The 58216-nt window shown below is 37.2% G+C and overlaps 3 protein-coding genes across 4 annotated transcripts; 1 reads left to right on the top strand and 2 right to left on the bottom strand.

Annotated features, from left to right (window-relative positions):
* Nucleotides 1–2418: 2418 nt before the first annotated feature.
* On the bottom strand, nt 2419–19050 carry LOC121862799 (graves disease carrier protein-like). 2 transcript variants are annotated; one of them, XM_042361110.1, is made up of 8 exons: nt 18945–19050; nt 9778–9870; nt 9138–9271; nt 8566–8760; nt 7349–7505; nt 6824–6965; nt 5948–5950; nt 2419–3995 (listed from the first exon to the last, which is right to left on the bottom strand). In XM_042361110.1, exons 1-8 carry the CDS (start codon nt 18991–18993, stop codon nt 3812–3814), a joined length of 957 nt encoding a protein of 318 aa, XP_042217044.1. In that variant the 5' UTR covers nt 18994–19050; the 3' UTR covers nt 2419–3811. The 2 variants fall into 2 exon arrangements, with proteins under 2 accessions (XP_042217044.1, XP_042217045.1); XM_042361111.1 differs by lacking the exon at nt 18945–19050 and adding an exon at nt 17187–17582.
* A 661-nt stretch (nt 19051–19711) lies between these two features.
* LOC121862798 (probable peroxisomal membrane protein PEX13) lies at nt 19712–28493 on the top strand. Its single transcript, XM_042361109.1, has 7 exons — nt 19712–19909; nt 21151–21465; nt 21989–22105; nt 25022–25152; nt 26803–27068; nt 27594–27792; nt 27929–28493. Exons 1-7 carry the CDS (start codon nt 19827–19829, stop codon nt 28348–28350), a joined length of 1533 nt encoding a protein of 510 aa, XP_042217043.1. The 5' UTR covers nt 19712–19826; the 3' UTR covers nt 28351–28493.
* A 10741-nt stretch (nt 28494–39234) lies between these two features.
* On the bottom strand, nt 39235–57740 carry LOC121862797 (CLK4-associating serine/arginine rich protein-like; the record flags this gene model as incomplete). Its single annotated transcript, XM_042361108.1, is given in 12 exon segments — nt 39235–39622; nt 40193–40576; nt 41385–41572; nt 42146–42344; nt 43193–43298; nt 44024–44090; nt 50226–50268; nt 50732–50961; nt 52701–52809; nt 53152–53313; nt 56692–57039; nt 57670–57740. Coding segments are annotated over 12 exon segments (1953 nt in total), but the record flags the coding sequence as incomplete, so codon positions are not given.
* Nucleotides 57741–58216: the final 476 nt, after the last annotated feature.

The raw sequence follows: 58216 nt of genomic DNA, 5'->3' as shown, positions 1-58216 counted from the left end.
AGAAACTATTACATTGTTCACTGGAGACGTTCCCGTTGTTCCTCCTCTCCCTAACAGTAGGTCGTTAATTTTAATTTCTTGACACACTTCTTCAGAGTCCTAGCTGCTGTAGAACCTGTTCTGATCCTGCATTACTCTGCCACACTCCCGTGGCCCTGCTAATGCCTCATCAGAACTCTCTTAACAACCACCTCCATTCTATCAGCTACTTCCTCCAGTCTTGGCAAAGGATCTCTTTCCCCAACTTGCTCTAGTTGGCAACCAACAGGGCTCCAGCTTCATCTATTTCGTCCCTAGGGAACTCATTTCCTTATGACACAATAGCCTCTTTCACCTTGACTATGCAATTCAGGGCAATACCATCTTGACCTTCATAGCTTCTACGACAACTTGCATCATCCTAAACACTGTATTGGTCAGGCCTTCTGCATGCTTTTTATCATTGTCACCCCTCCAGTACATCAAGGCCTTCATGCTTTACGACAACTTGCATATCGGTTATATACTGTACCTCATGGTTGATGGGGGGCAGACAATACAGCAGGATATAATACATCACCATCATTACAGCAGGATATACTGTAATATACATCAAGGGGAAACACACTCAGATAATAAATTTTATCTTGTATATAAATAAAAGATCAATACTGTATATAAACTTTCAGTAATTTATTGGACCTTTTATCTGGCACCTTAAACATTAATTGTAAAATCTGTAAAATATTATATTGCAAATTTACATAGAAATATAAATTTATACTGTATAATATAACATACATACAGAGTACATATATATAATAAAGTACAGTACAGTTATATACACACATATACTGTATAATATAAACATACATATATATATATATACAGTATATATATAATAAAGTACAGTACAGTTATATACATACAGGGTATATATATATGTACATAATAAAGTATGGTACAGTTATATGCATTTTGAAATCATTTAAATTGATTAACCTAATTTGTTGTGTTTATGTATTATAATAAGTTTCATATTTGATCAAAAATATTATGCGATGTACAGGAGATCCCTGCTTTATGAACGCCCGACTTACAAACATCTGTACTACTATATCAGACCCTAACCTAACCTAACCCTAACCAAACCTAACCCGGGGACCCCCTGTACTGTACAATAATATACCATTACTTAATCTAACTCAGCTACACATCCTGTCCCCAAAAAATAAAATTTCTTAATACACTGTTATGTCATAAGCAACTTCCCCAAACACACAAGTACAGCTACTCCTAGGCATACGACCTACTCAACTTACGACCACCCGGACATACGACCTACTCAACTTACGACCACCCGGACATACGACCGACTCAACTTATACGACCTACTCAACTTACGACCACCCAGACATACGACCTACTCAACTTACGACCACCCGGACATACGACCTACTCAACTTACGACCACCCGGACATACGACCTACTCAACTTACGACCACCCGGACATACGACCTACTCAACTACGACCACCCGGACATACGACCTACTCAACTTACGACCACCCGGACATACAACCTACTCAACTTACGACCACCCGGACATACGACCTACTCGACTTACGACCACCCGGACATACAACCTACTCAACTTACGACCACCCAGACATACGACCTACTCAACTTACGACCACCCAGACATACGACCTACTCAACTTACGACCACCCAGACATACGACCGCCTCATTCGAACCAAAATTTTTAAAATTACGTATTTTCGAGTCCGGACGTTAGTGATTGTGCTGTGTACTGACAAAATTTTCGTTTGTAATTCACTTTAAAAGTGAGAGTTTTGTGGTGCTGAGAAGAAAAAGAGACACCCATTTTAGATTTTCTATGTATTATTTAATAATTTTCGACTTACGACCAGGATTTGGGTCCCTAACCCCATCGTAAGTCGAGGAGCAGCTGTATTCTGTATTTTTCTTGGGTACAGTATAAAACTTATATTGTCCACCCACTAAAATATTATTTTACACCTGTGTCATATTGTATCACACAGTAAGAGTGCCAAATAATATTTTAGTGGGTGTATAATATATTACATACTGTATTATTGTATTACTGTATTTCCGTATCTTTAATATTTCATTTATTATAAGAACAAAAACATAATTATTATCTTCTATTGTATGATGGGATATTACAGCTGTGTGTGTGTGTGTGTGTGTGTGTGTGTGTTTACGGTATGTTATGTGTGTTTGTGTATGGAATGTATGTATGTTATATGTGTGTGTGTATAAGTATGTTATGTGTGTATGTAATATATGTAAATGTGTATGTGTGCGTAGTTCTCCGATGTAAAAGATTAAAATATCAATAATATTCTCTCAATTTTTATCTCTATTTTATGTTAGTAATTTTTTATTTTTTTTATTTGTTTAATATTTACAAATTATAACAAGAATAACAATTGCATACAGTACAGTATAGTCCTTCTCATAAAGAGCTAATACGACTTATACTGTAAGATGTATGATAAGAGTAGAGTAGGGTAGGGTAGGAGAGAGCAGGGTAAGGTAGAGTAGGGTAGGATAGAGTAGAGTAGGGTAGGGTAGGGTAAGGTAGGAGAGAGCAGGGTAAGGTAGGGTAGGGTAAGGTAGGGTAGGGTAGGGTAGACCAGAGTACAGTACAGTACCAGCTAACATCAGCATTATGCCACCATAATGAATTTCTTGGTGAATATTCTTCAATAATCATTATCCACTTTTAAGTCTTTCAACCATTGTATTATATCTACCACCACCACACATTAACATAAATCTATTTAATTTAACCACATAAAAAGTTGGTGTGAATAGGTGAAATGTTACATATATACTGTACTATAGTCAATACCTCATGTTGGGAATCAAACTCTGGACCTCTTGTGTGTGAACAGGCATCCCTACCACCACACCACAAGGACGACAGTATCGTATATATGATTAAATTAACTCGTTTACCAGCTATGCCCCGCCCCCGATTGGTTAAGGTGTTTTTGTTGTTGGTGTCGTTTGGTCATTAAACGATTATTCATCATTAACTGTCAAGTCATTGCCTGAATTTCCCATAAAAAAAAAATTGATGTGAAAATTTGTGCACCGAACATCATAATAAAGGAAATATGAGAAAAGATAGCGATGAGAGACGTTCTGGAGGTCCCCGCTTAACCTTATGACCTCTAAGCATCGTTAGTGTATTAGGTCTTTTGTTAACAAGTGGGTATAATCACCTCATCATTAGAAAAGTAATTAAAAATATCAGATAACTGTTAACAATATTAGTTGGTCTGGAACAAAGTACAGTATACCCTAATTAGTGTGAGCAATTAAATCACTTAACGATGTAATTAAATTGTTCTAATTGGTCATATTAAATGATACTGTGCATTAAGTAACAAGGTGTCAGTGTACAGTGTTATGTACGTACAGTCATAAACAGTATCATGTACGTACACTCAAACAGTATCATGTACGTACAGTCATAAACAATATCACAAATTATTTCATCTTGATGGACAAAATTAATTACAGATTATATTCACTTGAAGCTTTATATTAAATAGGAGTTAAAAAATTGAGTACAAATTCTTGAATAAAACACTACAGTACACTATACTACAGTACACTACAATACACTACACTAAGACTACAACACAACAGTACTCTACACTACACTACTCTACACTAAGACTACAACACAACAGTACTCTACACTACACTACACTACTACTACCCTACACTACTACTACCCTACACTACATCCTACCCTACACCAGAATCTAAAGTTACCCCATCTTAATAGCAAGCCCAGTATCCAGGCCTAACATCTGTTTGGTCAGTTCATAGGTTGAAAACGAAACAGCCACCATAGGTATTGCCCTCATGTAGTTGATGCTCATTCCTCGGTACAGTCCTCTGGTTACCCCGTTCTCCTTGTAGATCAGACGTAACGTGTCCACCATACCCATCCTGTAGAAGTGTGTAGAGGTCGTTATTCTCATGATGTAACTCTACAGCGATCCTGATAACCCATTTGTGCCAATCCTCCTCCGGTGAATGTATGAAAGTGATAAATAATGGTGTAAAACTGACAAAAATACATGCATACATATATACATACATACAGCATATTCGGGTATACTATAAGATGCACCCATCACCCCATTTTAGTAGGGAGTACTTGGGATTAACTCTTGTGTATTTTCCTCCTGTAGCCCTAGTTATTTCCTCCTGTAGCCATAATTTTTCCTCCTGTAGCCCTAGTTATTTCCTCCTGTAGCCATAATTTTTCCTCCTGTAGCCCTAGTTATTTCCTCCTGTAACCATAATTTTTCCTCCTGTAGCCCTAGTTATTTCCTCCTGTAGCCATAGTTTTTCCCTCCTGTAGCCATAGTTATCTTAATAAAAACAATATCAATAAATGTGAGCAATAAGTAAAAATAATAACTAATAAATAAGTAACAATAAAAAAAAATACTCAATTGCCAAACTACTGTAGTAAATAAAAGCCAATTGAAAGTTTAACACAGTCGCCATTTGCCTGTACTCCTTGCTACACCCTGACCAATACCCCCCACCAGCTACACCCTGACCAACACCCCCACCAGCTACACCCTGACCAACACCCTCACCAGCTACACCCTGACCAACACCCCACCAGCTACACCTGACCAACACCCCTCACCAGCTACACCCCTGACCAACACCCCTCACCAGCTACACCCTGAACACCCTACCCTGACCAACACCCCTCACCAGCTACACCCTGACCCCTGAACACCCCCCACCAGCTACACCCTGACCAACACCCCCCACCAACTACACCCTGACCAACACCCCTCACCAGCTACACCCTGACCAACACCCCCCCACCAACTACACTCCAAGTTCTCCTCCCGCACTGTGTTGGCCCTGAAGACAATTATTTCTTTAACCGTTTTCACATTATGTATGTATGATGGTGTATGTAGGATGGTGTATGTATGTAAGTATATCAATAAAAATAAATAAAGTTATGTATATCTGCCCAAAAATAGTATTTGAAAAACTACCATAACATCTCACAGCTTGGTCCAGTAGTCTGCCTGGTGGATTCATGAGTCTAACCTAACCACAATGCCATTAATAATCACTATAATATCAGTAAATAGTAATAATAACAGTAAATCCAGTGAAATCAGAGAGGGAGGAGAGTTAAGATCAGACGAAGCCCAACTAGCGATCACTTACTCTCTCCCCTGACCCACACTTATTGTCAGGCGTACGATCGTAATACGGATCTTGTAGTCTAACTTACCTACGGCAACATAATAATAAACATTGTATCATTATTAGAGTGAAGGAAATAGTATCCCCCAAAAAACAACAATTGACAACTCTGTTTATGTTTACCATCTCCTCGGGAACCTGTGTCCAGCGTGACTGCCGGGTCAAGCAGCGCACACCTAACCTGACCTGACCAAACCTAAAATGATCTTTGCTCTGTTTTGGGAATGCTTTTTAGGGAGACTTCTTAGCCCAGAACCCCCAAAATTATGTCTCAATCTTCCTAAACTTGAATTTACCAGGTCCAGATCTTAGAGGGTTAACTGTATCATTGTAATAATTTAGATTAACATTATTTAGGGCCAGATCTTAGAGGGTTAACTGTATCATTGTAATAATTTAGATTAACATTATTTAGGGCCAGATCTTAGAGGGTTAACTGTATCATTGTAATAATTTAGATTAACATTATTTAACGGGTAAATATTATAAAAATGTTAATAAATAAAAAGCCAATAAAATTGTTGTGAGGATCAATACAATACAGGATAAGTGTTAGACCTAAAGTATTCATACAAGCACACAAAAATTAGTTTAGTGTGACAAAGATAACATCATCACCATTAATAACTAAACTAAATAATCATATAACTTACTCTCTGTATAATGCACCATCCAGTTGAGTACAGTAGAGTACAGTACAGTAGAGTGGAATACAGTAGAGTACATGAAAGAGAGATGGAGAGAAACATATATATTTTCACTAATTAAAACATTTAACACAACTCCTTTTATAAGACAATACAACAAGTCATCACTAATAACTCTGTACTATAAGTCACCATAAAGTGTGCAGTATAAGTCATCATAAACTGTAAATGTCATCATAAATCACACAAAAAACTTTCAAGTGGTAATTTATATACATTAAATGAGGTCATTAAATTAACTGCTAATGACTACTATTAAAAACATAAGTTAATGGTATCTTTATACTGACAAAATAAAATAAAGCTACAGTATAGTACAGTATAGACTACAGTATAGTAGTGTACATCTAACTTAACTAAGACTAAGTTATCTGACACTAACAATGAAGGCATATATTGTACTATACTGTATTGTACTATAAAGACCATGGCTACTAACACATATATATTACAGTATAGTGTACAGTATTGTATGTAATAATACAGTAACTAGGGGGTTACAAAAATGTACTTTAAATATATGTACACAAGGTATATAAAAAATAACAGTAAATATATTACTTCTTTAAGACAATTTAGTGAAGGGGAAGCAAGTGTGAATGACTATATAGTACAGTATAGTGCTGTAATATAAACAACCACTAAAATAAGAGTTTAATCTACAGTATTAACTATTACACTACAGTATAATATAAATGATACAAAAAATATAACACCTCCATTTCTTCAATAAAAAAGGTGACTGTTTTTAAGACAATAAAGATAATACAATAATATAAACACGGAATATAATTAAATAAAACAAACGGTTGATGGACTCACCCAAACTTACGAGTCTCCTCAGTCATCCAGGCCAGCTGCATCCTCCGCCGGGTGACGTCAAAAGGGTAGGAGAAGCTCTGGGCGATGGCTCCTGCCAGACCACCACACAGGAGCTTGGCAGGAATTAACAAGACCAGACCACCTGTTGTAAGGAATGATACTAACTGTACTATATCCTGCCAGACCAGGTTAAATTACCATCAAAGGGTTAAATCATAGTCATCAAAGGGTTAAATCATAGCCATCAAAGGGTTAAATCATAGTCATCAAAGGGTTAAATCATAGTCATCAAAGGGTTAAATCATAGTCATCAAAGGGTTAAATCATAGTCATCAAAGGGTTAAATCATAGTCATCAAAGGGTTAAATCATAGCCATCAAAGGGTTAAATCACCACCATCAAAGGATTAAATCAGTCATTAAAGGGTTAAATCACCATCATCAAAGGGCTAACCTCCCCACACACATCAACAACAATTCTTCCAGCCTATAAAACACCCAACAACAAACATTTAATACAACTAACCTGTATTTTTATCACAACTCCTACATGTTTGGTCAGGGAGATGTTTCATACACAGGTACTTCATCTGTTCAAAGCAGTAGAAGCTCAGGCCTGCATAGGGAATCATACCACATACAGTAGCAGTGAATCCTCTATACAAAGCTCTCATACCACCTTCCTATAAACAATATCGGTATAAATCACTAAATATATAAATAAACAACGAAATATTACCGAGACACGATGTATAATACAGTGAACCCTCACTTTACGCGGTCAATTGAACCCACAGCGGCCCGCGTAAAGTGAACAACATAACATATGGGATTTAGAGACCGGGCCGACCCCCAAACTCCACTTTTTCAGACACAATACCTACGTTGTAGTAAAAATAACTTCTTAATTTTATGATGGTATGCACACACAATTAATAATTAAGAGAAATATCAATAATATTAGGTTTTTTAACACTTACATTAGTAGAAAAGATGGCTGGGCACACGGGGATGGGGGGTTGGTTCCGAGGCAGAGGGCAGATTATTGGCCCTCACCTGTATCACTTGTATCAATTGTATCACTATCCACCACAGAGGCTTGCAGGGCCTCTTTGTCAAACCCCTCAAAGGCCATATAAGTCCATATCCTCACTATCATTAGCACTGACTTGGGCCGGCTGTGGTGGGTGGCGGGTGAAGAACTCGGTAATGTTTTGATGACTGGGCTACCTTGTGCGCACCCTGCTCGCTCCGCTCTCCGCGTAAAGGGGTACACACACCGCGGAAAGTGAGCATTAAGGTTTCGGCAGGGCACCGCGTAAAGTGAAACCGCGTAAAGTGGGGGTTTACTGTATAATATTTTACCGTTATGTCTGTTATTTATTCTATTTTGTTAATTTTCTGCCATGATTACTTTCTTAGATGATATGATTAGTGTAGATAGTCTACTGGAAACCATAGAACCTTAGGATCCAGTTAAAACAATATAATACAGTAAATAATTAACAGGTAATATATGTTTTAAAGTTACCATTGACTGATGAATTAAAACAAAATAAAACACTACAGAAAATAATTAAAACTTTGTAATTATTAAAGACTTTCATTTCATATAAGACACGACCGCCAGTGTTGCCAACATGTATGACTTCTGGATAGACCAATGTATTACAACCTAATGGATTTATGTCTGTCTGTCTGTCTCTCTCACAAGCAAGACCTATATGCAAATAAATTACTTACCGTCTGAAATATAGTGGTGGCGGCGTTCAATATACCAGTGTATAAATGTTCCCCCGACACCTGGAACGCTAGTCTGGCTCTTATAGTGTCAAGTGGGTACGTGAGGAACACTGCAGTTACCCCTGCTAGTGATCCTGCTATTGCTGAGGTAGTTTTGTTGAGGTATTTATTGTGACCCCATAGGTTGTTTAGTACCTGTAAGTAAGATTGGTGATTAAACATGGCTATGGTTGAGGTAATACAGTATAATACAGTACAGTATAATACAGTACAGTATAATACAGGACAGTACAGTATAAAACAGTACAGTACTTCTATAAATAATGTCCCAGTGTATTTTGTGATTATATAAATAACAGTTTAGTCTACTATTGGAAGCCTCTTAAGTAATTGTCTATATAATTTGTTCAAAATGTTCAACAGACCTTCTTATAAAGTTAAAAATATGTGAACAGTGTGGTTTAACTGTGTCTATATAATGTGTTCAATAATCTATACAGTACAAAATGTTCAAAAGATGTTAACAGTAGCTTAACTGTATCTATATAATGAGTTCAAAATGTTCCACAGACCTTCTTATAAAGTTCAAAAGATGTGAACTGTGTAGAAGCATATGGGAAGATTCGAACCATCTGGGCACCATTTCCCTTGTATAAAGCCCAGACGTTTTCTTTGGCGACGATGTTTCTTAACCCGCTGAAAACACCTGCAATAACATAATTACAATAACTTAACTCCTGCGATAACTTAAACAATATTGTCATGATTGTAGTGTTATGTAGTGAAGGTTATTGATCCAACATGTAATGATAATGAAGTTTAACATTAACGATATTATTAACATAGTGGGCAGCTATCAAACAGGGAGGAAGATATTGGAAGCATAATGTGTTGTCTAATGGTAGACCCTGCTGCCATATGTGACCAGGTTGATGATCTGACTTTCTGCCTCATTTACACACAGTTGTAGGGTCTCAGTTGTTTCCCTGACAACACAACACAACATACATATATTATTTCTCCCTATTGATCTTTATTAAATTTTTGTATTACTTTATGGTTCTTTATTATTATTATTATTATTATTATTATTATTATTATTATTATTATTATTATTATTATTACATATTCGCCTCCCTGGCCCCGATGTTTGTCAGTGTGCCTGAGTGGGCTAATCCCCATATTAAAAAAAGAAAGAAAAAAAAAACATACCGTCATGCTTGTAGTGTTTATTGTGAGCCTGGAGGAGGATTTTGATTCGATCTAGAGGTGCCACTGTTGTCTTAGCACACATCCCAGCTACACCTGCAACAAAAACACACACACACATATATACAGTATATATATTAGGTCAACATGTACAGTATATCAGGTCAACATGTACAGTATATCAGGTCAACATGTACAGTATATCAGGTCAACATGTACAGTATATTAGGTCAACATGTACAGTATATTAGGTCAACATGTACAGTATATCAGGTCAACATGTACAGTATATCAGGTCAAACGTACAGTATATTAGGTCAAACATGTACAGTATATCAGGTCAAACATGTACAGTATATGTAAGAAACACATTACTGTACAGTACAATATATAAGTGTTAATGTAAGAAACACATTACTGTACAGACCAGAGGTAAACTACTTGGCTGGTATAAATGTCGTAACATGATATCCTTAACAGCTAATTGTATCTTATCTCTATGTTAAGCACCAAGGGTAATGGCTGTCACCCACACACATGCATATGGTATACTCTGATATGTTCCAGACTTTTTTAGGTAATTCATTTAGTGTGTAAGACCACAGTATTTCCCATTGTCTGAATTAGTAATTAGAAATGGATAAGCTATATAATAATGTACATATTTGAGATAAAAGTTTAATACTGTCTGTGATATTTTGTTCAGGCTAAATGGTGTAAACTGGTGTAAAGCTTCACACAAGTGTTACACCATTCACTGTAGCTGCCACCATCGCCTTACTAAAGAACCCAAAGGAGTAACAGTACGTACAATATATTCCCATAAATAGGTAAATATTATATTTATTCTGCAAATTAATTAGTGAGTAGCTGAGACATTACTCCTAGATATCTAAATAACTTAAACTAGATATAAATTGTTTTAACTGAACAATCTGGTGAGATAAGATCAGACCAGATAAGTGGCGAATGATAAAATAATCCAAAATCACACACCCCCCAAAAATAATAAAAAATAAACAATATCAGGTGCGGTGTAGTGGGCTTAACTGAGTTTCAACTTACCAGAAGCTTGGCGGCGCCATCGTCGGTGGGATAAAACTCTCCTCCTAGACCTAGAGTACAGTACTGTATTCTCCTTGATCCAACTTTTCCTACTATCCCACTGGTCCCTAATGTAAACAACTGGAAAATATTATAAACTCCAGACTTCCTTCACTTTATAAAAGAGTAATAATTCAACACATTCAGTCTAGTTTTGATTACATAAAACTTACATAAATACATCAACGCATCTTGCATGACTGTAGTGGATTTCTCCCCTACAAACGCTGTTTGTCGCTGAGTAGCCGACCCCGCGAATTCCCCAGTGTATGCCTCGTGGTCTGGGTCGACCAGCGCCGCCATACATCACGGAGGTCAACTACTAAGCCACGCCTACCCCCGCTATTTAAGACCTGACCTCGTGGTGACCTCTCTCTTCCTCTAGCTACAGCCGCAGCAAGCTACACCACCTCCTCCGCCACTGCCTGGCGGCCCTCGCTCCCGCCGGCGAGCATGGCGACCCACAAGCTGTCCTCCTCTGGGCATCCTCACCAACCAGCTCTCCACATCACGCTTGTAACCACGCTGCCACTTCCCAGCACCAAGCTGCATTGTACATCCAATACAATATGTATACAGTGAGCACATTGTGAGTTTCCTTTCTCCATCCCATCCTGAGTGTGAACCCAAACATCCCATCTCCCACAAATGGTGACCCCGGAGATTTGCACTCACACAGGATGGAGGAGAAACAGATCACGCTCCCAGTCTTCAAGCAACATGGAAGACTGGCTTATCCAGCCAGAAGCAGCTCTCATCGGCTCTACAGCTACTGTCTCTAAACCGCAGGTTAGACACCCTAGAGCAGCACTACTTCTCTAAGCAGACACCAGCCCCAAGCACCACGTCCTACCGACCCCAGCACACCCGTCCTGCCTCAGACGCCGCCCCCGGCCCAGCAGTACCCCCTGCCGCTCCTCCTGATGCAGCCCCTGCTCCCGACGCGGCCCATGCGCCTGAGTGCGGACCAACACACCCCTCTTTTCTCCCTCAGGTACTCCCTGCTACTGTCCTGCACCCTGCTGCTGTCGTGGACCCAACTGCTGTCACGAGCCCTCATCCGCTTCTGCTGATGCAGCCCCTGCTCCTGACCCAGGCCCACACACCCCAGCAGGCGCATCTGACGACTCTGTACCTGCCGTGAGGGAAGTACAACATTCATCGCCTCCACACACCCTTTTTCTCCCTCTCTACTCCCACAGGTATTGTGTATCTAGACAGTTGTCTCCTCTAGCGGTCGGCTCATCCACGCCATCGCCGTTATGGCTCACATGTGGCACGCACCGCCAGTTCTGCCTCACATGTGCCATGCAACCATGCAGACAACAAGTCTCCTACACCGCCTGGAGGGAAGGGGGGAGTATTGTAGTGGATTTCTCCCCTACAAACGCTGTTTGTCGCTGAGTAGCCGACCCCGCGAATTCCCCAGTGTATGCCTCGTGGTCTGGGTCAACCAGCGCCGCCATACATCACGGAGGTCAACTACTAAGCCACGCCTACCCCCGCTATTTAAGACCTGACCTCATGGTGACCTCTCTCTTCCTCTAGCTACAGCCACAGCAAGCTACACCACGTCCTCCACTGCTGCCTGGCGGCCCTCGCTCCCGCCGGCAAGCATGGCGACCCACAAGCTGTTCTCCTCTGGGCATCCTCACCAACCAGCTCTCTCTACATCACGCTTGTAACCACGCTGCCACTTCCCAGCACCAAGCTGCATTGTACATCCAATACAATATGTATACAGTGAGCACATTGTGAGTTTCCTTTCTCCATCCCATCCTGAGTGTGAACCCAAACATCCCATACCCCATATGACCACAATGCTTTAAGGTTAACTTTAATACCTCGAGACTGGTGCCATTGTACTATGACTACTACAATGCATCTGGAAACATTCGTCCCGTTGTGTAATAATCTGGGTTTAAGAGACAAACTTTAATTTTAAAAAGACGAGTTTTAAATGTCAATAAAACTGATAAAACAAGACCAGTTGGCCGCGTGCCAGGTAACCTGTTAATCAACACCTCATCTCAGGAGTAACATTATGTGATCCCACTACACACAACTGCAGTATGACCCCTCAACAGTTACCAATACATTAAGTAGTGTCTGAGTGACGAACAATTTTATTGCTTGCACTTGTCACAAACTCTCTTTACATGTATTTATATCTTTATATTTTCAGTAATATAATCCCAACAAACTAAGTTATATTTAGTGGTGTTCTTCAGTTGGAAGCTAGTCAACTTATAACCAATACTATAAGTTTGACTGGGCTTCAAACCTCAATCCAGTCATTTTTTTACCGTGAGGCTATGAGGAAATACTTCCCTTACGACTAGTGTATAGATAAATTAAATACACTCTTGTAGCCATTCATATCACCATCTTGTTGAATAAATAATAATCATGTATCGCCATTTACAAACTTAAATAAACTGTTCATGAATACATACTACTGTACAGAGAACACAGTAAGAAGCTCCTAACTCTATTTAACTTGTCATGCGAAAATACACATCTATTTTCAACAACAATGGGATAATATCAAGACTTAAATAACACGTCATAGGAGGTCGTGGAGGTGGTTGGGGGAGGGGGGGGGGTGTGTACATGGTGATTCTGGCTCACATAATGTACACACAGCCTACCTGCGAAACAACATATAAAATGGTGGATAGAGTAGCTTCCTCAAAGACCACGTTATGTATAAACCCAGAGACTAGGCCTACAACGTTCCAGGAATCACTTTCACTTTCCTCCCCTCAGGATACTCGTGACCTTGGGGTTTTTCCTGTAATCTGTTCCCTCAACTTTCTCTTCAAACATTCTTCGTCACTTCCTACTCTTTACAATATTAGTGATTCAATAACCGGTAGTGACACGGTAATGAATCCGAGCGGAAAACTTTGATAAAACGATTACAGTATTAACCTTTCAAACTTAATTAAATATGCCCTAGGATATATAGATAGATAGATATTTCCCTCGTAAAATCGTCATAATTTTACAATGATTCAGCTCTTATACAAAATATGTAAGTATACAATATAGACTACAGGTATGTTGTACTTACAATGAAAAGAGAAGTACAAATATACAAATTATATACACAGACATTCCAGGTATACAAATTATGTACTGTACACTGGCCAATAGTCCTGTCACCTCACCCACCTCTCTCTGCTCCCAGGGGCCCGACTCAAACTCCCGGGGTAACTCCTGACTTTCTTACCTACTAACACCTCTTCCCTCCCTGACCAGATATCCCTCCTCCCAGAGACAGGCCTGGCACTAGGGACCTGCCACACTTTGCCATAAACAGATAAAATGTACCGGGAACCTTCCCCCCACACACTCATCATTCTATCACTTTATGTAACTTGCTGACAAAACCCAGGCTTTTACGCCCTTGATGCATGAGTCATGAAGGCAAGCCTGAACTACGCATGCTTCCCAGATGGGCGCTGTAAACTCTTCTGCACAGGATGACAAGGGGGTGCCCAATAAACTAGCCCCCTCGGGACTCGGGAGCAAATAAAAAATATCCATGAACCCAGAGAATCGTGTGAGGTGACAAGACTTCTGTTGACAAGAGTACAGTACAAACAATCTAGTGCAGGTCTACAGATATTGTAAAACAGCTTGACTTAGGGTAATCACTAAAGCCATCATATACTAATTTCCAATTCCCAGTATTTGCCGACAATGCATACCGGACATGACCGACCTCCCAAGTGACCAACAGGCCGCCGCCGGTCTGTGGTGAGCAGAATAAAGTGTGGCCAGGCCAGCTACTACTTCACAAGGTCTATCGTTGAATCATTGACAATTAGTAACTTAGCAAAAACACTGGAACTATCTACCAGTTACAATCACTGTGTATTTTACTTGTTAGTGGAATATAATGAACAAACTCTCTGAACGGACTATTTTTACTTTTTTTTTTTCTTTTTTTTTTTTACAAATTAGATGACAAAAAATAGCTTACTAGTGAGTTTGATCTTTTATAAAAGGCTTCGTTTTTCATAAATACCAAGCTCATTACTTAGATTTGACCCAGAACAACACCTAACCTACAGCAGCGATACCTTCTACCAACTCTAGCTTCTCAAATAACCGATGCTGAATGGAAGTATGATAATTATAGTAATAACACAAGACAATAAAAGATCGCAAAAAAACATAATAAGCACTAGGGCGACATTAAACGACGCTATGACAAACTGACAATAGGTTATGTTTTGTGTCAGGTGCTGTTGTTATTGACCGGGACTTGAACCCCACATTCCAACATAACTAGTATACCGTTTAGCCTTGGTTACTCATGAATATATTGAAGAAATATGTACTGTAATGATCTCTTTTGAAAACCTCCACTAATCTTTAAATGACATTTCATATACTCACTGTACAGTACTGGTATAAAACCAACGACTTTCAATGCTCGTCAGATATCCCCAAACTCTCTTTTCAAACTTCAACCATTCCTAATTGTGGTGTGTTAAATTAATCGTTATACAGGGAGTGAGAAGACGAATAAGAGAATAAACTGACTTTTTGAACTCTATGTACAGTAGCTAAAACAACTATCTGTGCAAACTTTGTGAGAAACAATGCGAGACCAGGGACGATAAAATATATTGGTATATGAGGGCTGTCACTAGTCACACGTAAAATTTCGGGGGAGCATATCGACCCCCACCTGCACAGATAGTTGTTTTAGCTACTGTACATCCTTCACTTGCCACCTAATGCACACTGCATCTTCTACCTACAGTCATTACATCTGGGTGTTGACTGAGTCCCAACCTCTTAGGACTGCCCTCATGTACTGTATAAAGAGGAAAGCTAAGGTGCTTCAGAGTTTCCCCTGTGTCGTTTTATCCAAATATAGTGTAAGATACAATCCATATACATATTCCATGTTATACACAATATTCCGGTCGAAAAATGTTAAGGTATTGGACAGTGTAATATATTGAGTACTGTACATAAACATTACATCCAGTGTACAGTGCAGTAAAAACCTCCATATAACGGACTTCACTCATTATAATCCGTTAGATGGATGGTTTTACATCAAACGGTACCCTTGGTATAATGGACTTTCATCTCTATTTACTTCATTAGATAACGAACCCTCGATATAACTGATTTTCCTCTCAATGTAGTTTGTTATATAGAGGTTTCACTGCAATGTACAGTATAGTGTAATGTTTGGTACACAGTATACGGTTAAAAGTGTAGATGTTCAATTTAGGGTTTAGTTTAAAGTGTAGTATTAATGCACAATGTAGTAGTTAGCTGAACATGACGGTGTCAAGTCAGCATTTATTGTGTACTGTACATTACTGTATTTCGGTAAAGAAGGTTGTGATTAATGTACTGTGTAGTGTAGTGTTTAAGTATACAGTATTCCTTTATGTACAGCATAATGTTTAGTGTATGGTGCAGCAGAGTCTTAATTAAGCATACAGTGTAGTTCAATGTACAGTAGAATAGTATAGTGGACCGTGTAGTAGTTTTGTACAGTACGATAGTGTTCTGTGATGTACAAAATACTGCTAGGAATACAAATTAATGATCAGTGTAATGGTTAAGTTATGTTGTACCATAATGGTGTAAATATTGCACTATACAATGTAATGTTTTGAATGATGTATAGTGTTGATGTACAATGCAGTGTTCGGTATAATAGTGTTTGTACAGTGTAGTGTTCAGTACATTATAATGATTGGCATATTGTGTAGTGTACAGTATTATTTAATAATTTGATGTACAGTGCAGTGCTTAGTATAAATTAGTGTTTGAACAGTGTAATACTTAATGTGTGATAGTTTTAGTACTTTGTAATGTTGCAGTCTAATTTACAGATCCACTCACTATACTGTACTATACTGTAAGGTTAAACTGCATTGTTAAAAGTTAAAATAATCAACAATGGCCGATACTAACTACATCCACTTTTTAAAATTAAATGTACTACCATATTTCCATTAATTAAGAAAGTTTTTACAAATCTACAACACCTGGTAAATTTTTACAAGTGGACAACCATGGATTTTAATATAAAAAAACACATTGCTCAACAACCAAAATGCACCCAAACTAACCTAACCTAACAGATCTAACCTAAACTAACCTAACCTATCTAACCAAACCTAACAACGTAAAATTAACAAAGTAACCTAACCTAACCTACCCCAACCTAGCAAATCTAACTTAACAACGTAACCTAACCTAGAGATTCATTGGCTGTGTACTTGTAAAAAAAAATAAATAAATAAATACACCGAAAGACTTACCTGGACTTCACTGTAAGCTACGGGATGTCTCAGATAAATTTTACACAACTTAGTGACAGCACAACTGAATTTTTATAAAGAACTTCCTGGAAATAAGCAGTTGGTGGTATTTTTGTCGCAGTCATCTAGCGAGGTTAGGTTTGGGTTAGGTTAGGATAAGGTTAGGTTACTGTTAGGTTAAGTTAGGTTAAGTTAGGTTAGGTTAGGTTAGAATTATGTTTGTCAGATAGTTTTTGATGTGTTTTGAACAACTGTGGCCTTCATTTTAAATAGGTGTATGACCGAAACGATAATTTTACCCAGTTGACAGCCCAGTTAACAGCCTTATCAACTACCCTTGGTCAAATTGCCTTACTGTTTACCACTGTTGTTTACCTGCACTGTCTAGCCACATAGTTTACCCCCACGGCCTTACCTGCACCTATACCTGAACTGTATACCTGCAGTTTACTAATATGTTTATCCAAATGTACACTTGTATGACAAGTTTACTGAATAAATATTATTAGTGGTATTTTAAATTAACTAGACTGAGGATTGTACATATATATGTATGTATGTATATATATATATGTATATATATATATATATGTATATATATATATATATATATATATATATATATATATATATATATATATATATATATATATATATATATATATATATACAGATAAAATCACACGGGAAAAGGGAAACAACGGAGCACCTTATCTTTCGTCTTTATTCAAAACATCTTCAGATGTCTTGAATAAAGACGAAAGATAAGGTGCTCCGTTGTTTCCCTTTTCCCGTGTGATTTTATCAAGACTTATCTTATCCACGTTTTCATTGTGGATCTACATGAAATATATATATATATATATATATATATATATATATATATATATATATATATATATATATATATATATATATATATATATATATATATATATATATATATATGGAATCCTGTCGTAAGTTCATCTGCCAGCACAAATTAATGGTTACTGAAGAGGAAGCTATAAATGGAGTGAATATATTTTAAAGGCCAAGTTAACACCGTCCATCTGTCTCTTGAGGTGAATAACACCACCACCACCTGGCCCACACCACACAGTTGCCAACGATTACGCATTACTTATAAAAACAACAAATATCAGTACAGTAAACAACAATATATTTACACAGGATTTAAAAAAATACATTCCAGACACAGAAAACAATGTGTTAACTGCATATACTTACAAGCAAAATGAACTACAGGCAAGTGTATCAAAGTCCATCTGTGTACCGGAAGACTCCCACAGTTAGGTGACAACTGGCAACACTGAGACAGAACTACAATTAAGTACAGCTATTTTTCACAGTGAAGAATATGACAGTCTTTACCAGCTTCCGTAATGATGACTATACTGAATTACATCCACTTACAGCTAAATACTGAAGCTATAATGATCAGAGTCTATATGTAAATGGGTAACTAAACACTCATTCCACTTATACGTAAAAATGCACCATATTACTGTGTATATATATATAATAATCATATAGCCATACAATACCTCGTTCATCCATTAGGGTTACTTCAACACATACAATATATATAACCAGACCAATATAATGGTGGTTGGGTGGGCTAGCCCCTATCATACCTCAATTTCGGTTTTTATCCATATTCTCTATCGTTACCCCTATATTTTACAGTTTATTATTAAGAAGAGAGGAAAACAATGTGACTTTAATACATAGGAAGGAAATAAACGATATTCTTACCTCCAGCTATGAGGGATTTTACGATGAATGACGAGGAGACGACGTCCATCTCATCGACTGTTGTGACGTAAACTGAGACTAGTCCTCATGATGCTAGCTTCTCTCCCCCTTTTACTTGGCTACTAGTTCAGCTATTGTTGCTATATATTACTTTTATCTTTTTTTGATATCATTATTATTCGTAACTTAATTTTTTAGTATTGAAATTATTACCGAAGTTTTTATTTTTAAATAGATTCATCAGGAAGTGGATTTTTTTTGTTATTGGTAATATTGGTAGTAAATTTTTCCAATAGGTTAGTGTGGTAAAAATATGTAGTATTTATTGTCATTAAGATCATTAAGTTACAGTAGTAGTTCAGTGTATCATTATTTTTGTCTTTATATTTCACTAAATGTAGATTTTTTCCAGATATTTTTGTCATTTGTTATAAGAGAACTCAGTTATTTAATGTTTTTTTTATATTAATGTTTTGTTGTAAAAAAATAATTTATGCAGAAACCTTTGGTATTATATTTATTACTGTATTATGAAATATATTCTTAGGTCTTTATCAGTTATATAACTACTGATTAATATTCACAAGTATCAAAATTCTTAGCAAAAAACAATATCCCGCTAAACTTAGCAGCCATCATTAACTATCGTTTGGCAGAGCTATTAATTATAACACATCAATTAAGTTTTTTTTTATAATTTTTAATAAAGTTCTTAAAGGCAATAATGAATAAATAATAAAGATAATAAATTAAGGGTTCTGTGTGTGTGTGTGTGTGTGTGCACCAGCTGACTGTGTACTGGCTGGCAGGGTCTGGGTCTGGGACTGGTTGTTCAGGTAGTAATGGTTTAAACAAGAGACAACTAACAACAGTAATATATTAATGGCTGCACCTCCTAAACCATGGGAACGACAGCAAGGAGTCAACCACAGGCAACCAAACTTCAACCCTGATCAAGTCAATGCGTAAGTGTTTGTGACGAAGTTGTGTCATTCCTTTATTGAGTACAGTAACAGTAATGCAGTTATTGAGTACAGTAACAGTAATGCAGCTATTGAGTACAGTAACAGTAATGCAGTTATTGAGTACTACACCTAGTTGTGTAGTTAAGCTAGTGTCTTATTGTCCCTGTAAGCTGAGGTATATAATTGTCCAGGTAGTTCATCTTGACCTTGTTCTGTAAGGGTAATAACCATTCACTTTTACAGCTCGTTAAACTAAACTCCTTACCGGTGTTTTAGAAGCAGTGCTGTGACCTATTTTTACCAGTTAGGTTAAAAATAGGTGGAAGACTTTAACGATCATTTTACCGATAGTTTTAGAAATGCATAATTATTAATCTTTGACCTTCCCTCCACTGCCAGTCTTGACCCCCACCAAAGGGTCAATTAGTAATTCCTAACCTAACCATCATCATTATAATCAGCGTGAAAAACTGATAGTAAATAGCTGTCCAACCACCCTAGCTACAGTGTTATAAGCTGGTTGTCTGCAAATAGCCAAACTTTGATTAGTTTTTTGGCCAATGAAAACAACTTGGTACTGTACAAATATTAAGTAAATGTTTTACAAGTGGACAACCATGGATTTTAACATTGGAAAAACACATTGATCAACAAACCTAACCTGACAATGTAACGTAACATAACCTGACCTAACAACCTAACCTAACCAAACCAAACAAATCTAACCTAACAATGTAACGTAACCTAACCTAACCAAACCAAACATAACCTAACCAATCAGTTACCTCCCTTTTGTGATGCTTGTTGAACCTTTGTGTGATTAAAAATTGTTTGTAATTTTTTTTTTAATAATTTTCACATATCTTCCATTGAGGTATTGAACAATTACTAGTATTTGTTACATAAAGGAATTTCAGGAATTGTTTTTGTAGACATTAATTATTTTTTTTTAAAACTGACACATAAACAGACACACACACAAACAGACACACACATAAACAGACATACACACACATAAACTGGCTGCCAAGCTCTTTCAATAAACCGTTAATTATTATTATTATTATTATTATTATTATTATTATTATTATTATTATAAACAGACACACACACACAAACAGACACACACACAAACAGACACACACACACAAACTGACACACACACACACACACACAAACTGACACACACACACACACAAAACAAACCTACTTTAGAATTTAATACATGTTTACTCTTTCAGATTTGTGTCGGGACCACCACACATGATTCCTGGTGGTGGTGGTGGTGGTGGTGGACAACCCATAACCAGACAACCACCATTACCACCACGACCACCACCATCATCCACCACAAACTATAGCAACACATATTCACGCCCTATGCACGGTTCCTATGGTTCCTATGGGGCCTTAGGTACCATGGGATCGGGGTCTTACTATAGTAGTGGCTATGGTGGTGGTGGATATGGTGGTGGTGGTTATGGCGGTGGTGGTTATGGCAACTACAATAGGTTGGGTTTTATGGGAGGAGCTACAGGACCTACAGCTGATGATACGTAAGAGGGATTTATTGAAGGATTGGGGTATACCTACTGTATACCTTTATACTACCTTAGTGAACTACTGTATACCTATATACTACTTTAGTGAACTACTGTATACCTATATACTACCTTAGTGAACTACTGTATACCTATATACTACCTTAGTGAACAATACCTGACCAGTGAACCATACTACCTTAGTGAACTACTGTATACCTAGTGAACTACTGTATACCTAGACCAGCCAGGGCAGCAGCAGGACTCATCCACCTCTTATAACTTATCTAATAATACAACTTTCTTTGTCAGGGTCATCACTGACTTGTGCCTTTTACATTTCACTCCACTAGCATCACTAGCACTGACAACAGTCTTTTAGGAGCCAGTTTCACACAGAAACACTAAAGTTTTGAGAATACAACACCAGATGCTGTGTGGGGGTGACTCATTGTACTGTGGTAAAAGGCTCACAAGCTAGCTACCATCTGTTTACTGTAGGTTAGGTTTAATTAATACTGTACCATCAACATTACAGGTTTATACGTCTGGCAGAGGACAGTTCTCGTCAAGCCTTCCAGAGTATAGAAAGCATTGTCCATGCATTTGGCTCTGTTAGTATGATGCTAGAATCAACATATCATGCTGTATACAGGTACAGTATACTGTCGTGTTAAATATTTCTTTGATGTGACAATTTATCACGCCATATTATGTTTACAAAGTCCTGTAGGAGACACGGCTTGTCTATATAGTAAACACCTTTTATTATTAACAAAATAGTACAGTACTCTTGCACATAGTCATTCTTATCCTTATCTTGTGAAACAGTTTTAGGCTGGAAGAGATGTATTACTGTAGGCCTTATCTCTATAAAGTGTTTAAAGACATGAGATCTACAGTACAGTCGGCCCTTCACATACGCGGGTTTAGCATTCACGGATTCGCAAATACGCGGATTGCCCCGCCGGAGGAATATTCTGTACATTGAAGTAATTGAAGTACATTCAAATCGCGCACGGCACCGAACACTGCACACCGCCCGCTCCCGCTACCTCACACACACAGACATAGCACGTCGTCACCCTCACTCAGTCAGTCTCGCTGTAACCACGCTTGTGTTGACATCAGCATTGTAGTTGCAAAAATATTACATTTCCGGGAATGTATTATATTAAGCACAGTATGAATAGAATATCACTAATATAACAGTATTTTAACCAAAAACTATTAAAAAAACGAGTAACATATCTTGAACATCAGAAGGTTAGGTAAAGTCTTTTGTTTTCATGTAGTTTATCCTAATTTACATTGAAATACATTACATTTCAACAAAACTACTATTTATTTCTGAGAATATGGAAATGTAATATTTTTGTTGAAATGACGTACGTATTACAGTGGAAAGTGACGAAAGCAATGACTTCCGCTTTCTTTCGTTCAAAAGATGTTTCCGTAATCGCTTTTCGAATGGTTTTCAGTTAAAAAACTGTTGTATTACAATAATATTCTATCCTAATTCACTTGTGATGCAACAGTTTTTTAACTGAAAACCATTCGAAAAGCGATTACGGTAACATCTTTTGAACGAAAGAAAGCGAAAGTCATTGTTTTCGTCACAATTTTATCCCACTTTCCACTGTAATACGTACGTCATTTCAGCAAAAATATTATATTTCCGTGAATGTAGTAAATCAAGCACAGTATGAATAGAATATCATTGTAATATAACAGTATTTTAACCGAAAACTATTAAAAAAACGAGTAACATATCTTGAACATCGGAAGGTTAGGTAAAGTCTTGTTTTCGTCATGTATTTTATCCTATTTTACATTGAAATACATCACGTTTCAGCAAAACTACTATTTATTTCTGAGAATATATTCATTCAGGTGCAGTTTAGGTAAAATATACATGTGATGTAACAGGTTTTTTAACTGAAAAAGATTCGAAAAACACGTACCCTCTAGCCCACGGGCCTTGAAAGGAATTGTGCACTTGCCTGTGACCTATAAAGCCCAAAAGAGTGCTTGGATGGACAAAGACATATTTCGCGATTGGTTTGTTCATGATTTTGTTCCATCAGTTCGTCAGAACTTAAGGAAATTGGGGAAGCCTGCAAATACAAAGTGCCTGCTACTTCTCGACAACTGTAGGGTCCACCCGCATGAATCAAAATTAGTGTCTGATTGCGGGAATATTTATGCATGTTACTTGCCACCAAACGTAACATCATTGATTCAACCCATGGATCAAGGAGTCATTAGGAACTTTAAATGTCACCCTAAAAATGATTTTATGGCAAAAATGATGAATAAGAATGTCAACCCTACAGAATTTCAACGCAGTTTTACGATCAAGGATGCAATATTTTCACTCGTGACTGCCTGGAATGCAGTCACGAGTGAAACACTTTTAAGAGCGTGGCGAAAGTTGTGGCCGAAAGTGATGTTTGCAGATCTAGTGTGTGATCAAGACAAAGATTTTGAAGGATTCCACATAAAGCAGAGGGCATCTGAAGTGCAAGAACTGATGGAGACTGTTAAATTATCTCTGGAAGACAACCCTCTACGCAAGCTTAATGCTGCTGACATAGAAGAGTGGATACACATTGACGATGATATTGAAGTTGCTGCCACTTTCACTGATCAAGAAATCATTCAAAGCATTACAACTCCTGAGAAGATAGAAGAAAATTGTTCAGAAGAATCTGGTGAAGACGACGACAAAGTTGAAGAAAAGATATCTTGGGCTGCTGCAGAAAAGGGCATTGAAACAGTTATTAAATTTGTGGAACAGAACCATAGCTTCAGTCTTCAAGACGTCATGCAGGCACACATGGTGCAGAATAATCTTATCACAAAGAAATTACAAAGTCGTAAACAAGGTGATATACGAAAGTATTTAAAGAAAGCAGTGTCAAGCAGTGCAGTAGAAGCTGCAAGTGTTCCATCCACAAGCAGTGCAGCAGACGATATAGAAGTCGTGGAAATCAACGAATAAATATTTATTTGTTTTGTACTTTGTATTTATAGGAAAATGTTTCGTTAATAAACTACAAATAAATAATCTATTTGTATAAAATAAATTCTGCTTTCATTTGTTTACTGCAGTGAAAAATGTTTGTTTACATTTTTGTCAGGTGTTGACTTTATTTTTCTTTAAAACTGCTCGTTTTGATAAATGAACCATGCTATATTTGCTAATGAATAAACTATCAAAATGTACCTGTTCATCTCTTCTTTATTCCTCCTTTAATTTGAATTTTAAAAGTACTGCCTGAGAATCCGGAAAATCCGAAAATCCGGACCGACCCAATCCCCAAGCAGTCCGGCTTTTTGGACTTCTACTGTAACATAATGTAGCATAACATAACATGACAACATCACATAACATAATGTAGCATAACATATAACATAACAAACATAATTTAACATATAACATAATATAACATATAACATAATATAACATTACCTAACCAACATAACATAACATAAACACCACATAACCTAACCTACCCTTAACTAACCTACCCTAACCTAACCTTGCTTTCTTTTTCCCCCCAAACAGTTCATTTCGAGCAGTATTGGGAGTCGCTGACCACTTCTCAAGAATGAAGTCGCATTTTGCTCAAATATTTTCCGCTCTTGCTGTAGTTAGAACTTTACGCTGGCTGTACAGGAAACTTTTATATCTTATTGGTAAGTGTAAACTGCTCCCTGTTAAAAGATGTTTAAGTCTATAGTTTAGGTTTACTGTTTTAGGTTTACAGAACTGCTTTAGGTTTATAGTTTAGGTTTACTGTTTTAGAATACGGGGGGCAGCCAGGAAACTTTTGCAAAAATTAGAGAGAAAATAATTATGAAGTGATTTTAAAATCCAGTTTAATAATTTAATTTTATCTGAGATGTTTTAAGCTTTACTTTATATATCCATCCAGGTAAAATTTTTAACTTTAGGCTAATTAATTAATTTTATGAGTCCCAGATGTGTCAGTCAGGATTATTTCTTTATATTTTTTATAACTGGATGAAGAAATACTGTATGTATGTATAGTAGCTAAAACAACTGAAACTATATGAGGGCTGTCACTAGTTACATGTACGAGGTTTGTCCAAAAAGAAACCAAACTTTTTAAATAGCGGGCCAACGAGCCGGCTCAGTGTGCTCGCGACGGGAGCGCTGTGTAGCGGTGACCTTGACCTTTAGTCTAACACTAGCAGCATCACGCCACGTCAATTAGTCGTCGAGCTACACGTGCTAGAGTGAACGTGTGTTTAGTGCACTTGGCGATTTGTTAAAAGTTGAACAATGAAGGATCTTGAAGGGCAACTTGTTTGCGTGAAATTCTGTTTCAAATTGGGAAAAACTTTTAAGGAGACTTTTCAAATGTTGCACCAGACTTATGGGGAGGATTGTTTGAGCCGTACGCAATGTCACATGTGGTACAGTACCAGCGTTTCAAAAGGGAAAGAACATCCACCGAAGACGATCCCAAATCTGGACGTCGAGTCGCTCAAATGTGGAGGTGATGTTGATCGTCTTTTTTGATTGGAAGGGCGTCGTTCATCATGAGTTTGTTCCACGTGGTCAGACAGTCAATAAAGAGTTTTACTTGGAGGTCCTAAAGCGTTTGAAGGAGGCAGTGCGAAGAAAGAGGCCTGAGGCGTGGACAAACAAGACCTGGATGCTGCACCATGAGAATGCACCTACTCACGCGTCGCTCCTTATCCATGACTTTTTGGCGAAGCAAGAGATGGCTATCATCCCCCAGCCGCCCTACTCTCCGGAGTTGGCCCTTCCGAGTTTTTTTTTCCCAAAGTTGAAACCCACCCTGAATGGTCACCGATTTCAAACAATAGAAGAGATAGAAGAAAATTCGCTACGAGACCTGCGCACCATCCCTCAAAACGCATTCTAGGATGCGTTCCAGAACTGGCAAAAATCGTTGGGAGCTGTGTATCAACAGTAGAGGGGAGTTCTTTGAAGGAGACAAGTCTGATTAAGTTGTAAGTAAAGCAATAAATTTGTTTTTTAAAAAGTTTGGTTTCTTTTTGGACAGACCTCATAAAGACCATGGCTGATAAATATTGGTACTATATGAGGGCTGTCACTAGTCACACATAAAATTTCGGGGGATCATATCGACCCCCACCTGCACAGGTAGTTGTTTCAGCTACTGTACAATCGGGGACAAAAGTTCGTTCCCTGTGGTGAAACCGAGTCCCTGGAACGAGTCTCCGAACTGACGTACCGTGAATGTTTCATCTCATCTGGGCTCGACACTGCTTCATTTTGGGAGGGGGTGAACTTTTGACCCCCGACTGTACAGTACTTGGTATATTTCTCAGGTTTGAGATCACAGGATCCAAGTTTAGAGGCTGCCTGGCGTACTGTTGGTGCTCATAGTGAGTCGGCTGCAGCCATCATCACAGAGGCAGATATTAAGGCTTCCAAGTCTTCATGGCCCATAGTCATGTTTCTGGCTGTGGTCTTTGGTGGCCCCTACCTCATATGGCGCCTCCTGTCATCACTGGCACCAACTATTGCCAAAAATAGGAATTGGCTGCAGGGCCGTGGTGAACATTATGCTGCTGTTGCTAAGTACAACTTTGAGGTGAGTACAGTCCAACACAGTACAGTATTGCCTTCTATTAAACTGTGATATATTAAGTTATATATCATAATCTTGCCTTCTGTGTTCTGGAAGAGCTTATATATTTAACTCTGCTCTAAGAGAACAGTATTGCAGTAACTGTTACCTACCATTTAAATCATATTTTTGCCAATAAATTTACAATACATATTAATATATTTGGAATGGCTTTCATACTGTTTTGTATCCATTAGTCAGTTTAATCAAGTAATACTGTACTTTTCTGCTCTGTTCAGACTATAACTGTCTTGGCAAGTTTACATATATTTTTTTAACATATTAATTAATGTTTTGCAGTTACAAAAGTCAATTTATTTGAGTTGGTTGTCTGAGGATCACGTGATCTTTGAGTAAATAATTATTACTTTCTTAAGATGTTAAAATACTGCAGGTTAAGCACATGTAGTTAGTAATGGCACAAAGTTACTAGACAACCAACAAATACATTATACAACTACCTGTTTTTATCCCTAAATTCTCTCTCAGGCAGGAAACAGGAATGAACTTACATTTAGAGCCGGCCAGGCCCTGTTCTTGGCACCCAAAGACCAACAGCCTAATGTCCGTGGATGGCTCTTGGCATCCAACAAAAACCAGTGTGGTTTGGTACCTGCTAACTACATCAAAATTTTAGGTTTACAATCTGGTATATCACGCCCTGCAGAGTGTCAGTCAGAAGTACAAGGTAAGGTTTATGACGTTTTATATACTGCCTACATTCTTTACTCCTTCCTCCACATTCCTACCATATTCAAGATGTTTATATGAATGTTATACCTTAAAATGTGTGTCTGTTGAATAAGAATGTTTATTTTTTTCAGGTGGACGTCCATTAATATCCAATGCCAGTAGCAGAATTGTGGCTTCAAGAATCCCTGATATACCAACACCTAAATTTGCACAACATATTCCACACATTGTAGATGGCTTGTCCCCGGTGTCTACAGAATATGGAGTTAAATCTTTTTCTCAGGGTAATGACCAGAGACTTCAGAACAATTATGGCGGTCAGTTACAGATGAATTCTAGTCCAGTTACTTCACAAACACCAGGTCAAGAAATGATGTTGGGAGAGGGTATTAGTCACAAACAGAAGCCTTCTCACTTTGATACACAAACACCATGTGGTGATGATCAGGAACCGTGTGGTGATGGTCAGGAACCGTGTGGTGATGATAAGGAAGCAAGTGGTGATGATAATGAAGCAAGTGGTGGCGATGAAGAACATAAGTCTGTGTGGTGATGCAGATACTAAAGTGAGAGGGGCAGCACAGGAATGTTTATAATATGTTCCTGCTGCTGTACAGTGTTACTATAGATAATCTATTAGCTCAATATATTATGTAAAACACTATTAGGTTCTTGCATTAAAAAGACTGAAATCCATCTGTTACTTTGAGTGTATTTTTTTTACTGTTGTGTTAATATCTGGTACAGTCGGGGCCAAACGTCTCGAACACTTGACAGTATTTACCATGTAAGTACCCGAAGATCTTGGGTATTAAGGAGGGTTTTATCCCAGTTTGTGGTTCAGACATAATATGTGATGACCAGTAGTGTTATTAGTATATCCCAATCATATAACTCACAAGTAGATGACAGATATTGTTAAGTGTTGTTCAAGACTTTTGACCACGACTGTACGTACAGATAATGATTTCTTGAACATTGTTTTAAGAGTAATTGAGTTACCCTGAAATGTGAAATCAGGCAAGTTGAACATTTATTATTGGCTACCGAGTCAAGTGGCCAGGGTAACAGTCGGGAGGTGCTGCTGTGTTCAGTAATTGTATTATATGTACAGTATATATTTCTTTTTATGATAGAAAGGATTAATTATTAGTTATCATTTTAAATGCAAAAGAAAAGTTTCCTGTCCATCTTTTAATTTTAAAGCCACTAAATTTTATATTTATTTATAAATTAAAATAGTTGTGTAATGCCGGAAACCTGTGACCTCACTCTTGACCTTTCCTATCATCTCTGACCTGGCTGGTAGTAGCTGTGACCTCACTCTTCACCTTTCCTACTATCTGACCTGGCTGGTAGTAGCTGTGACCTCACTCTTGACCTTTCCTACCATCTCTGACCTGGCTGGTAGTAGCAGCTGTGACCTCACTCTTCACCTTTCCTACTATCTCTGACCTGGCTGGTAGTAGCTGTGACCTCACTCTTGACCTTTCCTACCATCTCTGACCTGGCTGGTAGTAGCAGCTGTGACCTCACTCTTGCTACAGTGGGGTATGCTATAACGAATCTAATTGGTTTTAGAATCTTGTTCGTTATAGCATTCGTTCGTTATAGGATTAATCAGTTCCAGGCCCCCAAATACAACCACTAACACTGAAAAATATAATATAAAATTGTAAAAAAGTGCATAAATATGCATCTAAACCCCTGATATAAAGAATATCATTAATACTTGTAATAAAAAAACAATACATTAGTAAAAAAAAAAAAATTTTTTTTTAAATGTTCGTTGTAGGAGATTCGTTCGTTATAGCATTCTCAATTTTATAGGTAAAACCGTTCGTTATAGGAATATTCATAGTAGGATCCGTTCGTTATAGCATACCCCACTGTATATGAAATGTTGTCCTCGTCAAACATATTTGCCCACAGTGACACATTCCTCAGATGGTCAAGTCACAGAACCTTCAGACCTTGGCTTATAAGCTGGATACTATGTAAATCTTCCTGTGTACTGTACTTTATTTTACTGGAAGACTTGGTAAACTTAAGATCTTGCTCCTGTGGTTTAGTTTATAATGGATAAGTTGTTTCCAAAGTTTGATACATGGCAAGATGTTGTGTCCATAATGGCAGATATACTGTACATTAGTCTCCTGGTGACCAAACACTGACACTTGCCAAAATGTTTGTTCTTTATCTTTATTTACAACTAATTCTTTTAAATTCTAAATGATAACTTAAATTGATTCACAGTTTAATATTTCATTTTAATAAATCACATTTACTGGGGTAATTTGATGGTACAGTAACTTAGATTTATATTAAATTTCAATACATTATTTCCATAATAAGAGATACAGTATACCTATGGTGTAATGCAGCTAATGGTAGAACACAGCACAGGAGTTAACCAGTGATTACACCAGGTTGTGACAACTGGTTAAGTTGCCTCCCATCTGCCTAGAAGTAGCCACTTCCTCCATCATTATTACTCTAATAAATGTATTTTGGGATATGACTAACACATCACTTTAAAACCATTGGGTAGGCCCAGTACTGTGTGGGACGGGCACAGGTTACAATATTAAGGAAGGTCTTCTACACAGAGAGAATAATGGTGTACTCTTGAGAATATGTATACTGTATACCAATGGATTTGTGAAGGTGTTAAGTATTTGCTGTTAGTTGATGGTCATAATTCCTTGAGGATGACTTGAGAGTTGTGTTTAGTTACACTATAAACCTTACTGAAGGTATTATGTCATTGTGCTCAAGGTGGATAACATTGAACACACTGGATTAACTCATTGTTCTCAGGAGGTCAGCATCTGTATGAAGGTACAGTACCGCAGCCAACTGATTTATTATAAAAAAAAGCCGACTATCTTGTGTGATTCATCGTCCTCCAGTACAGCTCCATTATTTGTTTGTATACTTTTAGGGAGCAAAATATTGTCTCGGCTGAATAAAATTGTTTGGTGTTAACCAGAATAAAATACTGTACATAAGTTTGATGCTGCCCTACAAAGGGTTGATCAGTGTTCATGTCTACAGTAAACACTATACTGTACAGTACAGCACAGTACAATTCTCCAGAACATCCTCTCACATATATTTTGTATTAGCTGTTTATAACAAACACTGTGGCATCAATCAGTGTACTGTACTGTTGTTGCCATCATCTTTCAACAATACCTCAGTCAATATTCTTCACTCATCCCCTCTTAGTCCTACTGAAATAAACATTATTACTACTAGTCATTCTCCAGTTTTAATTGTATAAAATTGGGTACTGTATTCATTAATAGACCTTACAAGTTCATATATTGCTTCAACAACTTGTTAAAGAGTTTAATAAAATTATTTACTGAAGCTGAAGAACACCTTAAGATTTACATTCCTATATTGTGTACATGTTTAGTTACTGATTATATATACGCTGTACAGTACAGTGCTGTACAGTACTGTATATTTCTTGCCCAAGGGAGGATTTTATTATTTCTGCTCATGAGTCTTATGGTTAAAGAGAATTTAATAAAAATGATTGTACAAAGCTGTTTTATACCAGACTTGCCAACATTAATGGTCAGATCATCAAGGTGGGTTTGTGACAGGAAGATCATCCACCTGTAACTCTGTCTTCAGATTTGTCTGATAACAACTGAAGCATCTGGCCGTCAGGTCATCACGGTTGGCTCGCACATATACAATTTTTACGACAAACTCTTTATTGAACAACGGTTGTAGTGCCATAAAGCTATTGTCAGAGAACTCATTATAAGAATGAGAATGTAGTGTTTTATTAGACCATTGAAAATGTCTGACAGAAGAGCCATTGTACTATACTGGTGGAGAGCAGACGTGTTTAATGGAGCTCCAGAAGTTTTGACTTGATATTTACGTTTATTGTCTAATAACATTGTGATGCAGTCTTACTAACTTCAGTATTATTTATATAAGAGAAACAAGGATAAAGTGTATACAAAAATACAGGTTGACCAAATTACCGTAATAATTCTATATAACCGATTTACTTTTAGCAGAACGAATTGGTGCCAGTTTGCTTCATCTAGTGGTGATGGGGGTTGTTAATAGTGTCTGGTGCCTCAGCGAGTTAGGCCTATTTCAGTTTGAACACGTGCAACTCTCACACATACATCTGATATAAGTTTACTTTATCCTCTTCACCATTGATTGTCAAGTTAAATTTAGGTTTATCTCAAAATAATTATTTTTTATTATAATCCTGTATGTCACTGCTGCCTGCCCCATGTAACATCACGCACATCTCTAGCTGAACTATCGCCGTGATGCGGAAGGTGGTTTTAGAATGGAAGGAGATGTTTTTTGTATATAAAATATATGCTACAGGTAATGTACTTCATGATGAGCCATGAATTATTTTATAATTTATTATAAAAAGTTTTTGGTGGACTGTACACAGGAACTGTGTCCGCTGATAGGGTTGCATTACTGAAAACCCATCCCTAGGTAAAGTTTCTGTATAGTACAGTACTGTGAAACTTTGTAATTTCCTGTAACTGTAAATGGTAAAAACAACATGTGGTCGTGAAGGAAACACAACTAAGAGCTGGACCTTTATTCCTGATGTTTTGCCAAGATTTTTGTACAGGAATAAATGTCCATCACATAGTCGTGTTTCCTTCACTCCCAAACAATAACACGAAAAATAATGAAACTATTTGCTGATACTCATCTTGTGCTCACAACAGACGCAAAGCAGTTTTCAGTATATTAAAATAGGCAAAAATTACTTCACAGTCAGAGCAAAAGCACTTTACAGTCACTAAAACAGGGAGAGCACTTTACAGTCATAGCAAAAGAGCTTTACAGTCACTAAAACAGGGAGAGCACTTTACAGTCATAGCAAAAGAGCTTTACAGTCACTAAAACAGGGAGAGCACTTTACAGTCAGAATACAATGTGATGTTTAGTGATGTCCTTCACTGAATGGTAAAAAACACCTCCATAAACATCAAGGTTCATTTTTTACACAAACGTAACCAAGAAGAAATAATGACTGGTCTGTAGTTCACAAGGCAGCATTCAGGTAGATGATGCCTCGGCTGATACTAAGTGATGCGTTCTATACTCCCAATCGGTGAGATGATGGATAACATTAATGATGGTTTATTTACATCACATATAGGGAAGTGGTCTTAATATATCAACATAGTTAACGCAAATTATCGTAGATTGGTACACGTTAAATAAAGGTTGATCCGTACTTTACGAGATGGTTAACGATCTAGGTTCAAAAACTTCAAATTTAAGTTGGTGTTATAATGACAAATTCAATATATATAAAAAGTCAATTACATTATGGCCAAAAGTTGTATTAGTAACTTTCATATACAGCAGAAATTGATCCCAACCCAGAAGGTCGGTGATCTGGCCACCTGCATCACCTACCATGCCTCTGTGTCACTACCATACCTCTTGTGTCACCTACCATGATGCTTCATTATTCACCTACAGTGCCTCAATAAGTCGGAATTTGGGGATAACTCAGCAAAGCCAGAGCCCCATATGTGCCAAGTTATCGACGGTTGACTGTACTATTATTTTTCCATGTGTATATTGGAGGATTATGACTGTGTGTGTGTGTGTGTTAGAAAAATAAATTAACAACATCAGTCAATATATGTACTGTACATTTATATACAACCAGGACAGAAAAGTATTAATAGTTTAAAACTGTCAGTATCATACAGTTTACAACTTTTATTACATACACAAGCAAGTACAGAAAATTTAAATACACGGTAACATTTTCTTCACGTGCATAAGAGGGAAAGAAAAAATAATAAGGTAACAAGTTTTTTTTTTAAAACTTTAACAAGCTATCAATATTTACAACTAATACAACCACAACATTACCTTACAAAACAACCTAATTGGGGGTTAACATGACTGTACTGTACTTCAACATAAATGACCTCGTTACAGAAAGATACGATATAATTAAGTAGAAATTAATATCATTTGAAGGAACCATTAGTCTGATTTTTTTTCTCTTTTCTGGGGGATGTTTAATTATCTATCTATTTTATTAGTGTTACTTTTAATTTTCATAATCAATTTCTCCGTAGTTACTCAAAGTCAAAGTACAGGGAGTTCCCGACTTACAAACACTTGCCAATATAAACAAGGTGAAACTATAAATTTCCAGTAGTATTTTATTTACCTGATGACTTATTGTATTTGGTTATTGTATTTCTTCATAAATTAAGTTATTTATATAAGGACTTAGGCTATGATATAGTAGTGGTATTTTAAACATTGTTCTGTAAGTACAGTATTACAGTACATAACTTGTGTTCCCTGTACAAATAACAACGTCCTCAGGAACCTAACCTAACCCGGGGTCCCTCTGTAAATGCATTGCTACAACTCTGACATAATTGAAACAATCTCATTATACTTAACTCGAGAAATAATAAATGACTGTAGCAGAGACAAGTTCACAGTCACTAGTAAGAATCATTACTCAACTGTCTCTAAGTCAAATCTAATGCTGTTCGCGCTTATGTAAATGAAAACAACAAGCGTAAAAAATTGGAAGCGAACACAGTAGCTCTCGTGGTAAAAAAATACAGCACATTATCGCCCGTGTACCGCATCAGGGCGCTGTATGGTCCACTAAATACCTAATTTATTAGTAACTTTAATAACTGCCAGTTTACACCAGTCATACAATCATATCCAGGCAATAATCTGTTAGGATGTTGGTGTTTATATAATGCAAGTTTAGTAGATCAGTTGGCCTTTGGTTATTACACGAAGGAATGATACAGTATCTCCCCTTACTCAGATGATATGGCTTTTTATATTGTTTCCTCAACATATTTACAGCGATTATTATTTAAGTACATCTTGAATCTAAATCTGAAGTGAAAAATTGAAACAGTTTTGATCTGTTTTACTGTAAATTTCAATATTACCAGATTAATAAAACTTTGAGATAATACAAAATAGATATCATTTACAAGTGTTATGTACAGTAAGCTAAACAACTATCTGTGCAAGTGGGGGTTGATATGCTACCCCAAAATTTTACATGTAACTAGTGACAGCCTTCATATAGTACCAATATTTATCGTCCATGGTTTCATATTGTTTCCCACAAAGTATGCACAGGTAGTTGTTTTAGCTACAGTACAAACGGTAGTAGTCGTCAATACCATTTACCGCACTCGTTAGCCGTAAAACATTGTCGTTGATGACGGCGAGGTGGTCCCAGCTGTCATGTTTAACAATTCTAGTATGAGATAATTGTGTATAGTTATATATTTCTTTAATTAGTTATGACGGTAAATACCCAGTGGAACAGAGGCTCTCTCCCTTGATCCACTACTACACAGGCTGGAGAAGCTAACACAGTTCAACACTTCCAGATAAATAGAATGTTTGGAGAATAAAACCTCACTTTATAAACAGGAAGAGATGTGCCCTGTGTGATCATTATAAGAGTACCAGACCTTGTTAAGACCAGGCTACTGTACTGTTACACTATCAGGTCTAGACCAGCATCAGTTATAAACCATCTCCATCGTGTGATCTGATAAATTTAAGATATACAATATCAATGTCCGTACCAGCACAGGTTTAATGTATTAAATCTGACAAAAGTATCTTGTAAAATTATCAACCTCCTCTTGAGGATAAATGTGAAACTGAGTCTTACATCTATATTACACATTCTGAAAACTTGAAAAAAAAAAACCCTCAAATTTCAGATCATCAGTTAATATTAATTAATTTCTCATTCCCATGAAATAAGTTCACAAGTTTAACAAGAAATAAAATACAGTACTTATAATTCCTTTGTTTCCTGTAATCTTTTCATCATATATAACCAACAATAACGCTCTATAATCCCTTCACTACAGGGACGCCATTTTTAACGTTTTATTTAATAAATGCCAAATGATTTTATTCAGCTCAGAGGCGACCCTATAAACAGGGGTTAGGAGGAGACTTGGTTAATATAGCATAAGAGGTGAGGAAAGTTAATACAGTTACCTTTATATTTATACAGTAACTAATGTTGAAGTGTAATGTTGTGTATTATGTTAAATATACATTAATACTGCCTGCCTGCCACACTACACCACTGTATGTCTAAATAAGTATACAGCACACAGAGTTAAGTATACTGTATATATGTTGAGCATTTTAATACCATACAGAGGCTTTATTAAAACACCAATAATGTTCAAAATTAAAAAAAAAATCTAAAAAAATTCCCAACTTAAAAACAATTCATTATATTTTCCTACAGCAAAGATGGAAGGATAGACAGGATAGAGATGGAAGGATAGACAGGATAGAGATGGAAGGATAGACAGGATAGAGATGGAAGGATAGACAGGATAAAGATGGAAGGATAGACAGAAGAGAGAGGTCCTTAAGGTAATTCAAGATAGTACTGTTAGGTCATCTAATTACTGTACTGTTCTGTGAGGTCGTGAAGGTGATTCAAGATAGTAATTAGGTCATCTAATTACTGTACTGTTCTATGAGGTCGTTAAGTTGTTTAGAGATGATTCAAGGCAGTATTATTTTAGTAGTGATGATTAGGTAAGGGTATGTTAAACAGGGAGGCTGGTAAACAGCCTCACTTGAAGGGACATTAGTGTACTGTACATGACCCGATCCACTGCCAGTAGAGATCAGGTCGAATTTCACTTATTCACAGGAGTTTGATAGATAGAGTTCGGTCTTGACTGGCAATTACTATATATAAACCATTCTATATATTACAATTTATAAGAATGTTGGTTTTTTCCTGTTTTTAATCTATATATTAAGTCCGATAGATGCTTCTGTTTTTAATCTATATATTAAGTCAGTAACATTGAGAAAGTTTTACACAATCTGGTTATATGTAACTGAGCAAAAATCACATAAACACTTGATACCATATGTAGTGTTTTAACCTTCAAATGGTGAATAAATTACATATAAATCAATATATATCTCTCCTAAACATCAAGATACAGTACAGTACATTAATGATAAACTATACTGTGAGAAATATTACCTAATGCTATTTGGTGTCGTTCCAATGATTTTGTTTATTAGTATTTATGTCGATATTTCATTACATTTTGAAGGGAAGTTTGATTATGTCTTTAAAACTTACGGAGATATTTCTTATTATAACTAGAAATTAAAAGAATTGATCCATTGGTTAGGTTAGGTTAGGTTAAGGAGATGACTTACATTTAACATCTTAATTGACCTACAGACAATAGTATCTGTCATGTGTTTTGTTGTCAGATGCAGTTAAATGAATGCTATAAGAAAAATTAACCCAAGAATCTGAAACTATTCCCAGATAACAAGCCACCAATCACCTCATTCATCGTTATCAGGTGTTACATTGTACTCATTCTAACATCCAACATTCCCAGAAGTTTATGTTAAGTGTGCCAATATTTTCCTGGCAACTCCTAATGTGATATCTAAAATAAAATTTAAGTTGTTTATTTCTGGTGAAAAGAACAATGTAATACCCTTCTATTTTATACAGGGGCCCCAAGTTCACGGATTTATAATTCATGGTTCTCTGTTATTTGTGGATGACACCCTTGATGTACCCTAGAATGTCTGTGGGTAATTTTAAAGTTGCTGGCACTTGCGTGGTCAAGACAGGGAGGAGCCATTCATTCCAGAAACAGTACACACACACACACACATATATACAATACAGGTAAAAGAAATAATTGTTCTAAGGTCAAACACATAAAGGGTTTATACACAAATAAAAATGTCCCCCCCCCCGGTCAGCAAATGTAATTTGCCGATTTGGCAATTCGCGACAATTTTGAAAACCTGACCTCTGAGAATTTGAAGGGTATGCTGTACTGTGTTATAAGTACACTGTACTTATAACACAGTACTGTACTTAGTACAGTACTGTGTTATAACCCAAGACTAACTGATCCACAACCTGAGACAATCACACCGTTACAATATAAACAGTTACCATTAAAAACTGTTATCAGAGAGCCAATAATATTTTACACAACATGTAAGAGAAATTGATTATATAAACAGACTAAAACCAAATTGTATATAAAGATTTGTTCCTTTACACCAAGAGTATAGTATAGTACAGTACAGTACTTGTGTAAAAAGATATAAAAATACAAATTCTTCACAGGCTGTTATTTAGTAAGAGCTTAAACGAATGGCTCTTAAGTTTGTGTTTAGCATTAAACATGTTTGTGTTTGTGTGTGTGTGTTCAGCATTATACATGTGGGTGTTCAGCATTATACATGTGTGTGTTCAGCATTATACATATATGTGTTCAGCATTATACATGTGGGTGTTCAGCATTATACATGTGGGTGTTCAGCATTATACATGTGTGTGTTCAGCATTATACATGTGTGTTGTTCAGCATTATACATGTGTGTTGTTCAGCATTATACATGTGTGTTGTTCAGCATTATACATGTGTGTTGTTCAGCATTATACATGTGTGTGTGTTCAGCATTATACATGTGTGTTGTTCAGCATTATACATGTGTGTGTGTTCAGCATTATATACATGTGTGTTGTTCCTTGTATACATGTGTGTGTGTTCAGCATTATACATGTGTTTGTTCAGCATTATACATGTGTGTTGTTCAGCATTATACATGTGTGTTTGTTCAGCATTATACATGTGTGTGTTGTTCAGCATTATACATGTGTGTTGTTTCAGCATTATACATGTGTGTTGTTCAGCATTATACATGTGTGTTGTTCAGCATTATACATGTGTGTTGTTCAGCATTATACATGTGTGTTGTTCAGCATTATACATGTGTGTTGTTCAGCATTATACATGTGTGTTGTTCAGCATTATACATGTGTGTTGTTGCATTATGCCATGTGTGTTGTTCAGCATGCCATGTGTGTTGTTCCAGCATTATACATGTGTGTTGTTCAGCATTATACATGTGTGTTCAGCATTATACATGCATTAAACATGTGTGTTGTTCAGCATTAAACATGTGTGTGTGTTCAGCATTATACATGTGTGTTGTTCAGCATTAAACATGTGTGTTGTTCAGCATTATACATGTGTGTTGTTCAGCATTATACATGCATTATACATGTGTGTGTGTTATACATGCATTATACATGTGTGTGTTCAGCATTATACATGTGTGAGCATACATGTGTGTTGTTCAGCGTATACATGTGTGTGTGTTCAGCATTATACATGTGTGTGTGTTCAGCATTATACATGTGTGTTCAGCATTATACATGTGTGTGTGTCAGCATTATACATGTGTGTGTGTTCAGCATTATACATGTGTGTGTTCAGCATTATACATGTGTTTGTGTGCATTATACATGTGTGTGTTCAGCATTATACATGTGTTGTTGTTCAGCATTATACATGTGTGTGTGTTCAGCATTATACATGTGTTTGTGTTCAGCATTATACATGTGTGTGTTCAGCATTATACATGTGTTTGTGTTCAGCATTATACATGTGTTTGTGTTCAGCATTATACATGTGTTTGTGTTCAGCATTATACATGTGTTTGTGTTCAGCATTATACATGTGTGTGTTCAGCATTATACATGTGTTTGTGTTCAGCATTATACATGTGTTTGTGTTCAGCATTATACATGTGTGTGTTCAGCATTATACATGTGTGTTGTTCAGCATTATACATGTGTTCAGCATTATACATGTGTGTGTTCAGCATTATACATGTGTTGTTCAGCATTATACATGTTTAGTCATCAATAATCCACTAACCGTATTCTACCAATCCGACCTCCATCCTCCCTGAAAACATACAAGTATAAATTAATTTCCAAGTATAATGAACTTTTTATTATTGAATTAATAAATAAACCCAAATGGTATATTTTAATCTTTACTGTACAGCATCCTGCTTCAGATGAATAACTAACATGATCTATTGTAAAGATAAACCCAATTATAGAGGTTATTTAATGTGTTGGGACAATACTGTACAGCTTGATGAGTACAGTACAGTAAAGTAGAATACACTACTACATCTTATCAAAAGTATAATTAATATTTTGCTCCATCTCACTTAAGTGTTTAACCTTTACTGTCAAGACACAAAACAGGATAACTGTACTGTACTGTACTATGAACAGTTTTTAGTACAACAAATCTCCTATTTTATACAATATCTCACTGTCAGCCCTTCAACAGTTTGTGACTTATTCTTGTCTCCTGGTACACAACTTCTTAAGCTACACATTAATTAAACTTCTACTCTTATCAAGTCACTTGGGTATTGTATCACTTTGGCCCTTAACTTTATATATATTTCATCATATAAATGTTATATATTAATCAAACTGTAGTGTAATAAATCCTTACCTTTCTTCCTCACCAAAGTTCTGTGCCTGTTGTTGTCGTCTGGTGGCCTGTGAATTATAGTCCCTCTGATGACGTTCTCTTAACTCCCTCTGTTGGCCCTCTCTGTATTGATAGCTACCCCGGTGTTGGTAGTCCCTCTGGTAGCCGTGCTGGTAGTCCCTCTGGTAGCCGTGCTGGTAGTCCCGATACACCTCTCCTCTCTGGGAGTCTTGCTGCGTCCAGTCTCTGACCCGTTCGTGATCGCGGAAATTCTTTCTCCTGAAGGTGTTACCGCCACTGCCAGTGTTACCGGGGCCACTACCGCCGGAGGTGTAGTCCCTGCCCCTGCTTCTACTGCGACTTCTTCTGTTACTGCTGCTGGGGTGACGGTCTCTTTCTCGATCCCTGTGGGGTGGTTGTCTGTCAGTATGATCTGGCCTTATTATTCTGTTTAAGTTAATTTTCTTACCACCTATGATAAAATGATATAATAACTCTACAGCCAAACAACCATGACATGATCAGCCAGATGGACAGTTTAAGGTATTTTAAGCCTCATAAGGTCAGGTCAGATTAGGTTAAGACAGTACTGTATTGTTGGACAGTTTACAAGTATCTTCCAGGTTGTTTGTTTACAGTATGTAGTAAATATTTTGAATGAATGTAAAAGTCCAACCAATAATTAAGCAACGGGAACTAAGTAACCAATCACCGATCACTTTTACATTCATTCAAAATATTTACTACATACTGTAGTAAACAAACAGCCTGGAGTTGCCAGCTGTCTCCAGGAGTGTTAAAAGAATCTTTAATACATGTGTACAATAATTTATTACATTATTTCTTGTAGTGTTTGTTTACCCAAGTTGTAACAGTAAACAGTAGTCAGTTGTTCCATCTGCCTCAACTTGGTACAAACTATTAGAAGACTTTACAACACAGCTTTAATGTTTATATATATATGAAGAGTTTGTCATTTATTGAGTGAACTTATGAGACTTAAAATACCTTGAAGTGTCCAACAATACTGTACAGTACTGTCCTAACCTAACCTAACTTATCCTAATCTAACCTAACCTACCTAACCTGACCTTATGAAGCTCAAAATACCTTAAAGTGGTTTATTATTTCTGTCCACCATTACAGCACTGTGACTAAACCTAACCCAACCCAATCCAAACCTGACCTAACTCAATCCAAAACACTAACTAACCATCGACCTCCAGGGCTATGTGACCTCGACCTCCTTCTGTACGAGTCACGGTATCGTTCAGGTGGAGGAGGAAGATCCCAGTGTGACGAGGAGTTCCAGTGTCGGCCGTGGGTCTCCCTGTTCCACTCTGCCGGGGTGTTATGTTCCCTACTGCGTCTACCCTCTCCAGCCCACCTGCCTGATGAGCTCTGTTGATAATAAAATGAGTTTCACAAGTTAGTCATTTATATACATTACAAAATATATGAAATCTTATGAAAGGTGGTACAGTAGTTTACTATATTACATAATAAATACAGTATTGATATTATGAATTATATTACATAATAAATACAGTATTGATGTTATGAATTACTTGTAAATATATAAAAATGAGTTTCAGAGGTTAGTCATTTATATATTATTACAAAATATATGAAATCTTATGAAAAGTGGTACAGTACAGTAGTTGCCTATATTACATAATAAATACAGTATTTATGTTATGAATTACTTGAAAATATATAAAATGGGTTCAGAAGTTAGTAATTCTTAAACATTACAAAATCTTATGAAAGGTGATACAGCAGTTGACTATATTACATGATAAACTGGCATTAGAGATACATTATTGATAAAATTACCTTTAATAAAATATATTCTTAAAGACTCTTGTGGTCGTTCAGTAATATATTGAACCTGAAATATAAACGAGTTATTACTTACCCCAGAAAAGGAATGACACAATTGAAGCCAAACGAGCACACTTAACTGTCACCGACCTGCTTAGGAGGCAAAGGGGATTTTGACCGTGATTTTGATCTTTGGTGAGATCTTGACCTCTGTCGGGACTTGGATCTTGGCCGAGACTTTGACCTTGACCTCGAGCGTGACCCGGATCTAGAGCATGACCCCGACCTTGACCTCGACCCCTCGGAGCTTGAGTCTTCTCCTTGTAGGCGATGACGTTTTTCCCGCTCCCTTTAACACAGTAGAGAACAGTTAATGATGTACAGTTAATGATGTACAGTTAATGATGACCAGTTAATGATAATCCCTCCATCTTACACTAACATTTTTAACCAAGTCCACACACACACACACACACACACACACACACACACACACACAGAGCCAGCCAGGTCCCCAATTACTGCTGCTGGGTGCACAGAGGCAAATGGCATAAAGAAACTTGCCCACAGTTTCACCCTGCCTGGGGATCGAACCCAGGTCCACTCATTTGCAAGGCGAGGATGATGACCATTACACCACAGCTGTATTCCGGGGTAATGGTTAGCCAGTGCAGTTGACAAGTTGTCCAGTCTTCTCGGACTATTCCTCGACACTGGGTCATGCAGCTCGTTAACTTAGGGTGTGGTTGTTGGTGACAGCTTCTACACCTTAAACAAATTCACGCCTAAGTGGCTGTGGGGCCGGCCATGGCGACCATTATTATGATAAGTGTTAGTGTAGTATAGTGTATATAAGGAACTACAGACCATAACATATAGTGCCATAAATCACTGATATGTCTCAAGTATTACACTATATTACCCCCAAACTCTCTTCTGATCCTATAGTTAGAGAACCAATTAATAACCTGTACATAAGGGTGAGAATCCTTTAAAACAACTGTTATAAACCACACATTCCTTCCTGAACCAATTAATAACCTGTACATAAGGGTGAGAATCCTTAAATAAAACAACTGTTATAAACCACAAACTCCTTCCTGATCATTTTTCCCTCCATGATCTACCTTGAGGGAGGGAGAGATATGGTGGGCCTGATAGGTTCTCAAACAAGGAAGATCAAATATTATGTCTCACCTCCTTCTGAGTCTGATAGCCATCTCTCTCAGTTCCTCTTCCCTGTCTTGTCTCTCTTGTTCGGCTTTCTCTTGTCTCTCTCTCTCTAGACGTTTATCCGCCTTGACTGTGGGACGGATTTAGACGGATGAGTCACGGTCAATATTTACAAAAAAACGAGAAGAAATTTACTGGACTAAGATTCGTTTTATTTTATCAACAAGAACTTCTGGACATGATAGCTGTGTGGAGTAAAATGGTGGATGATAGCTGTGTGGAGTAGAATGGTGGATGATAGCTGTGTGGAGGAGAATGGTGGATGATAGTAGTGTGGAGTAGAATGGTGGATGATAGCTGTGTGGAGTAGAATGGTGGATGATAGCTGTGTGGAGTAGAATGGTGGATGATAGCTGTGTGGAGTAGAATGGTGGATGATAGCTGTGTGGAGGAGAATGGTGGATGATAGTAGTGTGGAGTAGAATGGTGGATGATGGCTGAGAGGAGTAGAATGGAGTTCTTGTTATCTAGGAATAGTTTCAGATTGGAATGGTACTTTTAATCATTCCAGAAGTTTTTGTTGAGTATCGTACATATTAGTACACTAAAAAGAAGTGACAATCTTTAAAGCAATGATAAAAGTTTGTAAGATCTTTCCTTTGTATTTCTTAATTAACTCAAATGGAAACTTATATAAGATATGCTGGAAAATGTAATATTTTTAGCACAATATTACCCAAAGTAATTTTGTTTTGCTTGGCTGTTTAAAGAAGTTAATACCAAAAATTATTCCCACGAGTTTATATTTCACATGATAAACTGAGACAGTAAAAAGGTCAAAGAAGGTCAACTCACACTGCTTCTTCAACAACGCTTGGGTCTTTCGCTTCAGTCTTTCCTGTGGTGTTAACTTTGGTCCATCCTGAAAGAGGGGCATCAACTTAATCCTGAACTCTCACCAAAGTCTCTGTTTTAGAGAAATTGTTTCATCATAAAGAAGTAGCAGGCATCACCAGCGGCCATGTTACTAATTTATATCTTGACGGTGTTTAGTGTTCGATCGCTGTCACTCTGTCTCCTATAGGCTTGATGTACAGTGGGTAAGACGACTATCTGTGCAGGTGGGGGCGGTATGAGACTGTGGATGATATTGGTACTATATGAGGGCTGTCACTAGTTACATGTAAAGACCGTGGATGATAAATATTGGTACTATATGAAGGCTGTCACTAGTTACATGTAAAGACCGTGGATGATAAATATTGGTACTATATGAAGGCTGTCACTAGTTACATGTAAAGACTGTGGATGATAAATATTGGTACTATATGAAGGCTGTCACTAGTTACATGTAAAGACCATGGATGATAAATATTGGTACTATATGAGGCTGTCACTAGTTACATGTAAAGACCGTGGATGATAAATATTGGTACTATATGAAGGCTGTCACTAGTTACATGTAAAGACCGTGGATGATAAATATTGGTACTATATGAAGGCTGTCACTAGTTACATGTAAAGACCGTGGATGATAAATATTGGTACTATATGAAGGCTGTCACTAGTTACATGTAAAGACCGTGGATGATAAATATTGGTACTATATGAAGGCTGTCACTAGTTACATGTAAAGACCATGGATGATAAATATTGGTACTATATGAGGGCTGTCACTAGTTACATGTAAAGACCGTGGATGATAAATATTGGTACTATATGAAGGCTGTCACTAGTTACATGTAAAGACCGTGGATGATAAATATTGGTACTATATGAAGGCTGTCACTAGTTACATGTAAAGATCAGATGATAAAATATTGGTACTATATGAAGGCTGTCACTAGTTACATGTAAAGACCGATGATAAATATTGGTACTATATGAAGGTTGTCACTAGTTACATAAAGATTCATGAATGATAAATATTGGTACTATATGAGGGCTGTCACTAGTTACATGTAAAGACCGTGATGATAAATATTGGTACTATATGAAGGCTGTCACTAAAGGTTACATGTAAAAAGACTGCGGGATGATAAATATTATACTATATGAAGCTGTCACTAGTTACATGTAAAGACTGTGGATGATAAATATTGGTACTATATGAAGGCTGTCACTAGTTACATGTAAAGACTGTGGATGATAAATATTGGTACTATATGAAGGCTGTCACTAGTTACATGTAAAGACTGTGGATGATAAATATTGGCACTATATGAAGGCTGTCACTAGTTACATGTAAAGACCATGGATGATAAATATTGGTACTATATGAGGGCTGTCACTAGTTACATGTAAAGACCGTGGATGATAAATATTGGTACTATATGAGGGCTGTCACTAGTTACATGTAAAGACCGTGGATGATAAATATTGGTACTATATGAAGGCTGTCACTAGTTACATGTAAAGACTGCGGATGATAAATATTGGTACTATATGAAGGCTGTCACTAGTTACATGTAAAGACCGTGGATGATAAATATTGGTACTATATGAAGGCTGTCACTAGTTACATGTAAAGACTGTGGATGATAAATATTGGCACTATATGAAGGCTGTCACTAGTTACATGTAAAGACCATGAATGATAAATATTGGTACTATATGAAGGCTGTCACTAGTTACATGTAAAGACCATGGATGATAAATATTGGTACTATATGAGGGCTGTCACTAGTTACATGTAAAGACCGTGGATGATAAATATTGGTACTATATGAGGGCTGTCACTAGTTACATGTAAAGACCGTGGATGATAAATATTGGTACTATATGAGGGCTGTCACTAGTTACATGTAAAGACCGGATGATAAATATTATTGGTACTATATGAATAAGTTGCTGTCACTAGTTACATGTGGAAGACCGTGGATGATAAATATTGGTACTATGAAGGCTGTCAATTAGTTATGATGTAAATATCTGGCGGATGATAAATATTGGTACTTATGAAGAAGCTGTCATCAGTTACATGTAAAGACCGCGGATGATAACACAGTACTATATGAAGGCTGTCACTAGTTACATGTAAAGACCGATGATAAATATTGGTACTATATGAGGGCTGTCACTAGTTACATGTAAGACTGTGGATGATAAATATTGGTACTATATGAGGCTGTCACTAGTTACATGTAAAGACTGCGGGATGATAAATATTACACTATATGAGGGCTGTCACTAGTTACATGTAAAGACCGTGGGATGATAAATATTGGTACTATATGAAGGCTGTCACTAGTTACATGTAAAGACCGTGGATGATAAATATTGGTACTATATGAAGGCTGTCACTAGTTACATGTAAAGACCATGAATGATAAATATTGGTACTATATGAAGGCTGTCACTAGTTACATGTAAAGACCATGAATGATAAATATTGGTACTATATGAAGGCTGTCACTAGTTACATGTAAAGACCATGAATGATAAATATTGGTACTATATGAAGGCTGTCACTGGTTACATGTAAAGACTGTGGATATGATAAATATTGGTACTATATGAGGGCTGTCACTAGTTACATGTAAAGTGGATGATAAATATTGGTACTATATGAAGGCTGTCACTAGTTACATGTAAGACCGTGGATGATAAATATTGGTACTATATGAGGCTGTCACTAGTTACATGCCGTGGATGATACTATTGGTACTATATGAAGGCTGTCACTAGTTACATGTAAAGACCGTGGATGATAAATATTGGTACTATATGAGGGCTGTCACTAGTTACATGTAAAGACTGTGGATGATAAATATTGGTACTATATGAAGGCTGTACTAGTTACATGTAAAGACCATGAATGATAAATATTGGTACATATATGAGGCTGTCACTAGTTACATGTAAAGACTGTGGATGATAAATATTGGTACTATATGAAGGCTGTCACTAGTTACATGTAAAGACCATGAATGACATAAATATTGGTACTATATGAAGGCTGTCACTAGTTACATGTAAAGACTGTGGATGATAAATATTGGTACTATATGAGGGCTGTCACTAGTTACATGTAAAGACCGTGGATGATAAATATTGGTACTATATGAAGGCTGTCACTAGTTACATGTAAAGACCGTGGATGATAAATATTGGTACTATATGAGGGCTGTCACTAGTTACATGTAAAGACCATGGATGATAAATATTGGTACTATATGAAGGCTGTCACTAGTTACATGTAAAGACTGTGGATGATAAATATTGGTACTATATGAGGGCTGTCACTAGTTACATGTAAAGACCATGGATGATAAATATTGGTACTATATGAAGGCTGTCACTAGTTACATGTAAAGACCGTGGATGATAAATATTGGTACTATATGAAGGCTGTCACTAGTTACATGAAAGACTGTGGATGATAAATATTGGCTATATGAGGCTGTCACTAGTTACATGTAAAGACCGTGGATGATAAATATTGGTACTATATGAAGCTGTCACCTAGTTACATGTAAAAGACCATGGATGATAAATGGTACTATATGAAGGCTGTCACTAGTTACATGTAGACCATGGATGATGAAATGTGGTACTATATGGGGGCTGTCACTAGTTACATGTAAAGACTGGCGGATGATAAATATTGGTATATATGAGGCTGTCACCTAGTTACATGTAGACCGTGGATGATAAATATTGGTACTATATAGAGAACATCACTAGTTGTAGAACCGTGGATGATAAATATTGGTACTATATGAGGGCTGTCACTAGTTACATGTAAAGACCGTGGATGATAAATATTGGTACTATATGAAGGCTGTCACTAGTTACATGTAAAGACTGTGGATGATAAATATTGGTACTATATGAGGGCTGTCACTAGTTACATGTAAAGACCGTGGATGATAAATATTGGTACTATATGAAGGCTGTCACTAGTTACATGTAAAGACCGTGGATGATAAATATTGGTACTATATGAGGGGTCACTAGTTACATGTAAAGACTGTGGATGATAAATATTGGTACTATATGAAGGCTGTCACTAGTTACATGTAAAGACTGTGGATGATAAATATTGGTACTATATGAGGGCTGTCACTAGTTACATGTAAAGACTGTGGATGATAAATATTGGTACTATATGAAGGCTGTCACTAGTTACATGTAAAGACTGTGGATGATAAATATTGGTACTATATGAAGGCTGTCAGTAGTTACATGTAAAGACCGTGGATGATAAATATTGGTACTATATGAAGGCTGTCACTAGTTACATGTAAAGACCGTGGATGATAAATATTGGTACTATATGAGGGCTGTCACTAGTTACATGTAAAGACCGTGGATGATAAATATTGGTACTATATGAGGGCTGTCAGTAGTCACATGTAAAATTTCAGGAGATCATATCGACCCCCACCTGCACAGATAGTTGTTTTAGCTACTGTACATAAATGACTCGCACACCGTCACCGAACACTGAAAATTAAAAAATATCCGTGACCCAAACATTACACAGCTGATGTAAACATAAAGCTCCACGTTTTCCAAGCGGTGAACCCTGGCTCTTGGGAGATGCTCGACCAACTCTACTCTCATTACCACTATTGACACTCTTTACTGTGTATCTGTTTCGTTGTTATTTACGTCGTTGACAACAAAATATTAAAACGATCCTTAACTAATGACCGAGTTCCAACTTTTAAAGGTTTATTTCATTATATTTGTATATAAGTAATTCTAAATCATTTTAATGGTTCTAAGTCTTTAAACCAAATGTTGTTGGAATTATTACCAAGTATTTTCAAATATATCAAACAGGTATTTTACTGTACAACACAATCCTGGCAGCATGACTGCCTATATCTCAGATTACCTCTTACTAGTAATAAACATTAATTTATTGATGAAAATAACAATAGCCAGACTGTATTGTGCCATAAATGACTTATATTAACTTAAATGTTGCTGAACGATGGAACAATTCTCCATTAACTACCCACACCTAACGATGGAACAATTCTCCATTAACTACCCACACCTAACGTTGGAACAAGTCTCCACTAACTACCCACACCCAACGATGGGACAATTCTCCATTAACTACCCACGCCTAACGATGGAACAATTCTCAAAGGGGGAAGTTACCGAAACCTATATCAAAACTCCTGACACTGTGGCTTATTGGTAGGGCATTTTCTACAGATACTTTAGTAGAGACTTTAAGAATATGGCATATTGGTTGGGCATTTCTTCCAGTGTTGCCAGATTGAGACATTGACGCAAACTCTCATAAACGCGACGAAGGCTCAGACAGACATCGAGTAGCCTGGTGCACTAAAGTATGCTTAAAGAGGTGTTAAATACCGTCGAAAAATGTCTATCCGAAGAAAGATTATTGTAAGATAAATAAATTACTACTTAATACCTTGAAACTACTATCTATTCTTGACAATATAAGAGCCACAATATTAGAGTGGTTCAGTTAGGACAATATCTCTCCTGAAATATCAAAACATTAACATTTTATTAACTTTACGAGTAAAAGAAGAATCGTATAGAGAATAAAAGATGTATTTCTAATTATCATGAGGTTTTAGAATGATATAAGAGGTAACTACCATAATAAAAAAAATAATTATCATGAGATTTGTGATATATAAAAAGTAATTACCATAATAAAAAAATAATTATCATGAGATTTGTGATATATATTAAAAGTAACTGCCATAATAAAATATAATTATCATGAAGTTTGTGATATAATAAAGGTAATTACTACAATAAAATATAATTACGATGAATTTTGTGATATATAAAAGGTAACTACCATAATAAAATATAATTATCATGAAGTTTGAGATATAATAAAGGTAATTACTATAATAAAATATAATTATCATGAATTTTGTGACATAATAAAGGTAATTACCACAATAAAATATAATAACCATGAAATTTGTGATATATAAAAGGTAACTACCATAATAAAATATAATTATCAGAAGCAAGAAATAAAATAAGTTTACATCAATGAGCCATAAGTACTATGATATAACATGGACAACAAGAACAGTTTCTTACTGACTTTGGCGATTGTTGAACCATTACCCACTGTTGTTGAGGGCACCCTGGAACAAGGCACCACACCATTAGTGACCACACCTTTAATAACTACACCACCACACCATTAATAACACCACACCATCAGTGACAATAAACAATCCCTCAGGTGACTTAAAATATTATGAGAATAAAATGTTTAAAAGTGGACAAAAATGGAAACCAACACTCTATGAGCTCTCTCTCTCTCTATCTCTTCATGTTCTCTCTCTCTCTCTCTATATATATATATATCTATCCCTCTCTCTCACTCTCTATCTCCCTCTCTCTCTGTTTCTCATATATTCAAATTGTTTCTCACCATTATAACCATTAGTGCATCTGTATAGCACCACTACTGTACTGTACATCACCAAGTTATACCAGATATATTCATAGTATACTCGTATATTGTACAATGAAAGTCTGAGTTATCTTACAAATTGTTAGTTTTGACACAAATTGTTAATATATAAAGTAAAGTCCACTTACAAATTGTTAGTTTTGACAGTAGTATTTGTAGAGTTCTGCATAGTCCCGGTACTACTGGTAGATTTACCATCTGACTCACACTCAGAGCCTGACTCAGAGTTACTGTCTTGTCCCCTGCGACCGTAATAACGGCGGCACGGGGGTGATGGCAGCTTTGTCAGTGGGTCTGGCGTACCACTACTGCCACCAGTGTGTTGTACTGGAACTATAGCCCCCTGGGTGGTTGTAGTCTGGAACAATAGTACGGTACAAAATGAATAAATATTATAATATATAAATAATTGTAAACATAATACTGTACTCTACTGTACTCTATAGTATTTCCACGGTAAACTGGTCCATAAGCCACGCCCCCTGCTTCTATACTAATAGCTGATTGGTTCATAGACAATTCAAACAGTGTTCACCATTGGCCAGTAGACCTGTTGTTAGCTAAAATAATGTTAAATATCTCGACTATCAAAATATAAATTATTTCAAGACATTAACACTTGAGAGACGATGTTAGAAAATGTTAGATATTTATCAGAAAAGATCAATATAAATACACTCAGTCCAGGGAGGGGGGGAAGACGCTCAGGGGAACCAATCAGGTTATAGGTATAGATGAGGGGGCGTGGCTTATGGGACAGATTAGTCCAAACAAATTAAAATTATCATCTGTAAACAATAATTTTCTTCATGTCAGACTGTAAAGTAAAAGGCTTGTTTACATAGTATAGTAAACCCTCCAGTTTGGCGACTTTCTATTTGGCGAATTACAAGTTGGCGATCAAAGTTCTGTACCCTGGTCTCCATTATGGCCACTAAATCCACACCTTTGGCCAGAGTTTGAATTTAAACGTAATCACAACTAATGTAGAATAATTTCAAGATAAATCACCCTTAATATTATTGGTGAGTATTAACCCAACAGGCAGCCATTTTGACCGCGGTTCAGTACACATTCCCGCTGTTTGTTTGAGCGACTCTGGCCTTTTGTGTACCTTTTTTTACTCCCTCTCGCTTGGTGCCGTGTTCTCGTGTGGATTAATGGTCTCAAAAGTACCTGGGGGAATTGGAGATGATAGTGGTGGTGAAAGACCGTCTGGGCGGTTCAAATGATGAGGTAAAAACAAGGGAAAAAAATTCTAGTAAGTATTGAGTTGAGAAGAAAATGAAAAAGTAGCCATTTGAGGATAAGAGAAAGACGGTGGATATGATTGAGCTTACCAAAGGACTTTTAATATAAAGGCTTTAATCTGGTGGTGGAGGCTTGGGTAAAGAGGCCACGATCGTTAGCCTTCCTTCCCCAGCCCCAGATACCAGCTAAGTCTACATTAAGCTTCTCAACTTATAATTTAGGGGCCACGATCGTTAGCCTTCCTTCCCCAGCCCCAGATACCAGCTTAGTCTACATTAAGCTTCTCAACTTATAATTTAGGGCCACGATCATTAGCCTTCCTTCCCCAGCCCCAGATACCAGCTTAGAATACATTAAGCTTCTCAACTTATAATTTAGGGCCACATCGTTAGCCTTCCTTCCCAGCCCCAGATACCAGCTTAGTCTACATTAAGCTTCTCAACTTATAATTTAGGGGCCACGATCGTTAGCCTTCCTTCCCCAGCCCCAGATACCAGCTTAGTCTACATTAAGCTTCTCAACTTATAATTTAGGGGCCACGATCGTTAGCCTTCCTTCCCCAGCCCCAGATACCAGCTTAGTCTACATTAAGCTTCTCAACTTATAATTTTAAGGTTGGTTTCTATGTTTATGTTGATTAATTAATCATTCATTCTCTTTCATCAATAAAATATAGGTTATATGTGGGTTCGTTTTTTCCCATTGGATTAAGCCCACTGATTTGGCGGGGGTTAACAAGGCACTAATTAGTCGCCAAACTGGAGGGTTTACAGTAGTTATGTAATACTGTACTTAAAGTTAACAACACTAACTACTTACCTAACCAACTACAGGCTATTAACTCACCTCAGTGGGGGAGAGGATCTTCTTATCAATACTCTTTGACCTGCTGTGTGACTTTGACCTGCTGTGTGACCTTCTTCTAGTACCACGACCTCTCCTCCAGGTGTGGTGCCTGTAGTTAAACATAGAACGACATAGTCAACACAGGTAGTTAAACATAAAACTGTGTGTGAGAGAGAGAGTTATATCAACAATGTTACTACACAATGACTCATCAAGTGCCTACCATACCTACCATGACTTATCAATAATGACTGACTCAGACCCCAAGAGGCCCTCAATCATGATGGTTAGGTTAGTTCATGTCATGTTAGGTTAGGTCAGGTCATGTTAGGTTTGGTCAGGTCATGTTAGGTCTGGTCAGGTCATGTTAGGTCAGGTCAGGTTCTATGTGACCTTAAACTGGTCATGATAAACAATATCTTACAAACTATCAGTGGTTATTGGCACTGACCTGTCTCGTGACCTGGACCTGGAGAGCGACCTGCTGCGTGACCTGGTGAATCCTGAGTGCCTGGTGTGAGAATGGGAGCGAGAATGTCGAGAATGTGACCTGGAATGACGCGACCTCTGCCGACGACGTGACCTCCCGCTTGACCCACTCCGAGAACGCGACCTGTTTCAACCACTGGACGTTAACTTAACTATCTCTTAACTGTTAATGAGGTAGTTTATAGTCTTTAATACATTGTTAGTTTGTATCTGTACCTACAAAGACCCCTACATAATAATACTGTACCTACAATGACCCCTACATAATAATACTGTACCTACAATGACCCCTACATAATGTTAATACTATACCTACAATGACCCCAACATAATAATACTGTACCTACAAAGACCCCTGCATAATGTTAATACTGTATCTACAAAGACCCCTACATAATGTTAATACTGTATCTACAAAGACCCCTGCATAATGTTAATACTGTATCTACAAAGACCCCTACATAATGTTAATAATGTATCTACAAAGACCCCTACATAATGTTAATAATGTACCTACAAAGACCCCTACATAATGTTAATAATGTATCTACAAAGACCCCTGCATAATGTTAATACTGTACATTAGAAGACGACTACACCGTACTACACTGAGCTAATACACACAGCCATTCTCTCCTCAGTACAGTATCAGGATTAAGTCAACTGTTATTATAATTTGGTTAAGTTCAAAACATTAATACATCTTTAAACAATATGATATAATTAGAGACTATGGTAATATGATAAGAGACTATGGTAATATGGTAATCCTCGAAGATTTGGAAAAAAAATTATTAGATGGTTTTGTGGTAAGTAGCCACCCTAAAGAAGCATTCCCAAAACAAGGTGAAGGTAGTTTTAGGCTTATAGTTTTTAGGTTACGTTAGGGTTAGGCTAAAAGTTAAATGTCACAGACTAAATTTAACAGAATATAACTTTCATTGCCGTAATCCTTGCAAGATAGTGAATAATTTGAGTATAGACATTACATATTTTGGCCTAAAAGATACAAATATTACTCCATTAGTGTAGTACATTGAGTACAGTAATATATTACTCAAAATTATGGCTTTTTAACAGAAAAAGTCTGTATAAACTAACCACAGTAGTCAGGATATAATGTATTGTATTTTTTATTTATTTTTTATACATTTTATACATTTGTCGGAAGATTAAGACAATCAGCTTTTCCAGACAGGTGTCCCCCCCCCCCCATTTTAGTCCAAATCTTCGGGGTTTACAGTAATATGAAACACCAAATGGAACAGCGACTTTAAACAATGTCAATAATACCCTAATGAATCACCGGTCAAAAGTCAGACTATTGAACAAACATCAAATGTCACGTCAATACCCCGGGAGCGTACGGTAAGACCCCGATATAACGAGCTGACTGCGAGGTAAGGCCGAGATTCGTTATGTCGGGATTTACCGTAATCTAACCTAACCCCAGGGGTGATTATTTACGGTGAGATAATTCACAAGATGCTAGGATTTCCCCCCGGCCCACTTACCATATACCAGGCTGCTGCCGTTGTCAACATCACCACTTAACATAGTCGTTCGGTCACATTAGGCCATTATGAGTTTATTATGTTATTAACCCATTATTAAACAACAATAATATAGACTTTATATAGTAATCATTAACACTATAAATAGACCAGTTTACAGTTGTGGGTAAACACCAAGAAATACATTCTGCCTTGTTTGTAGAGTGATACTATATATATAATTTGTAATAATAGTTTAAACTCCAGCTATAATAATTAAGATAAGTTTATTTCTCTAAACACAGGGCCGCCATTCAAACACCGCTGGGCTGCAGTCTGAGGTAGTAGAAAGGATGGCCTCTTCAGACACCCAAATGCCACGTTCAGGTAAGTTTTAAGGGTGTTTTATTATGGTCTAAGTCACGGACATTTGGTAATTATTGGATGGATAAATAAGCAATAGAGGTTGGGTCTAAATGGGACTGCCCAGTATGGCCAGCTGCAGTGTCCTCCATTCTTACGGACATAAAAAACTCCCATGTTCACACCAACTCAGCCGTCATGTACTCTTAACTGGTAGACTGTCTCTTTTTTTCAGTGCATTTACAGAGTATATCAGTACAGTACTAGATGGAGATAAGAGTCAATTTAGAAGTAATGACATAGTCTAGACTTTGTTTTGATAATGCTTGTTAAACATGACAACATAGTGCTGTTATTGTTTTGATGATTCACTAATGAACCACTGGGATATATCATCATTTATATTAATTAATGGGTACAGTTTTACAATAACCACCATAAGTATTTTGAGGTTTAGATTCGAGAGATAGTCTATATTGAGTAAATTATAAGTTTTGGTCATTCTTGTACTTACACATGCAGAGTATGTTTTTTTCCTGATGGTTTACGATGTGTTGTGAACGATTTAGACCTTCACTTATAACAGAAATCACTAGTTTGAGTTACTACCTCCCCCCCTTACTGGTGTATGTTTAGCTAACCTTATAACTCATCATAACCTAACCTAACCTAACCTGTGATCTGTATTTTCTTATGCGATCGAAAAATGCTTTGCGACAGAAATCCTGTCGAGACAATGTGTCTTATTGTTTAAAGTACTTAATCCCATAGTTAGAATCTTAAGGTTCCCCAGATGACCAAAACCAAAATGATACCAATATTGTTTGGAATGTTTATACTATGAAATTTGTTGCATGGGCAGCTAATATCCATTAAATTAGTTTATGTGTTTAGTAATATTTATATATTCAAAATAGTATAACTGTGTTGCACAATAAAGCACAATTAATTATACAGGTATAATAATATTTATTTACTGAGCCGATCAGCTGAGAAGGTTGGACAACTACAGCTGGCAGCCTCCCGCTGGGAAGCTCACCCCAACCAGTAACGTCACAACCAATCACAGAGCTTTTCGCAGGCACGTGACTTTTTAGCAACTATATCCCATTATTGACACTTTTTAGCCCAATTTAATTAAAAAATAATTACGGTACCATAGTGACTTTAAGTGTTTCCTTTACCCATTAACCTACTTTAAGTGTTTCCTTTACCCATTAACCTACTTTAATTGATTCCTTTACCCATTAACCTGCTTTAAGTGTTTTGATACATCTATTGTCTTCAGTGGTCTGGCAGCATCCAATATAATCCACTGTATATTATTTAACACAATAAGTTCACCATACAACATGAGCCTATGTGGCCGAGTGAGACATGATGTCGACTTGGCCAAGAACTAGTGGCTGGCAGGATATATGTCTGATGACCCCAATGATTATGTGGTGGCCCAGCGAGACATAATATCAACTAGTGGTCGGCAGTATATATTATCTGATGACCCCAATTGATTATGTTGTGGCAGAGTCAGACACACGATATCAACTAGTGGCCGGCAGGATATATGTCTGGACACATGGCCGAAGAGACAAAAAGAGGAAGCCACGCCAGGGGGGTTTAGCCACCTGGTGGGGGGGGTTACCGACCGGCTGCGAGGCGAATGACGCCGTTTCTTAGAGGACGAGGAGACGTGGCCGGAGACCGTGGCGTGGTGGGGGCCGGAGCCGCCCGAGTGCTGACCTCCTCTAGCCGCTCCCTCACGCGACTTCTGGTCCCACCGGTTCTTGCGTCGGTCACGGACCGTACGGTCGCCCTTGGGTAGGATGATCACCCCGGTCACCCCCTCATCCTCTGTGCCCAGGCCGTCTGACTCTCCCCCGAAGCTGGTGATGAATTTGATGGTGCCGGCCGCTGGGGGCGTGGGAGAACGAGACTTGGAGCGGGAAGACGACCTACGGTAAGGTGCGTACGTCGGGCTGGCCCGGGCGGCGTAGCTGTGAATATAAACGATGGTCTTGATTACAGGCTGGGGAGGGTTGGGTTGAGTTGGGCTTTGGTTAGGAGAGGTTAGGTTTGGAATTGCTAACATACACAAAAGTATCCTAGCAAAACCCATAATAGTTAGGTTAGTTAAAGTTGGGTTGGGTTGGTTAGGTTAGGTAAGGTTAATAGATGCCAACATACACAAAAATATCATAAAAACCTAAACTAACCATAACCTAACATAACCTAATCTAAGGGGCGCTGGTGGTAGAGCGATACCGCTCTTGCCTCGCAAGCAAGATGTCACGGGTTCGACTCCCAGGCCGGTGGAAGTTGTTGGGACACTCTTCCTCGCCCCCTTGGTCCCTGTTCACCTAGCAGCACAGTAGGTACCTGTTGTAAGTCGAAAGTTGCGAATTCGTATTCAGGGAAAGTTGTTGGAGCTTCCAATAACTTGATGACATAAACCATTGACTCTCCAGGCTTCTACTCCCTTAACTCATGAGACATAAAGGCAAGCATGAACTTAGCATGTTTCCCTGTTGGGCGCTGTAAACACTTCACCTTACACAAGGATGTAGGGAGGGAGGTGCCCCCCCCCCCCAAAAAAAAAAACTAACCATAACCTAACCTAACCATACCTTGGGGGGCTAAACTTCCTGTCCATGTGTTTCTTCTTCAGAGCTCGTCGTTCCTTACGAGATTTTCTTCCCTGGTAAAGAGAAATGATACGTTAATATACAAAGGAATACAATTACAGTAATACAGTAAAATAATACAGTATACAGTAAAGTAATATACAGTATACAGTACAGTAATATACAGTATACAGTACAGTAATATACAGTATACAGTAAAGTAATATACAGTATACAGTAAAGTAATATACAGTATACAGTACAGTAATATAAAGTATACAGTAAAGTAATATACAGTATACAGTAAAGTAATATAAAGTATACAGTAAAGTAATATACAGTATACAGTACAGTAATATACAGTATACAGTCATCCCTTGGTTATCACGCCTAATTGGGACCGCACTGAGTGCGGATAACGAAAAACACGATAACGGTACAGAACCTATGATTTATTCTAATTGGTTCCAGGCACCAAAGACCCATCCCCAATTTTCCATTTTACAACCATTTACACCCACTAATGTTATGGTAAGTATCAGAAACACAC

Source organism: Homarus americanus, unplaced genomic scaffold (genome assembly GCF_018991925.1).
Source record: "Homarus americanus isolate GMGI-L3 unplaced genomic scaffold, GMGI_Hamer_2.0 scaffold42657, whole genome shotgun sequence".
NCBI classification, from domain to species: domain Eukaryota; kingdom Metazoa; phylum Arthropoda; class Malacostraca; order Decapoda; family Nephropidae; genus Homarus; species Homarus americanus.
The sequence above is the reverse complement of the archived record's forward strand: the minus strand, read 5'-3'. Positions and strand labels throughout refer to the sequence as shown.

Coding starts and splice junctions, on each gene's coding strand:
- LOC121862799 (XM_042361110.1), bottom strand. CDS start 18,993: ATGGACGTCGTCTCCTCGTCATTCATCGTAAAATCCCTCATAGCTGGA. Junction 9,871..18,944: donor AAAATCCCTCATAGCTGGAG/GTAAGAATATCG, acceptor TTTTTGTTGCAG/GTGTAGCTGGGATGTGTGCT. Junction 9,272..9,777: donor TAAACACTACAAGCATGACG/GTATGTTTTTTT, acceptor ATGTTATTGCAG/GTGTTTTCAGCGGGTTAAGA.
- LOC121862798 (XM_042361109.1), top strand. CDS start 19,827: ATGGCTGCACCTCCTAAACCATGGGAACGACAGCAAGGAGTCAACCAC. Junction 25,153..26,802: donor GAAACTTTTATATCTTATTG/GTAAGTGTAAAC, acceptor TATATTTCTCAG/GTTTGAGATCACAGGATCCA. Junction 27,069..27,593: donor TTGCTAAGTACAACTTTGAG/GTGAGTACAGTC, acceptor ATTCTCTCTCAG/GCAGGAAACAGGAATGAACT.